The 72,089-nt window shown below is 43.5% G+C and overlaps 1 long non-coding RNA gene across 1 annotated transcript; it reads right to left on the bottom strand.

Annotated features, from left to right (window-relative positions):
- Positions 1-22,841: 22,841 nt before the first annotated feature.
- Positions 22,842-59,053, bottom strand: LOC149976556 (uncharacterized). Its single transcript, XR_016487140.1, has 3 exons — positions 58,617-59,053; positions 25,567-25,706; positions 22,842-25,410 (listed from the first exon to the last, which is right to left on the bottom strand). It is a non-coding gene; the product is annotated as an uncharacterized LOC149976556 (long non-coding RNA).
- Between the last annotated feature and the right edge of the window lie 13,036 nt (positions 59,054-72,089).

Genomic DNA, 72,089 nt, shown 5'->3' with positions numbered 1-72,089 from the left:
CCATTTGGAAACCACATTTGCCACCAAGCTTTAACTTCCTGACTGATGTCTTGAGATGTTGCTTCAATATATCCACATAATATTCCATCCACATGACGCCATCTATTTTGTGAAGTGCACCAGTCCCTCCTGCAGTAAAGCACCCCCACAACATGATGCTGCCACCCCGTGCTTCACGGTTGGGATGGTGTTCTTCGTCTTGAAAGCGTCCCCTTTATCCTCCAGACATAACAATGGTCATTATAGCCGAACAGTTCTATTTTTGTTTCATCAGACCAGAGGACATTTCTCAAAATGTACGATCTTTGTCTCCATGTGCAGTTGCAAACCGTAGTCTGGCTTTTTTTATGTCGGATTTGGAGCAGTGGCTTCTTCCTTGCTGAGTGGCCTTTCAGGTTATGTCGATATAGGACTCGTTTTACTGTCGATATAGATACTTTTGTACATGTTTCCTCCAGCATCTTCACACAGTCTTTTGCTGTTGTTCTGGGATTGATTTGCACTTTTTGCAGAATTTGACAAGCTGACTTGTTGGTAAGGTGGCATCCTATGACGGTGCTACTTTGAAAGTCACTGAGCTCTTCAGTACGGGTCAGTCTACGGAGATTGCATGGCTGTGTGCTCCATTGTATACACCTGTCAGCAACGGGTGTGGCTGAAATAGTGCGTCCACATACTTTTGGCCATGTATATTACAGTCTAAATCCTCACCAGGAATCTGAAGTTTTCAACCTATGGTGAATAAATAGAAAATTAAGAAACATAACAATTCTCACTCATAAACAGCAAAATAACCCTGAAGAAACGCTTTGAGCCTTGTTAAATGTCAGTGGCATCAGGAGCCAGTTATACGCTCCCTGCTTCCCCCTAGCACCATCTGCCCCTGTTCACTCCTCCATCTTTTTCATGAATACAGGAGAGATGGAATTCTGGAAGAGTCTTGATAAACAACTGTAAAATTCAGAGGAAGTGAAATATTGACTAAAGTAAAAAGAAGTAACATTTGCACAACTCAGATGAACGCCCCCGCACTGTTCTGTTAATTTGTGGGCGTTGGCAACTCGTAGAGGTTAATTTATGATTATTGTAATCATGGCGCTTCCGGAACGGTTTGGTAGTCATGGCTGCAATGTGATTGTAACGCCTGTCCCTGGCGGGGAGGTGACACCATAGTGCAAGCTCGAAGGGACAGAGAAAGGCACAAGGACAAAATGTTTTTACGACAACGATAACACCCTGGATGAATACAGAAGCAGTGTCTGTCTGAAACGGCGTGTTTGCCGTTTATCGGAACTGAACTTCAAACCATTTGAAATGACCTTGGAGATCTGTGTGTGTCTGATACTGATCACAAAGCCTGGTAGATCAAACAGGACGTAGCTAAGATCGCTCAATCGCTCCACTGCTTATGGCACCAACCCAACCACCCCAGGAACACTTATTCCAATAATAATTGACATTCAGGAATGGTGACATGTTAAGAAATGACAATAAACTGAGAGAGAGATATTCATTGTGGTGGATCAGGGTCTCTGTCTAAACCTCACTGGCAATATGTTGCATGGTGCCTCTGTCTCAGGGGATGTCTATTGGATGCCTCTCCATTAGCCTTCCAACTCGCTGTGCATAATCAAGTTGTCACTTTGACTGTTTTTCAGTGTCTCCTAAAAACATGATTTGGCACCAAATGGAGGCAGGTATCAGGAGCGAGCCAAACAGTCCTCAGGAACGGGCAGGCTGATAGACAGAGAGTAAATGAACACTTCATCCTAGAAGGGTGGCACTACAAGATAATATGTGTTTTTCACCGCCCGCATCCTGTCCAATATCTTGTAGAGAGTTTTATATTTTAACCTATTATTGTCCACATCATAGAGAAACAATACAAGAGTTCTGACATTCTGTGTTCCAATACAAGAGTTCTGTCATTCTGTGTTCCAAGATGAGAGTTCTGTCATTCTGTGTTCCAATACAAGAGTTCTGTCATTCTGTGTTCCAAGACAAGAGTTCTGTCATTCTGTGTTCCAAGACGAGAGTTCTGACATTCTGTGTTCCAATACAAGAGTTCTGTCATTCTGGGAACCAATACAAGAGTTCTGTCATTATGTCGTCCAACACAAGAGTTCTATGATTTTGTGGTCAATATACAATTGTCCTTATGCTATATAACACGTTTCTCCCCATTCTGTCCTCTAGGATTAAGTCAGTCACTGTACTCAAAGACATACAGGAGGGCGTCGTGCCAGACTTTCCAACAACTCAGATATTGGAGTCTCAAAAGGCCCCTTCACACCATAAAGAGAATTGAGTGTACCCTGGTCCTATCACAGGTCATTGTCCCGTTGACTGCCTGCCTATCGAATGTACTGAATGAGCAGAGAACACAACAGAAAGGTAATTGCACTCTGAATGAAAAGCAAGCGATCTACTGCCGCTAATGATGTTTGAAACAAAGTATAAGAAGAAGGAAGACCTGGTTCTGAATGCTCCAGGAACCACAGGATGTGATGTGTGTGTGAGTTTAGCGTAAATCAAACTTCAGCCTCACAGATCAATAAAGACCTCGTCTAAAGCTTTTTTTGGCAGCAGGTCAACTTTCAGGTCGTAAACTCTGCTGGGTAGGTGGACAGAGAGATATGACCATTTCAGGAGTCATAAAGCCTTTGCAAACGGGCTGAGATCTATAATGATATGTAACCGGGAAAATGTGTGCCACTTACTAGGCTGTTTGGAGTTCTTCCTGTACGAGCTATTCATTTTTAAACTGTGTAAACAGGACATAATGTCCTATTACTAATGTTTTGACATAAATTATTTGTTTATACATTGTTTGGAGATAAATTGATTCTAGCTGATTAAACAAGTGCTTAGCTCGTTTTCTTGCCTAATTGGATGTCTTATCTGTAAAAAAAAAAATGCAAGAAATCTGAGGATGGGATGTTGAACATAGACTGTAGTTCATTGAATGAAAGAAAGAGATGTTGAACTTCTTTGATGCCTCTATCATACCAAGGCTTAAACATACTGTACCATCATTAAATATCTTAGGTAGAGATGGGTTCCTCTAGATAGAGAGCTAAGGGGATAAGGGAGGGTTCCCATTTCAATAATTTATGGGCTACATCCCTCTAAGGAGTTCAGGAGTATAGGGTTATTTGAAATAACTTTCCCTTTTTTAGCCCCAAGGATAACAACATTGTCACGACTTCCACCGATCCTTGTTCGGTGGCATTCGGCGGTCGACGTCATCGGCTATCGAGCCTCCACTGATCTACATTTATTTTTCCATTTGTTTTGTCTGTATTGTAAACACCTGGTTCCCATTATGTTTGAATTATTTCCCTATTTAACCCTCTGGAGCCATCATGGTTTTGTGCCTGTTTATTGTTGTCAGTTGTCTCGTTTATGTGATTCTGGATTTTCGTTCTCCTTGTTGGAAGATTATCTTTGAGTAGTTACTATTATTACTCATCTCTGTGTTCTGCGCCTGACTCCGCCTTACCCACATCACTTAGACTCTGACAGATACACAAACCTTCAATGGAGTCAGCAGGTGCACACAGCCCTCCTCTACCTATGGAGGAGTGCGTCCAGCAGCACGAGACTATGTTGCAAAGTCTCGGCACAGCCATGGATCGCGTGCTGCAAACCATGGAGCGATGGGAGAGAGGGGGTTTTCCAGCAACCCCATCATCATCACCCCAGCTCCCACAACAATCCACACCACTGTCCACCCCTCCTTAACCTGGATCCAGTGGGATTCGGCTCGCGCTCCCGAGGCTATACGATGGAGCAGCTGCCGGGTGCCTACTCCAGTTGGGGCTCTACCTGGCAACCGTTCTCCCAGCTCCTTCGGGATGCGAGAGTGTAAATGCCCTTATCTCCTGTCTGACTGGTAGAGCACTCGAATGGGCCAACGCAGTCTGAGGAAGGAAAGGACCGACATTGGACAATTATGAATTAGTATTTTACCCGCCGCTTCCGGGGGAAAGCTTGTATCATCTTAGACAGGGGATGAGGAGCACACAAGACTTTGCTCTGTACTTTCAAACTCTGGTCACCGGCGCGGGATGGAATGAGCTGGCCCTGATCGACCACTATAGGTGTGGTCTACGTGAGGACGTTCGTAGGGAGCTAGCCAGCAGGGACATCACCCTTACCTTTGAACAGCTGGTGGACCTATCCATCAGGCTGGATAACCTGTTGGCCTCCCGCGGACGTCCGGATCGAGGTCCGTCAGTTCCATCCCCCAGCACCTCAGATCCGACGCCGATGGAGCTAGGAGGTGCTGCTATGAGGGGGACCAGATGGGGAGGGAGCATTCCCTGCACCCTCTGTGGCCGCAGAGGGCACACTGCTGGTCGGTGTTGGGGAGGTTCTCCAGGAAGTCGAGACAGCAGGCAGGGCACTGGTGGATCATCCCAGGTGAGTAGGCACCCGACTCACCCAGAGATTCCTGTTTTGCACATGTGTGTATGTATAGAATTTCCTCAGTTTTCCCAGCATAAGGCGCTAGTAGATTCAGGTGCAGCTGGGAACTTTATTGATCGTTCATTTGCAATTAGATTAGGGATCCTGCCTTAGATAGTCATCCTTTAGGGTTGGGACTGATCAGAGAAGTCACAGCTCCACTATGTGTGATAACGCAGGGGGATCATAAGGAGAGACTTAGTCTCTTTCTGATCGATTCACCTGCATTTCCTGTGGTGTTGGGGCGTCCCTGGTTGGCCGATCATGACCCCACTATTTTGTGGAAACGGGGCTCTCAAGGGATGGTCATGTCAGTGATTAGGGAGGTGTGTAGGTGTTTCCATAGGTGCAACTACAGGGGAGAGTCCAAACCAGGTCTCCACCATGCACATCCCCCCTGAATATACCGATTTGGCTCTCGCCTTCTGTAAAAAGAAGGCGACTCAATTACCACCCCATCGACGGGGGGATTGTGCGATAAATCTCATGGTAGACGCAGCACTTCCCAGGAGTCACGTTTATCCAATGTCACAGGAGGAGATGGCGGCTATGGAAACACGTCTCCAAATCTCTGGGACAGGGATACATTCGGCCTTCCACTTCACCTGCCTCCTCGAGGTTCTTTTTTGTGAAGAAAAAGGATGGAGGTTTACGTCCGTGTATTGACTATCGAGGTAGATCACAGTGAAGTACAGTTACCCGCTGCCTCTCATAGCCAGTGTCACAGAATCATTGCACGGTCCACGCTGCTTCACAAAATTGGATCTCAGTAGCGCACTATGAGTACCTTTTCATGCCGTATGAATGCTCCATCAGTCTTTCAATCCTTTGTAGACAAGATTTTCAGGGACCTGCACGGGCAGGGTGTAGTGGTGTATATAGATGACATTCTAATATACTCCGCTACACGCACTGAGCATGTGTCCCTGGTGCGCAAGGTGCTTGGTCAACTGTTAGATTTCTCAGCCTTGACCTGTACATCAAGGCTGAGAAATGTCTGTTCTTCCAACAGTCCGTCTCCTTCCTAGGGTACTGCCTGTCCACGACAGGAGTGGAGATGGAGAAGGATCGCTTTTCAGCCGTGCGTGTAATTGGCCGACTCCAACCACGGTAAAAGAGGTGCAGCGGTTTTTAGGGTTTGCCAACTACTACCGGAGGTTTATCCAGGGCTTTGGTCAGGTAGCGGCTCTCATTACCTCTTTTATAAAGGGCGGACCGGTACGACTGCAGTGGTCAGCTAGGGCGGACAGGGCTTTTGGTCACCTGAAGGTTCTGTTTACCTTGGCTCCCGTGCTGGTTCATCCTGATCCCTCTTTGGCATTTATAGTAGAGGTGGACGCGTCCGAGGCTGGGATAGGAACTGTGCTGTCTCAGTGCTCGGTGTGCTACCAAAGCTCCGCCCCTGTGCTATTTTTTCGAAGAAGCTCAGCCCGGCGGAGCGAAACTATGATGTGGGTAATCGGGAGCTGTTGGCTGTTGTCAAGGCTCTGAAGGCATGGCGGCATTGGCTTGAGGGGGCTAAACATCCTTTCCTCATTTGGACTGACCACCGCAATCTGGAGAACATCCGGGCGGCGAGGAGACTGAACCCTCGTCAGGCAAGATGGGTCATGTTTTTCACCCATTTTGTTTCACCCTTTCCTACAGACCAGGTTCCCAGAATGCTAAGGCAGACGCACTGTCCTGGATGTATGACATTACCAAGTGAAAATACCAACAAACAAAAGGTGACCTTCTACTTTAGTCAACTTTACTCTAACATGTAAAAATTCCTTATATTTCTTACAAAATAATAAGATTTTTTATTGTTAGATTAATAATTTGATTAATTAGATTAATCAAAGCTACTGTATACAGTGCCTTCAGAAAGTATTCATACCCCTTGATTTATTCCACATTTTGTTGTTACAGCCTGAATTTTAAAGGGATTACATTTTTTTTCTTCACGCATCTACATACAATAACACATAATGAAAGTGAAAAACCTGTTTTTAGACATTTTTGCAAATGTATTGAAAATGAAATACAGAAGTATGTCATTTATGAAAGTATTCACACCCTTGAGTCAATACATGTTAGAATGACATTTGGCAGCGATTACAGATGTGCATTATTTGTGGGTAAGTTTCTAAGAGCTTTGCACAACTAGACTGTAAAATATTAGCACAATATTCTTTTTAGAATTCTTCAAGACCTGTCAAGTTGGTTGTTGATCATTGCTCGACAGCCATTTTCAAGTCTTGCCATAGATTTTCAAGACAATAAATTGTTTTTGTTGTTTTTTTCAACCTCTTTTAGTGGAATCTAATTGGTAGTTACGCTGTTGTCTCATCGCTACAACTCACGTACAGACTCGGGGGAGGCCGAGAGCTGAAGGTCGAGAGCCGTGCGTCCTCCAAAACACAACACAACCAAGCCACACTGCTTCTTGACACAATGACCACTCAACCCAGAAGCCAGCTGCACCAATGTGTCGGAGAAAACACTTTACACCGGGCAACTGTGTCAGCATGCACTGCACTCGGCCCGCCACAGGGGTCCCTAGTGCACGATGGGACAGGGACATCCCTACCAGCCATACCCTCCCCTAACCCAAACAACGCTGGGCCAATTGTGCACCACCCCATGGGTCTCCTGATCGCAGTCGGCTGCGACAGAGCTTGGACTCAAACCCAGAATCTCTAATGGCACAGCTAGCACTGCAAGGCAGTGCCTTAGACCACTGCGCCACTCGGGAGGCCCCGATTTGCAAGCCAATTTAAATCGAAACTTTAGGCCACTCAGGAACATTCAACGTTGTCTTGGTATTATCCTGCTGAAAGGTGAATTTGTCTCCCAGTGTCTGCTAGAAAGCAGACTGAAGCAGGTTTTCCTCAATGATTTTGCCTGTCATTTATTTATTTAACTTTACATAGCCTTGGAGTTCACCTTTCTGGTATTTTGTACCGGTTTCCATCTCCATACAAAGTTATGGTATTCAAGCTATGGAAGATGAAAAACTTTGAATAATAATAATAGGACTTACATGGCACCTTTCTAGACACCTAAAGCTATTACCTAAAGTGTAAGGGGAAACTCACCACCCATACCCCACTTACAGTACATATTCTAATTAGATTTATTTTAATGGCCCATCCACCTCCCTCTTCGAAGGGCAAAAGGAACTTTAATTTACAGATATGTTGGTACATATACATTATTCTTACACTTTACATACATGGTACTATTATACACAGTATGACATTATGCTGGGATACAGTTTGATCTACTGTACACATTACACATCAAATGGTACTCATCATTATATACTCTGGCATTAAGTGCCATGGGATCTTTAGTGACCACAGAGTTAGGACACCCGTTTAAAGACCAATCTTCATCAGTTTCATTGAGGAACATGACGTTGTTAGTCAGTACTTCAACATTATTGAAATTAAATGAATGTTGTAAAAGTGTATGGTATAAATTCCAGTGATCCGCCTTTGAACTTACTGCCTTCTTGTTCATTTCAGCAACATATTTATCTTGCTTTTGTTTGTCTGTCTTTCCTCTGGTGCCATCTTTGTTCTATTGAGGATAAGTTTGGCTCTTTTTACTGACCCAGATCTTATCAACTCGTTCCTTTAAAACAACACATCTTTAGACTAATTTCGTTAATTTGAGTCAGTAATTGTCACGCCCTGACCTTAGAGATCCTTTAAATTCTCAATTTGGTAGGTCAGGGTGTGACTAGGGTGGGAAATCTATGTTATGTTTCTTTGTTGCCCGAGTATGGTTCCCAATCAGAGGCAGCTGTCTATTGTTGTCTCTGATTGGGGATCATACTTAGTCAGCCCTTTTTCCCACCTTCTGTTGTGGGATCTTGTCTTTGTTTGGTTGCATGTATTTTTGCACAACAAAGCTTTTTGTTCGTTGTATTGTTTATTGTTTTTTTTTCTGGTTCACATTTCAATAAAATATGATGAACTCAAATAACGCTGCGCCTTGTTCTACCCTTAACGACGAACGTTACAGAAGATCTCACCACCAACAGACCAAGCAGCTTGGTCAGGAGGACTGGACCTGGGAGGAAATCCTGGAGGGAGCAGGACCCTGGACAAGGGCCGGGAGTATCGCCGTCGGAAGGAGGAAATAGAGGCAGCGAAAGCGGAACGGCGATGATACGAGGACTTAGCTCAACGAAGCAAGCACAAGAGGTAGCCGGGAGATTAGCGGAGTCAGGGTTTAGACCTGAGCCAACTCCCCGTGCTTACCATGGGGAGCGTGACTGGTCAGGCACCGTGTTATGCGGTGTTGCGCACGGTGTCTCCAGTGAGCATTCACAGGCCGGTGCACTCTGTGCCAGCGCCATGCATTTGACGGGCGGAAGTGGGCATCCAGCCAGGACGGGTTGTGCCAGCCCTACACTCGAGACCTCCAGTGCGCCTCCACGGCCCAGTGTATCTGGTGCCTGCTCCACGCACCAAGCTTCCAGTGCATCTCCCCAGTCCGGTGAGACCTGTTCCGGTTCCACATACCAGGCCTCCAGTATGTCTCCCCAGCCTGTTAAGCCCTGTGGCAGCTCCATGCACCAGGCTTCCAGTACGTCTCCTCAGTCCGGTGAGACCTGTTCCGGCTCCACGTACGAAGCCTCTAGTGATGATCCATGGTTCGAAGCCTCCAATGATGATCCATGGCTCGAAGCCTCCAATGATGATCCATGGCACGAAGCCTCCAGTGATGATCCATGGCCGGAGCCTGTATCGACGATCCATGGCAAGGGGCCTGCAGCGACGGTCCCCAGTCCGGAGCCTCCAGCGACGGTCCCCAGTCCGGAGCCTCCAGCGACGGTCCCCAGTCCGGAGCCTCCAGCGACGGTCCCCAGTCCGGAGCCTCCAGCGACGGTCCCCAGTCCGGAGCCTCCAGCGATGGTCCGGAGCCTCCAGCGACGGTCCAAAGTCAAGAGTCTTCAGTGACGATCTGCAGTCCAGAGCCTCCGGCGGTGGTTCCCAGTTTAGAGCCTCCGGCGAGGATCCACGGTCCGGTTCCTCCGTCAACTATTCACAGTCCGAAGCGGAGGGATCAGCGTAGGGAGCGGGGGCTAAGTCCCGAACCGGAGCCGCCACTGAGGGTAGATGCCCACCCGGACCCTCCCCTATAGGTTCAGGTTTACAGCCGGAAGTCCGCACCCTGGGGGGGGGGGGGGGGGGGTACTGTAACGCCCTGACCTTAGAGATCCTTTAAAAATCTCTATTTGGTAGGTCAGGGTGTGACTAGGGTGGGAAATCTATGTTTATATTTCGTTGGCCGAGTATGGTTCCCAATCAGAGGCAGTTGTCTATCTGATTTGGAATCATACTTAGGCAGCCCTTTTTCTCACCTTCTGTTGTGGGATCTTGTCTTTGTTTGGTTGCATGTATTTTTGCACGACGAAGCTTTTCGTTCATTGTATTGTTTATAGTTTTTTTGCTGGTTCACATTTCAATAAAATATGATGAATTCAAATCACGCTGCGCCTTGGTCTACCCTTAACAACGAATGTTACAGTAATGCCCAGAGCATCCAGGATCCCCTACCGGTGAAAGATTAACTGAAAACTTGAAATAGCCATGATTCTACGAGCCTCTCGTTCACATGTCATTCTCCATAGGGGGTTTATTGGAGCTGTCATTTGTGACAGACTTGTAAACGTCTGCTTTAAACAATATAGGCATACAAATAATATTATTTCTTGATACATTTGAAACAAGGTCTAACTGTGGCCACTACCGGACTAGATTGTGAACGACTCTTGGTGGAATGCATTGCTTGACTGGCGTGACGGTGATGATAAGCATAGTAATTCGCAAACTGTAGACCCTCAAACGATTCATTCTCAAATTCGAGTTTGTATGTTTTGGTTCTACAAAAGCTGTGTCCATCATAACATTCAATAATCAATTAATTGCAGTCATTCTTGCACCATGTGATCAATTACGAGTTTTAAACATGTATTTTTCTTCTGTATGCTCATTGTCTATATTCCTGCACTCATATGACAGGCAGTTTGTGGTTTGAGCACTACTCTGGAGCCGCTGAGCCGGAAGAGCGTGTATTAATCCTGGTGTAGGGCTCATTGCGGCCAACACCAGCAAGTTAAACGAACGACTAAAGTAGATGAGTCACTCAGAAAAACTAATCATGACTCTTCAGTCTGTAAAAAGAGTAGTTAAAAAAGAATGTTTAATGGTTAAATTAATTGACCCATTGTCAAATGCACCATTAAATTGTTTAACAATTGATTATTTTTTTTATGTGAACAGTTCGTGAACCCATTTTAACCATTGGGCCTGGGCATGAGACACCAGAGCCCTTTATTGTAGAGCTGTGTCAACGAGGTGGTCGGAGTTCAATTGGATAACACTTATCATGTGGTTTGTGCAGGCATTATGGTGTGCTGGGATGCTATCAGAAATGTTTACATTTGCAACAAGCATGGTTACAAGAATTAATTGTTAAATCCCTGTAATTACAGACGGCAATGAATTATTAAAATGTATTACAATATTTGTTACAGTGGACCCGTTAAAATGAAATATTACCTACAGTAATTGTATAGTCTATGTTTACTGAAGACAGGGCAATACGAACCACATAGCAAAGGATCCTTATCTTTTTTTAAATAATGTGATCATTGCAGCGATGAGACACTCTGGAAGGACTCTCTGGTGATCATTGCCTTGAGCGGGTTTAGTAGCTTTTCTGCAAAATAGTCATAGAATTACACTGGGAATCCATCCATGCCTGCTGATTTTGTCCTTCGTAGGTATTTAACAGCCCGAGGAATTGAATCAGTTGTTATGCTTTTTCTAGTGATTTTGTCTCATCATCTAACAATGTAGGTAACTCAATGTTAATCAAACAAATCTCAGTCTCCTCCTTAGAACCTTTATTTTCTGATTGGTACAACTTGTAATAAAAAGCTTTGAAGACCGAGTTGATTTCTATGGGGTCTGCGTTATCTTCTCCTTGTTCCACATACAGATTTTTTGGATCTTAATATATCTCTTTCCACTGACTGTGTATTGATCGAGGTGCATTTCAGTTTGAGAAAGTCCAATTGGTATCTGGACTTTTGTTTGACTATCCTGTTTTTCTAGATTCTACATTTCTAATTCCAGGAAGTCCAGCTCCTTGCTTGTTTCCTTTCTTTTAGATGTGGAAAATGATGTGATATATGCCCTCTAAGGAATGCTTTCAATGTATCCCAGATAATAAGTAGGCACATATTATCCCCCATGTTAGTCAATATAATATCACCCACCCATTTCTGTCAATTTTTTTATTTAACCAGGTAGGCAAGTTGAGAACAAGTTCTCATTTACAATTGCGACCTGGCCAAGATAAAGCAAAGCAGTTCGACACATACAACAACACAGAGTTACACATGGAGTAAAACTAACATACAGTCAATAATACAGTAGTAAAATAAGTCTATATACGATGAGAGCAAATGAGGTGAGATAAGGGAGGTAAAGGCAAGAAAAAGGCCATGATGGCGAAGTAAATACAATATAGCAAGTAAAACACTGGAACGGTAGATTTGCAGTGGAAGAATGTGCAAAGTAGAAATAGAAATAATGGGGTGCAAAGGAGCTAAAAAAATAAATAAATGCATACAGTAGGGGAAGAGGTAGTTGTTTGGGCTAAATTATAGATGGGCTATGTACAGGTGCAGTAATCGGTGAGCTGCTCTGACAGCTGGTGCTTAAAGCTAGTGAGGGAGATAAGTGTTTCCAGTTTGAGATTTTTGTAGTTCGTTCCAGTCATTGGCAGCAGAGAACTGGAAGGAGAGGCGGCCAAAGGAAGAATTGGTTTTGGGGGTGACCAGAGAGATATACCTGCTGGAGCGCATGTTACAAGTGGGTGCTGCTATGGTGAACAGCGAGCTGAGATAAGGGGGGACTTTATCTTGTAGATGACCTGGAGCCAGTGGGTTTGTCGACGAGTATGAATCAAGGAACAGCCAACGAGAGCATACAGGTCGCAGTGGTGGGTAGTGTATTGGGCTTTGTTAGTCAATATAAAAAATATTGCCCTTCGTTTGTCAATATAGAAATATCCAACTGTTGGTTAATAAACTCAGTGAAACTTGTCTCCCAAAAGTAAGGAGTCAAAATGTCATCTTTTGGGGGGTGTTTAGCACATCTCCACGTAACATCAAAATACAGGGGAGAGTGGTCTGACATTCTTGGGAGGTATTCAAAATCTGATATACAGTGCAATAGATTGAATGGGATAAGGAAGAAGTCTGTCCTAGAATAGGAATCATGGACCTGGGAGTAGTATGAGTAGTCCCTGACTGTGGTTGTGATGTCCACAATTCACTAAGACCCAGATCTATACTGTTATGACTCAAAACCTTGGCCATATCTAGGAGAGGGCCTCCCCTTGTAGATGATTTATCATGTGTATTAAAAGTAGAATTAATATCACTCACACAGATTACTGGGATCTTAAAATGTATGAACTTCAAGGTAATATTGTTTATGAATTTTGAATCATCTTGATTAGGGCAGAAGCAACGGAGTAACAACTTTCTCTTGATCCAAAACACCCCTTTTTGTCCCTTTGAATCAGATATTACTTTCTCGGGCTGAATCAATATACAGTTGTGCACTAAAAGGCAACCCCCCTTGCATTAGTTGTGCAAGAGGAGTATTCTCAACCCATTCCCTTTTAAGATTCTGATGGTCAGTGGGAGAGAGGTGTGTCTCCTGCAGAAAGACAATACTGACTTTATACTTTGAATGACATAATACTATTTATTCATAATTCATTCATAATACTATTTACTATGTACGATTAATTCCCCTCACGTTCCATGTCCAAAATTGTATAGGTACCTGTCATGACATTTTAAGACCAGTGTATGTAAAAACCCCTGTATTGATGTTTACCCATAATTCAATACCATTTCCTTGATAAAGTACAGAGCATTCAGAAAGTATTCAGACTCCTTCACTCTTTTCACATTTTCTTACATTACAGCCTTATTCTAAAATGGGTTAAATAGTATTTTCACTCATCAATCTACACACAATACCCTATAGTGACAAAGCAAACATGTATTTCTTTTGTTTTGCAAATGCATGTTATTTTTATTTAGCTTCCAGGAATTGTGTACAGATCTTTGCAACATGGGGCTGTGCATTATCATGCTGAAACGTGATGGCGGGGAGTGAATGGCATGACAATGGGTATCAGGATCTCGCCACGATATCTCTGTGCATTCACATTGCCATCGATAAAATGCAATTGTGTTTGCTGTTCATGGCTTAACCTCACTGCCACCATAGGGCACTCTGTTCACAATCAGCAAACCACTCGCCAGCACAGTACCACACACACTGTCTGCCATCTGCCCAGTACAGTTGAAACCTGGATTAATCCGTGAAGAGAGCACTTCTCCAACATGCCAGTCGGATACGACGGCGAACTGCAGTCAGGTCAAGACCCTGAGGATGACGAGCACGCAGATGACCTTCCCTCTGACAGTGCAGAAATTCTTTGGTTGTGCAAACCCACAGTTTCATCAGCTGTCCGAGTCGGGTCTCAGACGATCCTGCAGGTGAAGTAGCCAGATGTTGAGATCCTGGGCTGGCGTGGTTACACGTGGTCTGCAGTTGAGAGGCCGGTTGGATGTACTGCCAAATTCTCTAAAACAACGTTAGAGGCAGCTAATGGTAGAGAAATTAACATTAAATGATCTGGCAAAAGTTCTGGTAGACATTCTTGCAGTCAGCATGGTCCCTCAAAACTTGAGACATCTGTGGCATTGTGTTGTGTGACATGACTGCACATTTTAGAGTGGCCTTTTATTGTCCCCAACATACGTTGCACCTGTGTAATGATTATGCGGTTTAATCAGCTTCTTGATATGCCACAGGTGGATGGATTATCTTGGCAAAGGAGAAATTCTCACTAACAGGGATGTAAACAACATGTATCATGAGCTGAAATAAAATATCCCAGAAATGTTCCATACTCACAAAAAGTTATTTCTCAGAATGTTTATGCGCACATTTAGAGAAATAACCTTTTTTATATAAAACATTGATTCTTGCATTTCAGGCATTTGGAATATCATGCTAAAACATACATTCAAATTAATTTCATATATCTCCTTGCCCTAAGCCTTTCCCATAAAATAAAATTCCATTGGCTGGGTCTGTCATGAATCCATCATACCACATGCTTGTCCCTGCTTCAAGGGTCAGCTAATTTCCATGAAACGATTCGCCTCTTTTACCGTTTTCTTCCACTCCAGTAGTGTAGCCCGGGTATATAGGCCAAGTTTTCATTTGTTCTCACCAGCGTCAGATTGTCCCTGTTTTGTCAGAAGCTCAGAAACCTTGACGAGATGATGAGGCCCCTTGGCCGGGCACCTGACTCCCGTCTAGGGCCAAGTTGGTGGGGGACTTTAATGGTGAATGTGTCTTTGATGTTCTCGGCACCCACCATCTTAGCGATTGCATTCTCCAGACACACTTCAGCGCCATCTGCCATGTCACAGCCATCTGCCGTTTCAAAGCAAATTATTGTTATTATTATTATTCTCCTTTTAGTTCTGAGAATGTTTATTTGTGCCTTTCAATTGTTTTAAGTAAAGAAGCAATGTCCACCTCTTTCTGACCCACTCTAGTTTCTTCTTTTAGCTTTTTGTTTATAGAAATTATATATTGTCTGATGCTTGTGACATCGGTGCCAATCTTCTCAACTTTAGCTGTTAGAGCCTTATTTCCTGCACAAACCTCAGAATAGTTGACAGGTCTTCAGTCTTTTCCTTCATACTTGCATTGGTGGGTTGTATCTCCTTTGCTCAGTCAATAGTTTGGTTAGTGTCCCTTGCCGGCTGGGCTTGCAGCTTCGATTAGTAGCTTTTTCAGTCTGTCGTTCTGCTTTCATCCCTGTAGAATCAGCCATAGCCGTAGGGGCAAATGGCAGAATTAATGCTGTTGAATAATAATATTTTCTTATTAAGTGAGCTTTGCAGTTTATCCAACCGGATCATGGTAGCGAACTTGCATGTGGCCTCCATAAAATAAATCATTCAGAAACACTTTCACCTCTGTCTTGTTTTCAGTTGTTCATCTAGAAATATTGTGGATTCAAAATTAGCAACATCAGATGCTTTTTTGTTTCCAGAACGGCCACACCACAGCTTGCCATTACACTAAATGGCGTGAAGTCGCCACAGATGGCGAGCCAGACTTTCTTACATACTGGATTTACCTCAGAATTATCCATGACTACTTTTTTTATTTATCCATTTCTAAAAACAAGTTGTTTTGATCGATTGTGAGGAGAGATGAGGCAAAAAGAGACACCACTGACTACACTCATATTTTTTCAGATCAAAGTAAATCACATCTGTGACAATCCCGCAACACGCCACAGCAGCTGCTGTCTTCTGTGTGTTTGAAGCCAGCAGTGTACTGCCATGATGCTGGTCTCTCTCTGCAGAGGGAGGCTTATACAGCAGCATGCCAACTCTAGGGCGCGTCAGGATCCACAGAAATGAACCGGGTGTAATGACCTGTTCTTTTTAATTAGCTGGGAATACAGTCTTCATTAACCACTTGGGCACAGCCTGCCTTCATTTGAGATACCTGCTTCCACGATGACGGTGACTGGCCTTCCACAGGGATATACAACACAGCTAAAATACATACTGTATGTGTCAAGCAGCACTGCTTCAAGCATTTACGGAGTAAACAAATATATATTTCTGTGTTGACTTTATTTCAGCTCCACACACTGCAGGTGTTTAAGTAGTATTTTATTCTCAGTGTGGCCGTGTTTGCATGCACTTTGGTACATCTTGAATGGTAAAAATGGGGTTTCATCTTGTTTCAAAAGAATGTGTTCTCTTTTTAGAGAACATTGGAGCTCTGTGTGCCTGAGAGGAATAAAGAGAGCGACAGGAACAAAACCTGGGAATAAAACTGCAATAGTGGGTGTGTCAATGCAGCTAGCTGCTCATGCTTGATTGGAGTGGACAGAAGCTTCGTCAGCTCTATATGGTTACTGACTGCTGAACACTCAAGCTACAATGGAAAAATCTAATGTAATATGGATTGCTTGTGCTCATTCAGAGAGAAAGGAACCGACTCCTTTATCATGTAAGATACAAGAGCTGAGTAACCTTGGTGAACTCAAGCACACAATGTTTTACTTGGCATGCTTGTGTGACCCTTGCAGCCAATTCAGCAAGCACGCTGGGCTGAAGGGGGAGATCTGTACACTTAGTTTTTCAAAAGCATGATTTGAATGGAGTCTCTCCTTCTCTCTCAAACTACACTATGATTCAAATCCCATGGCACTTTAATGCCGCCTGTTTTCTGCAGTATTTCAGACCTATGGCTGTAACCTGGTCTTTCTGGCAGAATCGTGATGATCTATGTGGAGGGATGAGGGAATGAAGCCAAACCCTGACCAGGCAGGTTGCCCTGTGTAATTGCCATCCATCCCCTCAATGCACAGAGTCATCTGAGAAGTGTAGTCTCCGCACATTAGGCGCGGGGCCTTAACCGAGCCAGACAGACAGGGAGGAGCCACTAACACCCAGGGGCCACACAGGACTCCAGAGGCACAGCGGGTCAACAGGAAGGCTGAGGCTTGGACAGGGAGCACCGGGGCTGAACTGACCTCCAGTCTGCGGTAAGCAGTATGGACAGGGCCCTAAATCAAGATGCTGTGGGGATTTGCACCACTGTCATGCTGCTCTTGTTACCTGGCAAACCTGCGGAGACAGCTAGGGTCAGTCAAAGGTACCCCTCACAGTGACAGTTTTTCCCCGAGACCTGGCTCGACCTCATCTGCCAAGCTCCTGATAGGACATTTGAGAGCTGGAAATTGGTTGTGGCAGGCTTCTATTCCGTCCCTTCGTTGCACCAAAGCTTCCAAAGCTTTGCATTTTGCCTGTATGGGAGGATTCTTGCTGGGCTAGAGAGAACCACTGGATTTGTGAGTTCAGTGCCACAGTCTTCTTAAGTGTCTATTCTGTAAAAAAAAAAAATGATGTGCTTCTTCCCACAGATGGATGAGAAGCAAAAACATTGTGCTTAATTCACCTCAGAAGATATACTAATTTCCTCCAACAGCTCCTTCTCCAGCGTGACAATGTGCACTGAGTGTCTTTAATAATGTCTTGATGTTAAGCTTCATGTCTCTCATACACTGAGTGTACAAAACATTAAGGGCACCTGCTCTTTCCATGACATAGACTGATCAGGTGAAAGCTATGATCCCTTACTGATGTCACTTGTTAAATACACTTCAATCCATGTAGGTGAAGGGGAGGAGACAGGTTAAATAAGGATTGAACATGTGTGCATTCAGAGGTTAAATGGACAAGACAAAATATTTAAGTGCCTGTGAATGGGACATGGTAGTAGGTGCCAGGCGCACCGGATTGGGTCAAGAACTGCAACGCTGCTGGGTTTTCACTCAACATTATACCGTGTGTATCAAGAATGGTCCACCACCCAAAGAACATCCAGCCAACTTAACACAAACAAGGGCCAGCGTCCCTGTGGAATGCTTTGGACACCTTGTAGAGTCCATGCACTGACGAATTGCGGCTGTTCTGCAACTCAATGATCTCTCCGTTCATCTTTCCCTCGATCCTGATTAGTCTTCCACTACCTGCTTCACCGTAGGGCTGGTGCCAGGTTTCCTCCAGACATGACGCTTGGCATTTAGGCCAAAGAGTTCAATCTTGGTTTCATCAGACCAGAGAATCTTGTTTCTCATGGTCTGAGAGTCCATTAGGTGCCTTTTGACAAACTGCTAGCGGGCTGTCATATGCCTTTTACTGAGGAGTGGCTTCCATCTGGCCACTCTACCATAAAGACCTGATTGGTGGAGTGCTGCAGAGATGATTGTCCTTCTGAAAGGTTCTCCTATCTCCCCAGAGCAACTCTGAAGCTCTGTCAGAGTGGCCATCGGGTTCTTGGTCACCTCCCTGATCAAGGCCCGTCTCCCCCGGTTGCTCAGTTTGGCCGGGCAGCCAGCTCTAGGATGAGTCTTGGAGGTTCCAAAATTCTTCCATTTAAGAATGATGGAGGCCAATGTGTTCTTGGTACCCTGACACAATCCTGTCTCAATGCTCTACGGACAATTCCTTCAACTTCATGGCTTGGTTTTTGCTCTGACATGCACTGTAAACTGTGGGACCTTATGTAGACAGGTGTGTGCCTTTCCCAATCATGTCCAATCAATTGAATTGACCACAGGTGGACTCCAATCAAGCTGTAGAAACATTTCAAGGATGATCAATGAAAACAGGATGCACCTGAGCTCAATTTTGAGTCTCATAGCAAAGGGTCTGAATACTTATGTAAATAAGGTATTTCTGTTTTTTATTTTTAATACATTTTCAAAAATTCTAAAAACCTGTTTTTGCTTTGTCGTTATGGGGTATTGTGTGTAGATTGCTGAGGAAGAAAAATAAATGTAATCAATTTCAGAATAAGGCTGTAACGTAACAAAATATGGAAAAAGTCAAGGGGTTTGAATACTTTCCGAATGCAATGGAGGTCAGGTTAGCTCTGTTTCTCTTCAAAGTAGTTTTACACTGTTATTACATGAGATGAAGTCATGCTTTCCCCCAAAAATAGTTAGGGTACATCAATGCCAGTGGAGAAAAGTAAACAGTTTGGGGCAGGAGTCAGGGGGAGAACAGAACATGAAAAAGCTTCAATCACTGATTACAGAAGCAGAGCTTCTCTTTTTTTCTTGACAGACGGCTCCTTTTCCAGACACTGTTTTGGTAGATTGCTCCCCGCACACACTCTTTTATCAAAGCTTTCCAGGCCTATTTCAATAGCTTTACCAGTATCCTGCAGCTTGTATTCGGGCTCATCAAACCGTCCTCCCATCCAGCGCTCCCTTTGATACTCTGTGCTGTTGACATTTAAACACATTCCTACATTCTCTGTTTCACACAGAAACAGAGAACCCACATAGCTCGCATACACAAGTTAAGATATTTCACGTCCAGAAAATCTAAATGACCTTGTTTTTTGTATTACTCTAAATGAAGCTCGTTGTTTCAGACTACAGAGACGGTAGCTACTTTATATAAGTGATGATTTTCCCTCTGTCTTTGTGAGTTGTGACCATTTGTTTGGCTTAAGCACAATAATGGGCATTCATTCAACCAAAACAACCTTAAATGATGCCCGGGACACTACTACGGCGAAGTAAAAGGTCAGCAATGATAATAGATACTAATGAAAAAGTCCCATCATGAAGAAAGCAAGTGAAGGATATAGAAACTGCAGTTGGATTGAATTCAGTTGTAAGACTAGATAATTAATTTAAAGCCATTGCTACTTTTATCGTCAATCACACAACATAATGAGTTTTTCTCATTGCCTGCCACTAATTGAAAATGTGACCAAGACAAAATACCATCAGTTAAGGTAATTGATTAGCCATGGCATTAGCAGAAGAAACGCATTGTCAAAGACTGAGTTCTATCCTAGGTCACATTTTTCAGATAATGGTGGAGAAAACATTCAACTGACCGAATGACCCTGATGCGGCAATTGTTTTTGCAGGAATTTAAATGAAAACCCTTTGTATAAAAAGTAAGTGTCTTTACCATACCTAATGAACAAGAGATTTACCATTTGTCAACCCCACATTTTTCTACTACTACTTTTTCTACTTTTTGGGGCCAAAAATGTTTTGTTGTAATAATGTAATACATCCAAAATAATCTTAAATACACTTTATACTGAAGTCTTGTCACCTGCTGGCTTTCCTCATTAACTCAAATTTATGAACCTGTTTTGAAGTAGGTACCATGCCTGTAGAAGATGAATAGATACATGTCTGTGAGTGTATACCATTATTTGTTCAATTGCATACACGTGTTCATGCTTAAAATACCTCTTAAGAATTGGCTCCTTTTTTTCAAATTTCGCCTAAAATGACTTACCCAAATATAACTAACTGCCTGTAGCTCAGGCCCTGAAGCAAAGATATGCATATTATTGGTACCATTTGAAAGTAAACACGTTGAAGTTTGTATAAATGTGAAAGGAACGTAGGAGAATAGAACAAATTAGATCTGGGAAAAGATAATACAAAGAAAAAAACGACCTTTTTTGTACCATCATCTTTGAAATGCAAGAGAAAGGCCATAATTTATTATTCCAGCCCAGGTGCAATTTAGATATTGGCCACTAAATGGCAGCAGTGTATGTGCAAATTTTAGTCTGATCCAATGAACCATTGTATTTCTGTTCAAAATCTTGTATCAAGACTGCCCAAATCTTCCTAATTTATTAATAACTTTTCATGTTCAAAACTGTGCACTCTCCTCAAACAATAGCATGTTATTATTTAACTGTAATAGCTACTGTAAATTGGACAGCGCAGATAGATTCACAATAATTAAGGTTCCTGCCAATTTCAGATATGTCTATGTCCTGGGAAATGTTCTTGTTACTTACAACCTCAAGCTAATCGCATTAGCCTACATTAGCTCAACCGTCCCGCAGGGGACCCATCGATCCTGAAGAAGTTTTAAATCAGCTTCCTGGGAAATTACGTTTTTGAGGGCGACAATGTATTATCATTTCCTTTATGCATTACTAAACAGAACAGGTAGGCATGAGTGGAAACCATAGAGAAAGGGTGTTTTCTATCTATACAGCATGTGATTTTTATGTTAAGACAACACATATTAGCCCTTGAAAGGAAATGCTTGTTATCTAAAAATAAAAATACTATCATGGGAAAGTAGAATGTTCCTTTGGCCTTGACATGAAAATCCTTCTCACCACGTTCTATACTCTTCTTCACAAACTTTTATCATACCATATTTTCTCAATGTTTAATGATAACCAAAAGGATCACCCTATGACTCATACTGTGAATTGCCTACTACTTTCTAACCTGAGAGGATCTCTCAGCATTTCAACAGCTTGGGACTAAGGTTCTATCTGGAAAAAGATGATTCTGAGATAATTGGCTTTAATGTTCCGAACCCTCATTGGACTGGACTGGATGTCAGCCATTTTTTATCTTGTATTCTTTTGAACATGAATTTGGGTATTTAAGTACTATGTAGCTAGAGAACATTGAACAGAACAAGGATATAACCATAAATCAATTCTGATAAAAATACAGAGAGAACCATAGTCCCTCCCAAGCTCTCTCGATCTGTACTTTGTCTATTTCAGCACCCTGGCCAGCGCCCATCAGCTCAGTGATTTCCCTCATATTACATTGACTGTCATCACTTTCCCACACTTGCCTGGTATAGGTCAATGCTATGAGCACCTGGCTTTAAAGTACGATTCCCCAGAATATTCCCTTATTGGTGTGTTGCTATTCCATCCACTCTCATAATTCTCATCCACCCTAATTAGCTAGTCACAGAACTGGGGTTTATGTGATGAGGTAATTAGTGGCAACCTGAAGAGGTCTTAATCTGTGTGGGTATTTTCTGTGTGGAGGTTGGATTGGGTGGGGCAGGGAGCAGGGCGTATGATTCGCTGCTCAAACCAAGGTCTAAACTGGGATAAAATGATCCTGCTCTCATTGCTGCTCCAGAACTAGCCTTTGAAGACTTGTAGCTTGAAAGAGAAAGTGAGAGAGTGTGAAAGAAACAGAGAATGGGACAGAGAACAGAAATAGAATGCTGCTTGCTGTGTCAGTCTTTCAATTAAACAAAGCATCTGAAACTAAACTAAACTGATAACAGTAATGACTGCATTGGAAAAAAACTTTTCAATTGACTCCTCGGTGGAGTTTTAAAGCAAAGTCAAGTTAGCCAAAGCACTACTACAAGTGAGAACATGCCATTTTTTTCTGTGCTACAAAGCACAAGGAAATCATGAATCTCTGTTGCAGCTCATCTTGTTGCTACTGTTTTCTTTGTGTTAGTTCCCATGTTTCCCCACTCAAAACAAGCTAATCTTTCTGGCATCATTAACCAAATCAAAAAGAACAGTTTAAGCTGTGTGTTATATCAGACTGCCGTTGTTGACACATCTTCAATGTAGGAAGCACATGAGGCCCCAGCGGGCTCTCATTCAAGCAGCGTGATCTCCTCTCTACAAACACAAATTAACCCATCTAATTAAGCACAAACAATACAGATTAATTAGGACTTAGACAAGGACTTCAGAAAAGAAATCACATCAAAGTCACAGTTGAGATCAATTATTTGAAACTCAAGCTATGTGCTCTGTCTGTACCCATTCCAATATGTTACTGTACGTTACTATATTGCAAATAATATATAACAATAAATATAAACTCAGAAAAAGAAAGAAATGTCCTCTCACTGTCAACTGCGTTTACTTTCAGCAAACTTAACATGTGTAAATATTTGTGTGAACATAACAAGATTCAACAACTGAGACATAAACTGAACAAGTTCCACAGACATGTGACTAACAGAAATGGAATAATGTGTCCCTGAACAAAGGGGGGGTCAAAATAAAAAATAACAGTCAGTATCTGGTGTGGCCACAAGCTGCATTAAGTACTGCAGTGCATCTCCTCCTCATGGACTGCACCATATTTGCCAGTTCTTGCTGTGAGATGTTACCCCACTCTTCCACCAAGGCACCTGCAAGTTCACAGACATTTGTGAAAGATCTTTGCTCTTTGCTGGCCTTGGCAGAACACTGACATTCCTGTCTTGCAGGAAATCATGCACAGAACGAGCAGTATGGCTGGTGGTATTGTCATGCTGGAGGGTCATGCCAGGATGAGCCTGCAGGAAGGGTACCACATGAGGAGGGAGGATGTCTTCCCTGTAACGCACAGCGTTGACATTGCCTGCAATGACAACAAGCTCAGTCTGATGATGCTGTGACACATCGCCCCATCCTGTACCTGTCCCGCAGGTGTGATGTTCGGATGTACCGATCCTGTGCAGGTGTTACACGTGGTCTGCCACTGCGAGGACGATCAGCTGTCCGTCCTGTCTCCCTGTAGAGCTGTCTTAGGCGTATCACTGTGCGGACACTGCAATTTATTGCCCTGGCCACATCTGCAGTCCTCATGCCTCCATGCAGCATGCCTAAGGCACTTTCACACAGATGAGCAGGGACCCTGGGTATCTTTCCTTTGGTGTTTTTCAGAGTCAGTAGAAAGGCATCTTTAGTGTTCTAAGTTTTCATCACTGTGACCTTAATTGCCTACCGTCTGTAAGCTGTTAGTGTCTTAACGACCATTCCAGAGGTGCATGTTCATTAATTGTTTATGGTTCATTGAACAAGCATGAAAAACAGTGTTTAAACCCTTTACAATGAAGATACAGTATGTGAAGTTATTTGGATTTTTACAAATTAGCTTTGAAAGACAGGGTCCTGAAAAAGGGACTTTCTTTTTTTGCTGAGATTATGTAATTTAACAGCCAATTTTATCCAAAGACACTTACCATCTGAGCTACTGAGAACCAAAAACACACACACACAGGTGTTGGTCACATTACCAAGACAGGCAGACAATGTTAATGACAGATCTATGGTGAGTGACAGTATAGGGGACAGGATGTATGCATAACCCTCATGTCTGCTCACCAATGATATTAGCCGTCATATCTGAGCTATATCAAGTCTTAGCGCTGTGTCAAGTCATATCAACTTACAGTAAATGATGGACTGAAAATGTCCACTGTTTTCTAAAATTATTTTCACATGATGTTGTTAAACCCCTTGTTGATGTTGGCCAGGCGACCCATTTATCAATAGGCCATCAATGCCTGCTGCTTTCCTGATGTTGATTCTCTTCAACTACCACAGTATGTCCTTCTCTCTGACCGCTAAGGGTGTCGCCCTGTTGTAACAACTGGTTCAGCACATTCTGCTCGGCTGAGAAGGCTGTGTCAAATTTAGCATAAAAGTCATTCAGCTCATTTGCAAATGTTGCGTTGTCTTCACATTACATTTTCTTTGTTCATGCTCCATTCTCTCTGTCCAGCAACATGTCCACCCCCTGCCATGCACTTCGCAGGTCATTTTCTCTGAACTTGCTCTCTATTTTCTGTTTGTAGTCCTCTTTATGCTCTCCCCACAACTCATGTCTGGTCTGGCTTGTTATTGCTATTGACTTGTGGAACAATGGCACTGTATTAGTACTTTCCTCATAACACAATCAGAGACTGTGTGAGGATACATATTCAATGTGATGATGGCCCTGACTTTGGCTCGGTGTCCATCCCATTCCAAGCATCTCCACATGGGCTGGTGATCGGAGATGGGGAGGCTTCCCTAGAACCAGAGCTTTGGCAACTTTCCCCTCTCTCTTCCCTCCCCTGCCATAGCCAGATTAATTAGGCTGCCTACTCGGTCTCATTAGATGCTGATTAGCACCGGGATCTTGTCCCTTTATGTCCAGCGAGAGGCCTTGGCTGTCTATCTGTCATCACATAATGCATTAATAGGGTTGGAGAGGGGAAGCTGGCTGGACAGAGAGTCTCCTAATACCCCTTCATTGGTGACTGGAGGGTGTATGGGCAGCACATTTGTCTGTGGTCCATTGTAGGAAATGGATTAGCTCTACAGGCCACACTTTTCCATAAACCTGTCTGGAAACAACCCGATCATAAACAAATCTACGACATTTAAACTGCACTGTCCAACAAAAATAGCTGGTGAAGAAAGATATTCAGAAACAATCAGTGGAGACTGGTGACTTGAAAAAATTGAGGAGGAAGTGAAATCCAGAGATGACAAAGTGTGTTTCAAAAGTCGTCACAGACTAATTATTTTAACCTAAAGCATTTAATAAAGACATTTATAGTCAAATATTATGAGAAATTGGAAAGGGCAACTTACAGTGTTGGGATTTCAGTGCTTGATTTCAGTGCAGGACAGGGTTTGAGGTCTTCATAGGCTTCAGTGCACGACAGGTTCATCATTGATGGCGTTGGAGAAGAGCTCAACTCTTCCACATTAACACAACACAGTTAGACAGAAGAGCTAAGAATGAGTTAGTCCGAGCAAGGATTAAAATAACACTGATGTGTAATAATGTGATTGTATTTGTGTATGTGATTGGCCCTACATACAGCAATGAGGGAAAATTGAGATGTCTACTCACAGTGCTTGGAGAGGAAACATTCAATGTACCAGTGGATGAGAGGGCACATGAGACGTGGATTCAGTTCTTGTCAGGAGAGAGTTGACAAGGGTAGTATAGTGGAAGTCACCTCTTAAATCGGGGAACAGGAAGGGAATTCGCTGTAAATACAAATAGCAGATACATTCCATTACAGCAGCGTCATCGTAGGTTTGGGCAACAAGTTCCTCCATGAAGTTAAACTCAGACGTCTCAGAATTCAAGTCAAACAGACTGTGCATCTCGCACACTGGACATATCAAAGTAGCCCAAGAAACATTCCTCAATCACACGGTAGATACATCCAATGTAGGCACCACACCAAACGCACTGCTACTGCCTCTGCAACGCAATGCTGCAAGGCAAACGCAGCGTTTCATTGGAAATTAATGTCATTCTGGTGTACCAAAATGCAATGACTCTGTCGGTGTGATCGAAGCGTAGGAGCAGACTGGTGGCACCATAGGTCCCAAAGTGGTGGGGCAATTTCTTCCCCCTGGGGCCATGAGTTTTTCCTCATCTGGAACCTAAGCAGGAAAACTCCGGACCCTATAGGGTATGAGAGTGATTCATTAGTTGTAAAAAGGTTTTATACAGGCTGGGACCAGTTTTTTTAAATCAGGTCACATTGTTTAAGGATCAGACCCTAAAATTACATATCCAAATCTAACTGCCTGTAGCTCAGGACCTGAAGCAAGGATATGCATATTATTGATACCATTTGAAATGAAACACTTTGAAGTTTGTGGAAATGAGAAATTAAAGGAGAATATAATACATTAGATAAGGTAAAATATAATGCAAAGAAGAAAATGTGTTTTTTTATTATTTTTTTTCCTTCATCTTTGAAATGAAAGAGAAAAGACCAAAATGTAATATTCCAAGTTAGGCGCAATTTAGATTTTGGTCACTAGATGGCAGCAGTGTGTGTTTTAGAAATCAAATCTAATTTTATTGGTCACATGCACATGGTTAGCAGATGTTAATGCGAGTGTAGCGAAATGCTTGTGCCTCTAGTTCCGACCGTGCAGTAATATCTAACAATTCCACAACAACTACCTTATACACACAAGTGTAAAGGAATTAATAAGAGTATGTACATATAAATATATGGATGAGCGACAGCCGTGCGGAATAGGCAAGATGCAGTAGATGGTATAGAGTACAGTATATACATATGAAATGAGTAATGTAGGCTATGTAAACATTATATAAAGTGGCATTGTTTAAAGTGACTAGTGATCCATTTATTACATCCAATTTTTAATTATTAAAGTGGCTAGAGATTTTAGTCAGTATGTTAGCAGCAACCACTCATTGTTAGTGATGGCTGTTTAAAAGTCTGAAGGCCTTGAGATAAAAGCTGTTTTTCAGTCTCTCTGTCCCAGCTTGATGCACCTGAACTGACCTCGCCTTCTGGATGATAACGGGGTGAACAGGCAGTGGTTCGGGTGGATGTTGTCCTTGATGATCTTTTTGGCCTTTCTGTGACATCGGGTGGTGTAGGTGTCCTGGAGGGCAGTAGTTTGCCCCCGGTAATGCGTTGTGCAGACCTCACTACCCTCTGGGGTGGACCATTTCAGTTTGTCTGTGATGTGTACGCCGAGGAACGTTCCACCTTCTCCACTACTGTCCCATCGATGTGGATAGGGGGGTGCTCCCTCTGCTGTCTCCTGAAGTTCACAATCATCTCCTTTGTTTTGTTGAAGTTGAGTGTGAGGTTATTTTCCTGACACCACACTCCTAGGGCCCTCACCTCCTCCCTGTAGGCCACCTCGTCATTGTTGGTAATCAAGCCTACCACTGTAGTGTCGTCTGCAAACTTGATGATTGAGTTGGAGGCGTGCATGGCCACGTAGTTATGGGTGAACAGGGAGTACAAGAGAAGGCTGAGAACACAACCTTTGTGGGGCCCCAGTGTTGAGGATTAGCGGGGTGGAGATGTTTTTCCTACCCTCACCACCTGGGGTCGGCCCGTCAGAAAGTCCAGGACCCAGTTGCACAGAGCGGGGTCGAGACCCAGGGACCCAGCTTAATGACCCAGCTTAATGACGAGTTTGGAGGGTTCTATGGTGTTAAATGCTAAGCTGTAATCAATGAACAGCATTCTTACATAGGTATTCCTCTTGTCCAGATGGGATAGGGCAGTGCGCAGTGTGATTGGGATTCCATCGTCTGTGGATCTATTGGGGCGGTAAGCAAATTGTCGTGGGTCTAGGGTGTCAGGTAGGGTGGAGGTGATATGATGAGACCTTCTTGATGACGGAAGTGAGTGCTACGGGGCGAAAGTCATTTAGCTCAGTTACCTTAGCTTTCTTGGGAACAGGAACAATGGTGGCCCTCTGGAAGCATGTAGGAACAGCAGACTGGGATAGGGATTGATTGAATATGTCCATAAACACACCAGCCAGCTCATCTGCGCATGCTCGGAGGACGTGGCTAGGGATGCCGTCTGGGCCGGCAGCCTTGCGAGGGTTAACACGTTTAAATGTTTTAGAAACGTTGGTCGCGGTGAAGGAGAGCCCACAGGTTTTGGTAGCGAGCTGTGTCAGTGGCATTGTATGGTCCTCAAAGCGAGCAAATAAGTTGTTTAGTTTGTCTGGGAGCAAGACGTCGGTGTTCCCAACGGGCTGGTTTTCCTTTTGTTTTATTTTTTATTTATTTAACAGGTAGGCAAGTTGAGAACAAGTTCTCATTTACAACTGCGTCCTGGCCAAGATAAAGCAAAGCACTTCGACACATATAACAACATCCATGATTGACTGTAGACCCTGCCACATAAGTCTCGTGTCTGAGCCGTTGAATTGCGAGTCTACTTTGTCTCTATACTGACGCTTAGCTTGTTTGATTGCCTTGTGGAGGGAATAGCTACACTGTTTGTATTCTGTCATGTTTTCGGTCGCCTTGCCATGATTAAAAGCAGTGGTTCGCTGTTTCAGTTTTGCGCGAATGCTGCCATCAATCCACGGTTTCTGGTTGTGGAAGGTTTTAATAGTCACAAAATCACAGATGCACTTGCTAATAAACTCGCTCACCGAATCACTGTATACTTCAATGTTGTTGTCCGACGCTATCCGGAACATATCCCAGTCCACGTGATCGAAGCAATCTTTACGCGTGGAATCCGATTGGTCGGACCAGCGTTGAACAGACCTGAGCCCGGGCGTTTCCGTTTTAGTTTCTGTCTATAGGCTGGGAGCAACAAAATGGAGTCATGGTCAGATTTGCCAAATGGAGGGCGAGGGAGGGCTTTGTATGCGCCACGGAAGTTAGAGTAGCAATGATCCAGAATGCTACCAGACCTGGTCGTGCAGTCGATATGCTGATAAAATTTAAGGAGCCTTGTTTTCAGATTATCTTTGTTAAAATCCCCAGCTACAATAAATACATCCTCAGGATATGTGGTTTCCAGTTTACATAGAGTCCAATGAAGTTCTTTCAGGTCCGTCGAGGTGTCTGCTTGGGGGGGATATACACGGCTGTGATTATAATCGAAGAGAATTCTCTTGGTAGATTATGCGGTCGGCATTTTATTCTAAGGAATTCCAGGTCAGGTGAACAAAAGGACTTGAGTTCCTGTATGTTGTTGTGATCACACCATGATTTGTTAATCACACGGCATACACCCCCGCCCTTCTTCTTACCAGAGAGATGTTTGTTTCTGTCGGCAAACCGGGTGGCTGTACTGACTCTACTAACATATCCCGAGTGAGCCATGTTTCCGTGAAAAAAAAAATGTTACAATCTCTGATGTCTCTCTGGAAGGCAAGCCTTGCTCGAATTTCGTCTACCTCATTGTCAAGAGACTGGACATTGGCGAGTAGTATACTCAGGAGAGGTGAGAGATGTGCCCGTCTACGGAGCCTGACCAGAAGACCGCTCCGTCTGCCCCTTCCACAGCACCGTTGTTTTGGGTTGCCTACTGTCCTGGGTGGTGGTCCAAACAGAGGATCCGCTTCGGGAAAGTCGTATTCCTGGTCTTAATGTTGGTAAGCTGACGTTGCTCTTATATCCAATAGTTCTTCCCGGCTGTATGTAATAAGACTTAAGATTTCCTGGGGTAACAATGTAAGAAATAATACATTCCAAAAAAAATAGTACTGGATAGTTGCCCGTAGAACGCAAACCGAGGCGACCATCTCTGTCGGCGCCATGTCTGATTCAATGAACCATTGCATTTCTGTTCAAAATGTTCTATCAAGACAGCCCAAATGTGCCTATTTGGTTTATTAATACATTTTCAAGTTCAAGCTTTCTGCCCAAATTTAAGCTTTCTGCTCATGTCAGATATGTCTATGTCCTGGGAAATGTTCTTGTTACTTACAACTTCATGCTAATCACATTAGCCTACGTTAGCTCAACCGCCCCGCGGGGGGACACCAATCCAGAGGTTAAAAAAAAATACTGTTAAAAACTCCTGGTCCTTGGGAGGATGAAAACCCTGTCGAACTGCAGCAACCTTATACTTGTTCATATTAATTATATTTAGTCTAGAATAACAGGTGGCTTTCCTCTACCCAGACACAGAGACAACATCTGAGGGACCATGGAACTCACAGTTTGCGTCATTCAGGCCTATGAAACTGTGGACCTAATTACATTTACTCACAGTGTTGATTGATTACTTCAAGTTAATACTTTTGGATTGAAAAGGTATCGGCAGCCTATCCAGCCCAAGTTTGAATATAAACCAAAATTGAGCACATTCCCATTTTTTCTCAACAAATTGCCTAGAAATACACAACGTTACCAATTAGTTTATCCTGACCAGATGGACAGGGCGCATAGGCTGTATGCAGCTGCTATTATTAGTGGCCTACAGTTGATCAGACTGAAAAATCATCTAATTTTCATCCCATACAGAATGTCAGATCTCTAAAGTTTAGGTGTAGCCTAGGCCGCTGCAAATGCTTTATGTAAATAGTTTTTGCTTGTGTCTGTCAAGAGTGATTATATGTTATGACTTTTGCTAAATAAATACTGGAGGAAATTGGAAAGCCTACTTGAGTGCGCCCCAAAAGAATGTGCTGTGTCAACCTCTTTTTAATCACACTTTTAATGGATGATGCGACATCCCAGAAAAGACCGTAGGAACTTCCATATGCTCCGCAAGTAAAGCTAACGTTAGCTAGTTACTTGATACTAAAGTTAGCAATGCAAATTTAAATCAATTGCACTAACACAACACAAAAAGTCATAAACCAAGAAAAAAAATTACAATCTACCTCTTCTGTCTCCTGTAGTCATTTGAATTGAATAATATCCTAAAAATGCTCACCAAGCTTCTCAACACATTAAACCTCCATAATGCTCTGTGGCACAACCCAACTATACCATACTAGGTTTGTTCCTTGATCCTAATCCTATGATCAAATCAAATCAAACTTTATTTGCCACACGCGCCGAATACAACAAGTGTAGACTTGACTGTGAAATGCTTACTTACAAGCCCTTAACCAACAGTGTACATTTAATTAACCAAATCAATGTAAATTGTCCAGTGGCGATTTTTATGAATTGTTCAGCAGTCTTATGGCTTGGGGGTAGAAGCTGTTGAGGAGCCTTTTGGTCCTAGACTTGGTTCTCCAGTACCGCTTGCCATGTGGTAGCAGAGAAAACAGTCTATAACTTGGGTGACGGGAGTCTCTGACAATTTCATGGGCTTTTGTCTAACACAGCCTATTATATAGGTCCTGGATGGCAGGAAGCTTGGCCCCAGTGATGTACTGGGCCATTCGCACTACCCTCTGCAGCGCCTTACGGTCAGATGCCGAGCAGTTGCCATACCAGGCGGTGATGCAACCGGTCAGGATGCTCTCGATGGTACAGCTGTAGAACCTTTTGAGGATCTGGGGACCCATGCCAAATCTTTTCAGTCTCCTGTGGGGGAAAAGGTTTTGTAGTGCCCTCTTCACGACTGTCTTGGTATGTTTGGACCATGACAGTTCGTTGGTGATGTGGACACCAAGGAACTTGAAACTCTCAACTCTATGATTGGATGGACAACATGTCAGTTCCTATTGAAAAAGCTTTGGTTGGAGGACGTCCTCCGGAAGTGGCCATAATGACCAAGTAGGTCTATGGAAGAGGGTAAGGCCTACGAGCCTCCTAGGTTTTGTATTGAAGTACCCAGAGGAGGACAGGAAATAGCTGTCCTCCAGTCTGGCTTCACCATGGTGCTAGCCTAGAGTGTGTTGTTCAGACTACTGTAGAACTTCATTGCATAACTGTGTGTTTTAATTAGGTATTTGTTGACTATAGTTTTATCAAAAAAAAGTAATTATATTTAATTCTCTCTCTCTCAGAACGTAATTAGCAGGAGATCAACAGCTGTGAATCACTTCTGCACTGCACTAATCAACCAGAGGAGGATTAGAAGAGGGAGTAGTGGGAGAGCCCAGCTTTAGGGCTACAGAAAGGTGTCTACAGCTTATTTGTTGCCACACACATTACACTGAAAGTAATACAGAGAGTCAATGAGTTGTAATGTTGAAATCCCATTATAGGTTAACAGCGAGAGAGAAAACAACAGATGATCCTTTTGCATGAAGAAAATGATTGGTGCTGCTGATTAAGCAGAGACTGGTGTTTAGATTGCTTGTGGGGATAGTACAGGATTTTCTATGGAACTGTACAGTTGGAGTTGGAAGGAAGGCAATTCTAGGAACAACTGTCTGACTTCATGTCTTAATGTTTTACTCAATGAGAGGAGGAATGAATACAAGACCAGCCAGTAAACTGGCACAGAGGATTCATAAATGACTTTAGGTATTCCAGGGAAACGTGTGAATAGAGAACAAATTGAATCTTTCTATTCAGAGACAGATTGAGCGACGACCCTCCGGCTATACAGCTGCAGACTGGAGCACCTGCAGAGGACTCCAAGACAAAAGGCAGTAAAATTGTAACCTCTAAAAAGTGTCAGCCCCTTTATTGCTGCCCCAACTTTTATGATGACAGTGGATTGAGATTCAGCTTCTATTCCGCGTCCCCACTACCCCCCTGCTCTAGAGGCCGAGACTTCCGCCCCCCACTCCTCCTCGTCCTCTGACAGGCCTCATCATGCCGTCCAACACCTTTGAGTGTCTCTTCATTTTACCCCTCTGCATTCTAACACTCTCGCCTGCGGCGTCTGCTGCACCACTCATCCGGGCCCACCATGGGCCGAGGGAACGCCCTAGATCTAGTAAGCTAGCCACCTCACAGCTCTCCACAAAGCCTGTTGAGACAGGAGAATCTGTTTGTGTTCATTTTCTAACAGGCTACCTCCTCACCCATCCACTTTGTCATACAGTCTTAGAAAAGAAGATGCTATCTAGAACCTAAAAGGGTTTTTCAGCTGTCCTCATAGCAGAACTCTTTGAAGAACCATTTTTGGTTCCAGGTAGAACCCATTTGGTTCCAGGTAGAACCCTTTTGGGGTCAATGTAGAATCCTTTCCACAGAGGAAAGGATCTAAATACCTTCTAGATCCCTTTTTGTAAGATTGTACCTTCCCTGTGTGAAACAGTGTTTTCTCTCCCTGTCTGCCTGCCGCGGCACCCGGGGGTGTGAAGTCCTCTGTCTGCTCGGCTGGGCCTGGACACAATCGATACAGATGTCTTTAATCGACTATAACGCCTGATTACTTTTGTTTTGGCCTCATAATTAACAACTCTGTGGAGTGTGTCAATGTTTTTCTTCCCCGCCCTCTGAATACTCATCCCAATGGGTAACACCTCTGAATACTCATCCCAATGGGTAACACCTCTGAATATTGAAGGCCCTGCAGTTTTCATACCAATAAAATTATTTCTGCGTACATTTCCATTAAAACTGTTTTTAAAAAATGGCTTTTTAGCTAAAAAAAACAATTTCTCAAGCAAGAATGGTCTGAGTGGGGAGGGGAAAACTAAACACTAGCTGTTATTGGTAGAGAGGTTTGGAATGTTCTTTGTTATTGGTCTATTAACTAATGTTTTGCATGGTGATGTCACCATGGAAAGCCAAAACTACCGCCGATGCAAACCTGCTAATTAGAAGGCCCTGTGTAGATTGTATCTTCAACCAGCAACTATCAGTAAATAACTCAGATCAAATCTGGTCACACTTTTACAGTGTTAGTTTCATCAGCTGTTGAACAATATGATACAAAATGCAGCAAAAATAGTTTGACTGCACTGGGCCTTTAAATTGATTCTACCAGTCCGTTGCGCTTTAAGTCTCTGAACACCATAATCAGGTACACCGTGGTTCTGTACACTTACAGTGAAAGTGTGTTATATATGGCATGACAATTTGTCATGCACTCTAAAAAATTGCTTCTTTGCTAACCCAGCGCTGGGTAAATATTGGGTTATTTTGAACCAGCCAGTTGGGTTGCTTGAATAACCTGGTTGTTGGGATTACCCAAACATGGGTTAATTTAACTATCAGTTGGGTATTTTTTACTGACATGTATCAGCTTGGTCTTTTTGAATGCAATCTTTAGGTTATTTCCAGGTGTGTCTTATTAGGGGCTTGGCTTCCATATTGGCCACCTGTGAGAGTAAATGTCTATTCATCATGTTTACATACTTCACATTTAATTTTTGCATTTTTCACATTCTAGAATATTAAGATTATTTATTACATGTTTATTACATCTATACCAATAATGGGATTTGCATAGGTTTTTAGGAGACTCACACTTCTGTAAGCCTCATTGAACATTGACATTTGTGTAGCTTCAATCTAAACGTGATAACTATACAACTGAACAGATTAACAGGAATGACATTTACTGTCACGGGTGGCCAGAAATAAATATCTGAAAGTCACGCACCTACACTAAACTATACTGCCAGCCTTCTGATCTGACCCGCAGTGTCATATATCGGGGCGGCAGGTAGCCTAGTGGTTAGAGAGTTGGACTAGTAACCGAAAGGTTGCTAGATCGTATCCCCGAGTTGACAAGTTAAAAATCTGTCGTTCTGCCCCTGAACAAGGCAGTTAACCCTATGTATTCTTAACTGACTTGCCTAGTAAAATTAAAATAAATAAATACATCAATACCCTAGCATCCTTAACCAAACCTTGCACAACTTAAAGAAAACCCAACTAAGACATTTTTTGAGTATGGTATGAAAGCCTGGGTATATAGTGTAATTCATGAGAACGCAAACAATCTTTTCAGAGGAGTGGTATGTTTACACGTCCTTACACTGTTCATGCTAATACATTGTACAAACTTGATCTCAGGAAATGCTCAAACAAAGAACATTATTGTGCACAGGCAACCACACACACAAGAACGCATGAATGCACGCACACACGCATGCACACACACGCATGCACACACACACACACACACACACACACACACACACACACACACACACACACACACACACACACACACACCCCTAGCTAGGAATCTCTTCACAAGAATACGCTCCCTGTGCGTGGACAAATCGAGGCAATTCTTTTGACCAGGCCCCTTGGGGGAGCTGCATCTCCAGCCACTCCAAATGGAGTCTCTCAGCAGTGCAGCTCCGCCAGAGGGCTCTCCTGTCTCCCAGTTAGAGCTGAGATCAATGAGCGCCTCAGAAACTGTCAGGATGATGGAACTACAGAGGCCCAGGCGACCGCACTTATCGCCTTCTGACAAAGTCGCTCACTAGCCCCCCTAATCCCCCAGAATATACAGTGTGTGAGGGGAAAGCGGAGCGGGAGCCATGATCAGAGGAGCTGATCAGCCCTTCTGAGCCTGAGCACCTGATGACATACTGGTTTAGAGGAGAAGGGAACTTGGAGCGCCGCACTTTACTTCTTGCTTTGGTCGTCTTCTTTCCAATGTGAGCTGGTGGTTGTATACCATGGGATGTACAGTATGTTTTGAGTCGACGGAATAGGCTAGATGACGCAGTCTACACTAGATGAAGGAATAACATTAAAGGTTTTTCCGCATTGTCTAATACAGTAATGAGTTACAATTGTTTACTATCCATTATTAGATGTGCTTATTAGCTTACTTCATTATTCTCAAGTGGGCCTTAAAGGATCAATGCAGCCATTTTATCTCAATATCAAGTAATTTCTGGGTAACAATTAAGTACTTACTGTGACAAGGCCGAACTGAAAATTGTTTATATTTCCTAAATGTCAACAAAAATATATATTTTTAATAGTCCTCTATATTTTTTGGGCATTTCCCGAAGCTCCCTGACTGTCTAGGTTTTATTTAGGTGATTATTAGCAATCTGGACAGAGTCAAGAGGTCCATTAGGTCCATTAGCATTACTACACAGTATTGATTTGGTTTTAGTCATTTTAAAGTATATTGAGTTTGGTTCCCTAACCCTAACCCCCCCCCCCCCCCCCCCCCCAAAAAAATACTTGTTAATCATTTTTTACTCCCCCCGGGCTATATGTTTGTGAACACCCATGCCCTAGAGCATGTCCTAAATTAGTGACAACGCTATCTCCAGAAAGACAGTGCAACAGCTTGATAACAATGGGAACTGTGGCTGTGAAAGGGCCCCTGGGGCCCCTAAAGGAGGGTGATGGAGGCCCTTACTTAAATGCCAGCCTCAGTCTCCGGAGGGCCCAGTGGTCCTCTAAAATCACAATCAGTGTCCTGCAGACAGAGTGAATTAGAAACCAGCACAGGTACCAGGCACTCGGTTAGGTCAAACCTCACATTGGCATTATAATTGCAACCAAATTAAATCCTGTCTTCCTGTGCTATTCACAGTCACAAAGTTAAATTTTAAATTGTGTGGCATAAAATGATCACTTTGGCGCACCTCCTGAATACACATTTGCAGAGTGTACTGTCAACTCAAATGCCTTAGTATGCACACTGAATTGATATTGATTTCTGTGTTGCGCTTCATCTAGTTTTACTGCAGTTGTAGATTCCGTGACGGGGGCTTCAAAACTATTAAAACGGATAGCTGATCGCTTAGAAGAGAACTAATTAAAAAACCTCTCCCAATGCCAAACAAAGTCTTTGTTATGTAACTGCTGATCTCATAAAGTACATTGACTTACTGTCTGTCTGCACTCCCTCAATTTGACAATGTTGTTGCAAAGCTTCTTTTTAATTTTTTTTTACAGGGGCTGGTAGGGGCTTTATCTATTGAATAATATCACAAAGGAAAAATATGAAATAGTCTACCAGGCAACCCTCAAAAGACTGATGATGTATGTCGCGTTAAGGAACTCGTTAATAGATAGGAAGGTTATTGTTGTAATCAATGTTTCATGACTGGAGAATAATCACGTATGTTCTATTCAGCCACATTGTTGACATGCTCTAAGGTTGATCTAAATTAATGGTACAGGCTCTTGGGTTTGAAGAGACAAATTAAAAAAGAACGAGTCTTTGGGCAAAGGGCTGAACGTGACACAATGTCTCCTCCTGTTTGCTTTTGCAGTGCTACTTCCGTCTCTTCCGGATGCACATCTCTGTCCCTTGTGCTCCACTTTGAAAATGACCATTTCCGCTTGCTTCTACTGAAGGTAATTGTTCAATAAAAACAAGGTTAAAATGATCATGAATAATTCTGTACAACCTCAAAAAAAGTAATTCAGACATGTACAGCATTTCTATAATGGCATGGTTGCTTGCTATGTTAGCAACTTGTGAAATTGTGGTGTAGTGAATTTGAAAAGTACTACACCCACTCCCAACGCACACATCACAACACTCTATTCCCCCCTTGTGTTGGTTGGCCCAAACTGCAGCATCATCCCTGAAGTCCTGTCTCACAGCCAAGCTTCCCCACTTGCAACGTTACCAAATGTCATTGACTTTGTAATTAGCTCACTGGCTCAATAGGCTGAGCTGAGCCTGGTGTTCAGGTCCCCCTTGGTGGTTTCCATGGCAACTCAGTCATGAGTTATCGGTTATAACATCTGATGTTGCTCCCCTCTGAGGGAGGCTAAAGAGAAGCTGAGCAGAGTTGGGCAGAAAATCTGGGGATTAGCAACACAGCTAAAGAAAGGTAGAGTTACGCTAGCATCACACAGAGAGGGAAAGCCTTGCCAAATGACAGGGGAAAGTCTCCTGTGATCAGCTGGTTATGTCAACCAAACTTGAGATGCACAAACATTGCATTCATGTCAAGGGGAGATTTGCGTGAAATCACAAGCTGATTTACATGGAGTTATGCAGGCAGATCTCAATTTAGGATTCGTCCCATAATGCCCATTCATTCTGTCTTGAGTACTGCTACAATTGAGTAGTGCTAAATGTTATCTTTTAGCACTACTCAAGTCATTGATTGCATTTACAAATCCTTACAGAACCAGCTTTTTGCTCCAGCACTCATAGATCTTTGACATCTTCAGAAAAAGGTAATGTGGGGGTATAGAAGACTCTGAAACATCGTGGCGCCTTCATTTAGATATCTCTAAAGTCTTAAATCTTCACTTTGCTTCCCTTTGCAGGCCACAGGGGTTGCCTGGCAACAGCACACAGTACCGTGGGGAAAATAGCTGTTTGTGTGCCTCAAGGCTCAGAGTTCGAGTTAGAGTTGAACTTGAATCTCACTAACCCAGAGTTGGCTCTACAGAGCTCCTATCCAATCAGTGACCATGGTGGGGACTGGAGGGCTGGACTGCACCCATCTGCCACTGCCACTAAGCGTTGACTTCTGAGTGTACAGGCTCTAAAACAACCTAGTGCTGATGCACAATGAATTGATATTGCAGCAATTTGATAGATACAGTATGCTCATGCACTGAAAGGGCAGTTGTAAAGGCTTGTTGTACATCCCATCACAAGAAAGTCACATGCAGGCAAAGTTTAATATGTGTATCTACTTAAGTGATAATGCAAGAGAAGCCGATGTTTGGAGGCTGTATTGGCACGGGTGTTATTATGCCTGTGTCAAAGTCGAGGGCCTGCAAACTGTGCCACTATATCCTCCAAACACTGGCTTTGAGGGCATTATCACTTTTATACAATGGGTTAGCGACATATTCAAATAATGATTGACATATTTTCATTAAAAACGTTATTTGGATGAATTTATTCATACTATTTCATCATTCCACAAGATATAGTCCCGACACAAATCTAGGGTACCCAAGCCTGCTGGTCATTCGTTCTATTGGTTCGGTTGCCAATTGGTCAGTCCTTTTGTACTATATCTATTGACGCGACCCAGTCTTTCGTTCTAAATGTTCCATTGCCATACTCATCCCTTGCTTGCTTGCTAGCTAGCCAACTACGGCTAACTTACTGTCACATCAAACAGTGCAGCCAGAATTACAACAACAGCTGAATTTGCATAAGCTGGATTCTAGTGACATTTATTTGGACACATCCATAACAATGGATTTTGCTTGGTATAGAAAATGTGCTCTCTTGTCAGGACCCTGTTCAGAGAAGCTAGCCAACAACACAGCTAACACAATCACTTCAAACTGAAGCAGGAAAGACTGCAAACTAGCTGCACTTCATTTCTCGGGGCTAGGGGGCAGAATTTTCCCTTTTGGATAAACAGCGTGCTGCTACTCATACCAAGAATATAAGATATGCATATTATTCATATATTTGGATAGAAACACTCTGAAGTTTCTAAAACTGTTTGATTCATGTCTGTGAGTATAACAGAACTTATGTAGCAGTCAAAACCCCGAGGACTAACTGTTCAGAATTATTATAATTGTTTGCCTCTCTCTGTTCCCTTTCTTAGGAAGCTGTTTTCAGTTCCTACCGCTTCCCCTGGATGTCACCAGTCTTTGGAATTTGATTGAGGTTATTCCTTTGTGCAATGAAGAAGTAGGCCAACTAGGAACTGTTGAGAGTTGCGCAAGACGTGAAAAGTATCGCTGGTTTGTTTTCATTCCTGTATTGAACACAGATAGACCCGTCTACAATTTGATCGATTATTAACGTTTAAAAATACTTAAAGTTGTATTACAAAAGTAGTTTGTAATTTTCCCTGGCAATTGGCAATTTCCCCGTTTTCCCTGGCAATTGGCCAGTTGAGATATTTGCGTCCCGCCTATCCCAATTAACCTTTTTTCAATTTACATTTCTTAGTATATATCCAAAAAATGATACCAGCTGATTCATGATTACGACTGGCTGAGAAACGCTGTCTGTCTCATCCCGACTCCGGACACATTCATTACTGTGGAAAAGCTGGAGATGGAATTGGAATATTGAAACAATGTTGCAAATGTCGGAAAGACAGACAGCAAGGTTTATACAAATCTCCGCTGTTAAACTAAATATTAGTCTAAAATAAATGTGAGAATGTCTAAATGCTTTTTATAGTTGAGATCAAGTTCATAAATTGCCTAGCTGGGCTGATGAGACAGTGGATTGCACAGTCAGATGGAACAGAGTAAATAGGCATTTTAACGTCCTAGATTTAGCCAGTGGTAACTTGTGGAATAGATACGGGCTGGAATGCGGTTTTAACCAACCAGCATTAAACCCACCCATTGTATAATGTAACATACAGTCTCATTCAAAGACCTTCTGAGCGTGTTCTTTCCTGACGGGACCAGTTTAAGAGGCTCAATCTGCAGTTGAGCTGCTCTCCTGTGACTTTGAGGCCTCCTATGGATCGCTGGTTACTGAGTGGTACTGCCACTGTATTAAGACCCGTCTGTCTGTCTCCGTCAGCTGTACTTCTACCTCATTGCCATGGAGACACAGTTATCCTGCCTGTCAGTCGCCTAATCACCCGTTATTCATTTCCCTTGTGCTTCCCAAACCCACACAACAGGAAGGTCAAGCCACACAGGTCTCCTGACAGGCTACATAAAATTATTTCTCTTTGAAGCACAGAGCAGGGACATGACATCACCAGTCAGGAGTGAGGAGGAGGTGTCCGTCCTCCCCCTGCCCAGGGCAAACTCCTCTGCATGATGAAAGAACGACTGATGGGGTCTGTGAAGCACTTCTGCTTCGAATACTGATTGGTGAATAGTAGTTTACCCAATTGAAAAGAATAAGTGATTGGTGTAGTCACTAATCTCTGATTAGTGTGACTATGCACAGAGAGATGAGGTAGACAGAAGTAAAATGGAGAAGAGGGAAAGACAGTGAACAGCAACATTTACGAACACTCAAAGACAAGATGGAAGGTGTTTAGGCCTCCTGTGAGTTGTCAAATTAAACATACATTGCGTCCGCACAGCCCAGGAGGAAGCTTCTGAATGCCTTCTCGATCTGATCCCCGCTCTGGCCCAAGGCATCAAACATTTTTCCAGTCTTTCTAGATATGGTTGGTCAGAACTGAAGTTTTGGCCTTTGATTTATTCATGACAATAATCCATAAACCAGATGTCTAGAGTTTTCTTTCAGGGCCCACATTGCAATGAAATAGCTAGTTAGTTAGCCAGCCAGCCACCTCCTCATTTTACTCAGCTAGCTAGCATTCAAGCAACCTAGCTAGCTACCTATTGACTGGCCTCCACAAACCCCCGACCTTAACCAAATTGAGATGGTTTGGGATGAGTCGGACGGAAGGAAAAGCAGTAAACAAGTGCACAGCATATGTGGGAACTCTTTCAAAAAACCTGGTTGGGAGAATGCCAAGAGTGTGCAAAGCTGTCATCAAGGCAGGGTGTGCCACGCACTGCCACGCACTGACCATAGAGAGCCATTGTTTCTCTATGGTGAAATAGGTCAGGGCGTGGCTGGGGGTGATCTAGTTTATTTATTTCTATGTGTTGTTCTAGTTTATTTTCTATGTTGGTGATTTGTATGATTCCCAATTAGAGGCAGCTGGTATTGTTGTCTCTAATTGGGGGTCATATTTAGGTAGCTGATTTTCCCACCTGTGTTTGTGGGATATTGTTTATGTGCATGTTAGCACTCCGTTGTCATCACGTTTATTATTTATTGTTTTATTGTGTGGTTCACTTACTTAAAATAAAAAAGATGTGGAACCCAGATCACGCTGATAATTATTCCAGCGAACGTGACAGGGTGGCCATTTGAGGAATGTCAAATCTAAAATATATTTTGATTTGTTTAACACTTTTTTGGTTACTACATGATTCCATATGTGTTATTTCATAGTTCTAATGTAGAAAATAGTACAAATAAAGAAAAACCCTTGAATGAGTTGGTGTTCTAAAACTTTTGACCGGTCATGTACATATGATTGTAAGGTCCCTCAGTCGAGCAGTACATTTCTAACACAGATTGAACCACAAAGACCACACATTAGGTTTTCCAATACCTCACAAAGAAGGGCACAAATTGGAGATTGGTAAAAATGTCATAAAAAACAGACATTGAATATCCCTTTGAGCATGGTGAAGTTATTAATTAGACTTTGGATGGTGTATCAATACACCCAATCACTACAAAGATTGATTACTACAAAGGATTTCACCATGAGGCCAATGGTGACTGAAACAGTTACAGAGTTGAATGGCTGTGATAGGAGAAAGCCGAGGATGAATCAACAACATTGTAGTTACTCCACAATACTAACCTAATTGACAGAGTGAAAAGGATGAAGCCTGTACAAAATACAAAAACATGCATTCTGTTTGCAACAAGGCACTAAAAGTATTACTGCAAGAAATGTGGCAAAGCAAATAACTATTTATCCCGAATAGAAAATGTTATGTTTGGGGCAAATCCAATACACTAAAGAGTACCCCTCCCCATATTTGCCAAGCATAGTGGTGGCTGCATCCTGTTATAGATATGCTTGAAATCATTAAAGAACAGGGAGTTTTTCAGGATAAAAAAAATGCATGGAATGGAGCAAAGCACAGGGAATATCCTAGAGGAAAACTGGGTTCAGTCTGCTTTCCACCAGACACTGGGAGATGAATTAACCTTTCATCAGGACAATAAAACACAAGGCCAAATATACACTACAGTTGATTACCAAAAATACTGTCAATGTTCCTGAGTGGCCGAGTTACAGTTTTGACTTAAATTTGATTGAAATAATTTCAAAAAGAATAATGGGCAAGTACTGTTTTGTACAACCCAGGTGTGCAAAGCTCTTGGAGACTTACCCAGAAAGCCTCACAGTGTAACGTCTGCTTCCAACTTACACTCTCAAACACATAGATCCCTTGAACGCAGCCCACTTTCCAGTTCACACTCTCAAACACATAGATCCCCTGAACGCAGCTTACTCTGCAGATCCCAATCACCTGAATTCTGATCACTTGTTCACACACCTGTATGTCATTATCGCATACTTTTTAGTTCAGTTCTTTGCACCCCTTCATTGTGAGGTATTGTTTGTTTTGTGACACACTTCTATTTCGAAGCTCTGGTTTCCCCGTAATTTAATACTCCCGTGTATGATAGTTTTTGCCTGCCTCACTAACGATTCCCTGCCTGTACCTCAGCCTATTCGGATTTTATGTAATCAACCTATTGCCTGATCTCCCAGATGACGTTACTAGCCTTTTCCCTGCCTGTACTGTTGCCTTTTTGGACCCCCTGTGTATGACCTTCTGCCTGCCCATGGACCCAGGTACCTTTCTCCTCCTGTGGTACTTTGCAATAAACACCTGCTGTGCCCTGAGCTTGAAACAAGCTCTCTGTCTCCCCTCGTGTTCATTACGCACAGCTGTAAACTGCTGCAAAATGTGATTCTGACACTTTTGTGTTTACCTTACTAAATTAGTGGATTCAGCTATTTCACCCTCACCTTTGCTGACAGGTGTATAAAATCAAGCACACAGCCATGCAATCTCCATAGACAAATGGAAGTCGGTAACTTTCAACATGGCACAGTCAAAGGATGTCACCTTTTCAACAAGTCAGTTCGTAGAGTTTCTGCCCAGCTAGAGCTGCTCCGGTCCATGGTAAATGCTGTTATTGTGAAGTTGAAACGTCTAGGAGCAACAACAGCTCAGCCGCAAAGTGGTAGGCCACACAAGCTCAGAACGGGACCACCGAGTGCTGAAGTGTGTAAAAATTATCTGTCCTCAGTTTCAACACTCACTACCGAGTTGCAAACTGCCTCTGGAAGCAATGTCAGCAAAATAACTGCTTGTCGGGAGCTTCATGAAATGGGTTTCTATGGCCGAGCAGCCGCACACAAGCCTAAGATCACCATGCGCAATGACAAAACCCCAAATTAACAGAGCAAAAACAGGTTTCAATACATTTTTGCAAATGTATTAAAATGCAAAAAATAAATTATCACATTTACGTAAGTATTCAGACTCAGTGCTTTGTTGAACACATTTTGCAGCGATTACATCCATGAGTCTTCCTTGGTATAACGCTACAAGATTGCACACCTGTATTTGGGGAGTTTCTCCTATTCATCTCTGCAGATCCTCTAAAGTTCTGTCAGGTTGGATGAGGAGTGTCACTGCATAGCTACAGTGGGGAGAACAAGTATTTGATACACTGCCGATTTTGCAGGTTTTCCTACTTACAAAGCTTGTAGAGGTCTGTAATTTTTATCTTAGGTACACTTCAACTGTGAGAGACGGAATCTAAAACAAAAATCCAGAAAATCACATTGTATGATTTTAAGTAATTAACTTGCATTTTATTGCATGACATAAGTATTTGCACACTTTTGGTATTCTCTCAACCAGCTTCATTAGGTAGTCACCTGGAATGCATTTCAATTAACAAGTGTGCCTTGTTAAAAGTTAAATTTGTGGAATTTCTTTCCTTCTTAATGCGCTTGAGCTAATCAGTTGTGTTGTGACAAGGTAGGCATTGTATCCAGAAGATAGCCCTTTTGGTAAAAGGCCAAGTCCATATTATGGCAAGAACAGCTCTAGTAAGCAAAGAGAAACGACAGTCCATCATTACGTAAGATATGCGGAAAATTTCAGCAACCATGGCTGGTTGAGAGAATGCCAAGAGAGTGCAAAGCTGTCATCAAGGTAAAGGGTGGCTACTTTGAAGAATCTCAAATATAAAATATATTTCAAATGATAGCTTCATTAAATAGTACCCGCAAAACAACAGTCTAAACGCCATTATTGAAGAAGTGACTCCAGGATGCTGGCCTTCTAGGCAGAGTTGCAAAGAAAAAGACATATCTCAAACTGGCCAACAAAGAAAGAAAAGATTAAGATGGGCAAAAGAACACAGACACTAGACAGAGGAACTCTGCCTAGAAGACCAGCATCCCGGAGTCGCCTATTCAATGTTGACATTGAGACTCGTGTTTTGCGGGTATTATTTCATGAAGCTGCCAGTTGAGGACTTGTGCGGCGCCTGTTTCTCAAACTAGACATTCTAATATACTTGTCGTCTTTCTCAGTTGTGCACCGGGGCCTCCCACTCCTCTTTCTATTCTGGTTAGAGCAAGTTTGCACTGTTCTGTGAAGGGAGTAGTACACAGCGTTGTACGAGATCTTCAGTTTCTTGACAGTTTCTCGCATGGAATAGCCGTCATTTCTCAGAACAAGAACAGACTGACGAGTTTCAGAAGAAGTTATTTGTTTCTGGCCATTTTGAGCCTGTAATCGAACCCACAAATGCTGATGCTCCAGATACTCAACTAGTCTAATGACGGCCAGTTTTATTGCTTCTTTACTCAGTACAACAGTTTTCAGCTGTGCTAACATAATTAGCAAAAGGGTTATCTAATGATCAATTAATCAAATCAAATGTATTTATATAGCCCTTGGTACATCAGCTGATATCTCAAAGTGCTGTACAGAAACCCAGCCTAAAACCCCAAACAGCAAGCAATGCAGGTGTAGAAGCACGGTGGCTAGGAAAAACTCCCTAGAAAGGCCAAAACCTAGGAAGAAACCTAGAGAGGAACCAGGCTATGTGGCGTGACCAGTCCTCCTGGCTGTGCCGGGCGGAGATTATAACAGAACATGTTCATAAATGACCAGCATGGTCAAATAATAATAATCACAGGCAGAACAGTTAAAACTGGAGCAGCATCACGGCCAGGTGGACTGGGGACAGCAAGGAGTCATCATGCCAAGTAGTCCTGAGGCATGGTCCTAGGGCTCAGGTCCTCAGAGAGAGAGAAAGAAAGAGAGAAAGGGAGAATTAGAGAGAGTATACTTAAATTCACACAGGACACCGGATAGGACAGGAGAAGTACTCCAGATATAACAAACTGACCCTAGCCCCCCGACACATAAACTACTGCAGCATAAATACTGGAGGCTGAGACAGGAGGGGTCAGGAGACACTGTGGCCCCATCCGATGACACCCCCGGACAAGGCCAAACAGGAAGGATATAACCCCACCCACTTTGCCAAAGCACAGCCCCCACACCACTAGAGTGATATCTTCAACCACTAACTTACCATCCTGAGACAAGGCAGAGTATAGCCCACAAAGATCTCCGCCATGGCACAACCCAAGGGGGGGCGCCAACCCAGACAGGAAGATCACATCAATGACTCAACCCACTCAAATGACGCACCCCTCCTAGGGACGCCATCAAATAGCACCAGTAAGCCAGTGACTCAGCCCCTGTAATAGGGTTAGAGGCAGAGAATCCCAGTGGAAAGAGGGGAACCGGCCAGGCAGAGACAGCAAGGGCGGTTCGGTGCTCCAGAGCCTTTCTGTTCACCTTCACACTCCTGGGCAAGACTACACTCAATCATATGACCCACTGAAGAGATGAGCCTTCAGTAAAGACTTAAAGGTTGAGACCGAGTTTGCGTCTCTCACATGGGTAGGCAGACCATTCCATAAAAATGGAGCTCTATAGGAGAAAGCCCTGCCTCCAGCTGTTTGCTTAGAAATTCTTGGGACAATTAGGAGGCCTGCGGCTTGTGACCGTAGCGTACGTGTAGGTATGTACGGCAGGACCAAATCAGAGAGATATGTAGGAGCAAGCCCATGTAATGCTTTTTAGGTTAGCAGTAAAACCTTGAAATCAGCCCTTGACCTTGACAGGAAGCCAGTGTAGGGAGGCTAGCACTGGAGTAATATGATACTTTTTTTTGGTTCTAGTCAGGATTCTAGCAGCCGTATTTAGCACTAACTGAAGTTTATTTAGTGCTTTATCCGGGTAGCCAGAAAGTAGAGCATTGCAGTAGTCTAACCTAGAAGTAACAAAAGCATGGATTCATTTTTCTGCATCATTTTTGGACAGAAAGTTTCTGATTTTTGCAATGTTACGTAGATGGAAAAGAGCTGTCCTTGAAACAGTCTTGATATGTTCGTCAAAAGAGAGATCAGGGTCCAGAGTAACGTCGAGGTCCTTCACAGTTTTATTTGAGACGACTGCACAACCATTAAGATTAATTGTCAGATTCAACAGAAGATCTCTTTGTTTCTTGGGACCTAGAGCAAGCATCTCTGTTTTGTCCAAGTTTAAAAGTAGAAAGTTTGCAGCCATCCACTTCCTTATGTCTGAAACACAGTTTTCTAGCGAGGGCAATTTTGGGGCTTCACCATGTTTCATTGAAATGTACAGCTGTGTCATCCGCATAGCAGTGAAAGTTAACATTATGTTTTCGAATGACATCCCCAAGAGGTAAAATATATAGTGAAAACTATAGTGGTCCTAAAACGGAACCTTGAGGAACACCGAAATTTACAGTTGATTTGTCAGAGGACAAACCATTCACAGAGACAAACTGATATCTTTCCGACAGATAAGATCAAACCAGGCCAGAACTTGTCTGTGTAGACCAATTTGGGTTTCCAATCTCTCCAAAAGAATGTGGTGATCAATGGTATCAAAAGCAGCACTAAGGTCTAGGAGCAGAAGGACAGATGCAGAGCCTCGGTCTGATGCCATTAAAAAGTAATTTACCACCTTCACAAGTGCAGTCTCAGTGCTATGATGGGGTCTAAAACCAGACTGAAGCATTTCGTATAATTTTTTTGTCTGCGCAACAGCCTATTTTAAAAATGTTGAGAGGAATGGAAGATTCGATATAGGCCGATTAGTTATTTTTATTTTCTGGGTCAAGGTTTGGCTTTTTCAAGAGAGACTTTATTACTGCCACTTTTAGTGCGTTTGGTACACATCCGGTGGATAGAGAGCCGTTTATTATGTTCAACATAGGAGGGCCAAGCACAGGAAGCAGCTCTTTCAGTAGTTTAGTTGGAATAGGGTCCGGTATGCAGCTTGAAGGTTTAGAGGCCATGACTATTCTCATCATTGTGTCAAGAGATATAGTACTAAAACACTTGAGTGTCTCTCTTGATCCTAGGTCCTGGCAGAGTTGTGCAGACTTAGGACAACTGAGCTTTGAAGGAATACTCAGATTTAAAGAGTCCGTAATTTGCTTTCTAATAATCATGATCTTTTCCTCAAAGAAGTTAATGAATTTATTACTGTTGAAGTGAAAGCCACCCTCTCTTGGGGAATGCTGCTTTTTAGTTAGCTTTAGTTAGCTTAATTTTAGCCTTTTAAAATTAAAAACTTGGATTAGCTAAAACAACATCCCATTGGAAGACAGGAGTGATTGTTGCTGATAAGGGGCCTATGTACACTTATGTAAACTCAGCCAAAAAATAAATTACCCTTTTTCAGGACCCTGTCTTTAAAAAATAATTCGTAAAAATCCAAATAACTTCACAGATCTTCATTGTGAAGGGTGTAAACAGTGTTTTCCATGCTTGTTCAATAAACCATAAACACCTGTTTACGGTCGTTAAGACACTAACAGCTTACAGATTGGTAGGCAATTAAGGTCACAGTTATGAAAACTTAGGACACTAAAGAGGCCTTTCTACTGACTCTGACAAATACCGAAAGAAAGATGCCTAGTGTCCCTGCTCATCTGCATGAACGTGCCTTAGGCATGCTTCAAGGAGGCATAAGGACTGCAGATGTGGCCAGGGCAATAAATTGCAATGTCTACTGTGAGACGCCTAAGACAGCGCGACAGAGAGACAGGACAGACAGCTGATCATCCTCGCAGTGGCAGACCACGTGTAACAACACCTGCACATGATCCGAACATCCGAACATCACACCTGCAGAATAGGTACAGGATGGCAACAACAACTTTCCGAGTTACACCAGGAACTCACAATCCCTCCATCAGTGTTCAGACTGTCCGCAATAGGCTGAGAGAGGCTGGACTGAGCGCTTGTAGGGCTGTTTTAAGGTCCTCACCAGACATCATTGGCAATAACGTCGCCTATGGGTACAAACCCACCCTCGCTGGGCCAGACAGGACTGGCAAAAAGTGCTCTTCACTGATGAGTCGCCGTTTTGTGTCACCAGGGATTCGCGTTTATCGTCGAAGGAATGAGCGTGACACCGAGACCTGTACTCTGGAACGGGATCGATTTGGATGTGGAAGGTCCGTCATGGTCTGGCGGTATGTCATATGTGTGATGGGACTGAGCTTGTTGTCATTGCAGGCAATCTCAACGCTGTGCGTTACAGGGAAGACATCCTCTTCCCTCGTGTGGTACCCTTCCTGCAGGCTCATCCTGACATGACCCTCCAGCATGACATTACCACCAGCCATACTGCTCGTTCTGTGCATGATTTCCTGGATCAGGAATGTCAGTGTTCTGCCAAGACCAGCAAAGAGACCAGATCTCAATCCCATTGAGCATGTCTGGGACCTGTTGGATTGGAGGGTGAGGGCTAGGGCCATTCCCCCCAGATATGTCTGGGAACTTGCAGGTGCCTTGGTGAAAGGGTGGGGTAACATCTCACAGCAAGAACTGGCAAATCAGGTGCAGTCCATGAGGAGGAGATGCACTGCAGTACTTACTACAGCTGGTGGCCACACCAGATACTGACTGTTACTTATGATTTGGACCCCCTTATTGTACAGGGACACATTATTCCATTTCTGTTAGTCACATGTCAGTTTATGTCTCAGTTGTTGAATCTTGTTATGATCATACAAATATTTACACTTGTTAAGTTTGCTGAAAATAAACGCAGTTGACAGTGAGGATGTTTGTTTTTTTGCTGAGTTAGATATTCCATTAAAATAAATCTGCAGTTTCGAGCTACAATAGTCATTTACAACATTAACGATGTCTACGCTGTATTTCTGATAAAAAAAATTGAATTTCAATGGACAAAAAAGTGCTTTTCTTTCAAAAACAAGGAAATTTCTAAGTGACCACAAAGTTTTGAATGGTAGTGTATATATCTATCAAGGCACAAGGCAACCCAAATGCAGACACAGGAGGCAGATGGTTGGAGTGTTACAATGTTTATTAATCCAATGGGGTATGCAAGAGAATGGTCGTGGACAGGCAAAAAGGTCAAAACCAGATCAGAGTCCAGGAGGTACAGAGTGGCAGACAGGCTCATGGTCAAGGCAGGCAGAATGATCAGGCAGACGAGTACAAAGTCCAAAAACAGGCAAGGGTCAAAACCGGGAGGACTAGAAAAAGGAGAATGCAAAAATCAGGAAAACGGGAAAAGCGCTGGTTAACTTGGAAACATACAAGACGAACTGGCACAGAAAGACAGGAAACACAGGGATAAATACACTGGGGAAAATATTAATATTAATCGTCCTCTTAATTCAGTCTCATCTGAAAGTTGTAAATTCTTAGTTATCTGCACGAACCCTGGCTGACAATTTGAATCAGCAATACAAAATTGGGTTTAATTATTTATTTACTAAATACCTAACTAATCACACAGAATTACACATACACATAATTAAAATCATAACTTGATTACAAATTACGTCATAAAGGAAAACGTCCCTAGCGGGCGGAACAGATATGACAGCTTGTTACACAACGGAAAAAGGCTGGGTTTGAGTGAAAGAGCAGGAAGACTGAGGGACACAGGGAGAAGCTGTGCTATCGTAAATACAGTATCTGATGCATTCTAAATTACCGCCCATTTGGAAAAGGAAAATGCAATAAATATTTACTCTGAGCTGCGCTTCGGTAGGTTGGTGGTAGATGGAAGGCTGTGTTGCCAAACCGAGTCCTTTGAAGAATGTCTCTGGTTGTCAATTGGATACATTGTAGTAACGTCATTGGGAGAGAGACGGGATATTCTGTCTGTTCCTTCCTAACCCTCGTTGCATCTGTTGTTGCTAACTCAACGGCTAGGAGGTATCACTTCTGTATTGAATAAGAGTTCAAAGTTCATACCATTCGCAACCAAAGCTCAAGTTGATGTTGGCTTATTTCTGTAGTTATTATCTGAACCATTCTGACATAGGACCGTCGTCCTCACATCTTCGGAACAGGAAGTTATATTGTCGTCAAGAGCTTATATAGGAAGGGAGAAGAGGGCGTGTTTGAAAAGTTTTATAGCCCATTTTCCTTCACAGGGGCGGGCCACTGATTGAGCAGAGCCATATCTTATGAAGACCCAAATCTCACATTTTAGAAGCTAAATTCACATTTCATCCCATCACAAATAATTTCATATTCAAACATTTAAATTGAACAACAATTCCATGTGAATCCGATAACTCTAATGTGTAGACTTTCCACTGTAGAGTTTATGTCATCTTATCATTGATGAGAAGGTATCAGATGACAACCAAACTGGCATCATATTCATTAAGTACCACCGCATATGTTCAATTGATCGGATTGCCAGAATATAGTTCATTTCCCCCCACCTTCTGATGTTCCCCGAATCTCTATGTTAACCAAGGATTTTGCAAATGTAACCTCAGTAGGGTAGAGAGAGGAAAAAGGGGGGAAGAGGTATTTATGACTGTCATAAACCTACCCCCCAGGCCAACGTCATGACAACAGTGTAGGCTAATATTGAATGGATAAGAGTACATGCATTGTTATGAGACCTGTAACTATGGTGCCGTGAGAGAGACAGAGTCCCAAGCAGCATATCTTGAACATCTGGCTCTAACCTGAACAGACACATCATTACAGAAACAGACAGGGCCAGAGAGTCTGATAGGACAGGAAAGCACATAATTCGGGCAAAGGCTGACATTCTAGATAGAACCCTCCCTAGCCGTCATGTCCAGGATTGTCAGACTTTGGAACAGCAACATTCCAGAACTGGAACAGACATCTGTCCTCCTCCTGACACTGTCACACAGATGGCACGGTCTCCATTGACAAATCTGACAGGGGACACTTTGGTGGTTCCAGACAATGGTACAGAAGGGCTGAAATCTGTTTATTTACATGTCGTTAAATCTCCCCGGTGACTCACAGGCTTGTTGAAAGAAATGGTGGACACTCAGTGATTCACTGTTTATGCTGCTAGTAATAATGATTTATCTTTCACAGAGGCCCATGGAAAAACATTTATTTGTTGGCTGAGCTACTCAGGAAAATGTACATTTCTTGACAAATTGCTTAAGGATTAGATTACAGGGTAAGACAAAATTCAATTGCAGTGTCTTCTGCAAATCAGCAACATATGGAATGTTGAAAAGATTTACACCGAAGCAAGCATCCGTATATAATTACTGTTTGCAGTTATAGGATTGCCAATTGGAAAGCTACACATAAACAACATACTGTACTGTGCACAACGGGATGATCAGGGTGAGTGGGAGAAATAGGAAATGTGTTCAGCTGAGCTCCTTCAAAAGACAAAAGTGTACTCCAATTCCAGACTGTGTCATTGGGCCGCCGAGATGCTCAGCGGTCTAAGGCACTGCATCTCAGTGTTTGAGGCGTTACTACAGACACCCTGGTTCGAATCCAGGCTGTATCACAACCGGCCGTGATTGGGAGTCCCATAGGGCGGTGCACAATTGGCCCAGCGTCGTCCGGGTTTGGCCAGGGTATGCCGTTATTGAAACTAATTTGTTCTTAATTGACTTTCCTAGTTCAAATAAATAAGTCCTAAATCAAATAAGAAATGTAGCATTTGAGCATTCACCGCAACAGCCAATATAAGAGATATTCCCATATAGAGTATATGAGGCAGGGTGGGCATATTGGATGCTTGTGACTCACTTGTGTTATTATACACCATCTGTTTGTGTCTATATTACCCATGAGCACCCAGGCTTGCCCCCTGCTAATTTAAAGGTGACTCATTGGCTTACACAGCAGCCCAATTCTGATATTTTGCCCAATTATTGGCAAAATATCTGTTCTGATCGGCCAAAATAGCAATTAGTGGCAAAAGATCTGAAACAGAATCTAAACACAGCCATTTTGACTCCAAATGCCCAACTTTCCTCCTTTGCCTTTTGGCGTCGTTCTTACACTCATACTGTAGTTCTTCTTGGCATGAAAGGTCATTCTCAAGTGTTTTGGGGCGTTTGGATGGTTAGTGGAGCTACAAAATAATTAAGCTTGTCGATTCGCCCAATCAAAACAACACACGCATGCAATCATCCAGCAATCACTGTGGTTAACACCGAAATGCTGAAGAGCATTGAAGTACAAACACAACAGCGTCTCAACACCGTTGCTGGTACTTGGCTACCGCTCAAACACATATTTGGATGCTTAATGCCAAAAGAGGCCCATTAACACTGCTTCTGTTGTACCACATTATAATCCTCATTAGCACAGAAAGGGAGGGGGGGTGTTCTCACTTGATTGAGAAGGGGAGACATTTGGGAGCTGGCCGGTGATGATTATCACACTCTCCGAACCTGGACGCCCAAGGTGGACGAGCAGATGTCCGTTTTGAAAGGCAGAGAGCGAGCCAGTCTGGAGGTAAAGCCATCAGCAAGCCAGCCAACCTAGCTGGGTAAGTAAACACCTGGACCTCTGCACTGCTGAGGCCGGAGGAGGATGTTGTGCAGAGCAACAGTAACCTGTGGTCTCTAATAACGTGGCCAGCTGCCGGCCAAACGATCAACTTTGGCGGGAGAATGGAGAGCCTGTGGAAGCTTGTGATTTGACGAGCCTCTTGCCCTATGACCAGTGTTAATTGGTTAAAGATGGGGGGAATCTCCCTGTTGTGTGCTGCTTGGTTTCAGAGGAGATAAAGATCTGTAAAGATCTGTGATATAGCCAGGTAAAGATCTGTCTGAGGTTTTGTTACAGAAAGTAAAATTGTAATGGAATGTATTTTGATATTTATTTGATCTAATATTGCATGCATGTGCTTTTTTAAATGATTCTATATTTAATATTGAATGTGCTATTTTCTGTGGGCTTGTTTATTTCCATTGACTGCATGATCGAGTGTGATGACTTTGGTTGGACATTAAATCAAACTCTTTGCTAATGACACCTCCCACTGCATCACCTACCTGCAAAGCCATTTGCTAACGCCAGTCCTACAGCCATAGTAAAAGAGATTATCAGACGTACCTGAAAGCTCTCAGATTCGGCGGTGGAAACCTGGCAGGCAGCCACCTCCTGCAGCAGCGCGTCCTCGTCTCCTGTCAGCCCAGCAGGTCCAGACAACCAATGACTCCGGAAGTTTTGGACTCTTCTGCTTGTGATGACCTTGTCTTCCTTCGTGTAAATAGAAGCAAAAATAATCAAACACAATTTGGTGTGACTGAACTGTCACGGCGGATTTTAACAAAAGTAATTTGAAGACTCTGCTCCCAAATTACTATCAACAGATTGACAATTCCACTCTTGACCACTGCTACACGCCTTTTCGACACTAGCATAAGGCCCTCTCCCGTCCTCCTTTCAACCAATTAGACCATGACTACATTTTGCTCCTCCCCTCCTACAAACAAAGACTCAAGAGGAATGTTCCAGTGGTGAGGTCTGCACAATGATGGTATGACAAATCAGAATCTAAGACTGTTGTAATAACGTGGACTGAAATATGTTCTGGGTCAGATACATCAATGAATACGCCAACTCAGTCACCGGATTCATAGAAAAATGCATAGATGATGTGATACCGATGGTGTCTTTCAAAACAGACCTAGATCAAAACCCATGGATTGATGTCAGCCTTGTCGAAAAACTGAAGGAGAGAGATGCTGTTTATGAACACGGCTTGGTCACCGGGACAATTGTAGGGTTAAACAGTACAAATACGGCCTACGTAAAGTGGAGGAGCAATTTGGCGGGTCGGACACAAAGCGAATGTGGCAGCGGCTTCTAACTATCATAGATTATCATAGATCATGGCCTCTAAACCTTCAAGCTGCATACTGGACCCTATTCCAACTAAACTACTGAAAAAGCTGCTTCCTGTGCTTGGCCCTCCTATGTTGAACATAATAAACGGCTCACCTATCCACCGGATGTGTACAACACTCACTAAAAGTGGAAGTAATAAAGCCTCTCTTGAAAAAGCCAAACCTTGGCCTCCCGGGTGGCGCAGTGGTTAAAGGCGCTGTACTGCAGCGCCAGCTGTGCCACCAGAGACTCTGGGTTTGCACCCAGGCTCTGTCGTAACCGGCCGTGACAGGGAGAAAAAGTGGTAAAAAAAGATTTTTAAACAGACAAGGAAAAGCCAAACCTTGACCCAGAAAATATAAAAAACGATCGGCCTATATCGAATCTTCCATTCCTCTCAAAATTTTTAGAAAAGGCTGCTGCGCAGCAACTCACTGCCTTCCTGAAGACAAACAATGTATACGAAATGCTTCAGTCTGGTTTTAGACCCCATCATAGCACTGAGACTGCACTTGTGAAGGTGGTAAATGACCTTTTAATGGCATCAGACCGAGGCTCTGCATCTGTCCTTGTGCTCCTAGACCTTAGTGCTGCTTTTGATACCATCGATCACCACATTTTTTTAGAGAGATTGGAAACCCAAATTGGTCTACACGGACAAGTTCTGGCCTGGTTTAGATCTTATCAGTCGGAAAGATATCAATTTGTCTCTGTGAATGGTTTGTCCTCTGACAAATCAACTGTAAATTTCGGTGTTCCTCAAGGTTCCGTTTTAGGGCCACTATAGTTTTCACTATATATTTTACCTCTTGGGGATGTCATTCGAAAACATAATGTTAACTTTCACTGCTATGCGGATGACACACAGCTGTACATTTCAATGAAACATGTTGAAGCCCCAAAATTGCCCTCACTAGAAGCCTGTGTTTCAGACATAAGGAAGTGGATGGCTGCAAACTTTCTACTTTTAAAGTGTGAAGGTGAACAGAAAGGCTCTGGAGCAACGAACCGCCCTTGCTGTCTCTGCCTGGCCGGTTCCCCTCTTTCCACTGGGATTCTCTGCCTCTAACCCTATTACAGGGGCTGAGTCACTGGCTTACTGGTGCTCTTTCATGCCGTCCCTAGGAGGGGTGCGTCACTTGAGTGGGTTGAGTCACTGATGTGATCTTCCTGTCTGGGTTGGCGCCCCCTTGGGTTGTGCCGTGGTGGAGATCTTTGTGGGCTATACTCGACCTTGTCTCAGGATGGTAAGTTGGTGGTTGAAGATATCCCTCTAGTTGTGTGGGGGCTGTGCTTTGGCAAAGTGGGTGGGGTTATATCCTTCCTGTTTGGCCCTGTCCAGGGGTGTCATTGGATGGGGCCACAGTGACTCCTGACCCCTCCTGTCTCAGCCTCCAGTATTTATGCTACAGTAGTGTATGTGTCGGGGGGCTAGGGTCAGTTTGTTATATCTGGAGTACTTCTCCTGTCCTATCCGGTGTCCTGTGTGAATTTAAGTATACTCTCTCTAATTCTCCCTTTCTCTCTTTCTTTCTCGCTCTCTGAGGACCTGAGCCCTAGGACCATGCCTCAGGACTACTTGGCATGATGACTCCTTGCTGTCCCCAGTCCACCTGGCCGTGCTGCTGCTCCAGTTTCAACTGTTCTGCCTGTGATTATTATTATTTGACCATGCTGGTCATTTATGAACATTTGAACATCTTGGCCATGTTCTGTTATAATCTCTGCCCGGCACAGCCAGGAGGACTGGCCACCCCACATAGCCTGGTTCCTCTCTAGGTTTCTTCCTAGGTTTTGGCCTTTCTAGGGAGTTTTTCCTAGCCACCGTGCATCTACACCTGCAGTGCTTGATTTTTGATTTGATTTGATTTGATTACAAAAATACTCTTCTGGGGGTTGAGAACTACATTGTGTTCACGAAAGTCTCCCCTTTCCATAATGGGGTCATACTAGTTTGTAGCCAAACGGTTCGGACGCTACAGACAGAAATTGGCACATTGGCGGTACCGACTTCAGACGTGGCCTGTTGTGCTTGTGGGGCTCGTAGAGCAAAACAGAGAACACCATCGGGTTCGTGTTTTTGTGAGAAGAACAATTTTCAGAATATCCCCTGGTCTGACAAACAGTTCTGTAGCTCTGCCACTTTCCACCGTAGATGAGGATAGGCTAACATAGGTGAATATTGTGGATTGAGAAGCAGCTCATACCTTTACCTTAAAAATACAGAATTTGATGGGGATGTTTTTATTATGTTAATTCGATTGACACGAAGGTTTTTGTTGCCTATCGACAATGGCAAGCCACCTGGGTCTGACAGCTTGGAAAGAAAACGACTGAGGATGATAGCGGACGATATTGCCACTCCTATTTGCCATCTCTTCAATCTTTCAAAAGTGTGTACCCTCAGGCCTGGAGGGAAGCAAAAGTCATTCTGCTACCCAAGAATAGTAAAGCACCTTTTATTGGCTTAAATAGCTTACCAATCAGCCTGTTACCAATCGTTGGTAAGCCTCTGGACAAAAATGGTGTTTGACCAGATACAATGCTATTTTACAGTAAATAAATGAACAAGACGTTCAGCACACTTATAGGGAAGTGCACTCAACATGCACGGCACTTACACAAATGACTGATGGTTAGCTGTGAGAAATTGATAATAAAAAATTGTGGGAGCTGTTTTGTTGGACTTCAGTGTGGCTTTTGACATTATCGATCATAGTACGTTGCTGGAAAAATGTGTATGTTATGGGTTTACACCCCCTGCTATATTGTGGATAAGGAGTTGCATGTCTAACAGAACACAGAGGATGTGCTTTAATGGAAGCCTCTCCAACATAATCCAGGTAGAGTCAGGAATTCCCCAGGGCAGCTGTTTAGGCCCCTTAGTTTTTCCAATCTTTACTAATGGCCTGACTCTGTGTAAAGCCCATGTGTCTATGTATGCGGCTTACTCAACACTATACAGGTCAGCTTCTATAGTGAGTGGAATCACTGCAACACTTAACTTCTTATGGCTGGGGGTTAGGATTGAGTAGCTCAGATGAATAAATTGCCCAAAGTAAACGGCCTGCTCCTCAGTCTCAGTTGCAATTATATACATATTATTAGTAGTATTGAATAGAAAACACTCTAAATTTTCTAAAAATGTTTGAATGATGTATGCGAGTATAACATAACTCATATGGCAGGCACAATCCTGAGGAGAAATCAAAACAGGAAGTGAGAAATCTGATCTTGGTATGTATTCACCACAGTTCCCATTGAAATCCCCTTAAGATATTAATGATGTTGCACTTCCTAGGGCTTCCACTGGATGTCAACCATCTATAGAAATTTGAATGAGACTTCTACTGTGTTGTGGGACTGAATGAGAGCAGAATGTATCAGGTGTCTGGCAGTCAGCCATTTTCTGATCATGCGCATTTGTCACTTGCGTTCCATTGCTCATCAAGACACAAAGGAATACTCCGGTTGGAACTTTATTGAAGCTTTATGTTAAAAACATCCTAATGATTGATTCTGTACTTAGTTTGAAATGTTTCTTCGACCTGTAATATGACTTCTTGAAGTTTTTGTCCGACGTAACGCTGACCAGAATGAGCGTTTGGATATGTATACCAAACGCGGTAACAAAAGGAGGTATTTGGACATAAACAACGGACATTATCAAACAAAACAAACATTTATTGTGGACCTGGGATTCCTAGGAGTGCTTTATGATGAAGATCATCAAAGGTAAGGGAATATTTATCATTTAATTTCTTGTTTATGTTGACGCCAACATGGCGGCTATTTTGACTATTTGTCTGAGCGCCGTCTCAGATTGTTGCATGGTTTGCTTATTCCGTAAAGTTTTTTTTTAAATCAGACAGCGGTTGCATTAAAAACCTCTTATGGATAGGGGCGACGCTAGCGTCTCAAGTGGCCAATATCCTCGGGAAATGCAGAGCGCCAAATTCAAATAAAATGCTATAAAACTCAAACTTTCATTAAATCACACATGCAGGATACTCAATTAAAGCTACACTCGTTGTGAATCCAGCCAACATGTCAGATTTTAAAAATGCTTTTCGGCAAAAGCATGAGAAGCTATTAGCTAGCATGCACCCACCTGAACCAGTTGTAAACAAAATAACTAACGTAGCAGAACGCTGAAATAAAATATAAAACATGCATTACCTTTGACGAGCTTCTTTGTTGGCACTCCAATATGTCCCATAAACATCACAATTGGTCCTTTTTTTTATTAATTCTGTCCACGTATACCCAAAATGTCCATTTATAAAGCAGGTTTGATCCGGAAAAAAATTGCTTGCCAAAACACAACGTCACTACAAAACATTTCAAAAGTTGCCTATAAACTTTGCCAAAATATTTCAAACTACTTTTGTAATACAACTTTAGGTATTTTTAAACGGTAATAATCGATCAAATTGTAGACGGGGCAATCTGTATTCAATAGAGCAAGTAAACAAAACATGCCCCTTTTTCCCTCTTGCGTAACTCTCAACAGTGTAACATTGTTCCAGGATGTGCCTCTTCTTCGTTGCACCAATGATTAACTTCAACCCAATTCCAAAGACTGGTGACATCCTGTGGAAGTCGTAGGAACTGTAAAATGGTCGCTATGAAATATCCCTTGGCAAAGACAAGTGAGGGAACGGTCAGAGGCAAAAAATAATAATCCGAATAGTTTTTCCTCAGGGTTTTGCCTGCTACATAAGTTCTGTTATAGTCACAGACATGATTGAACCAGTTTTAGAAACTTCAGAGTGTTCTCTATCCACACCTACTAATCATATGCATATAATATATTCCTGACATGAGTAGCAGGAAGTTGAAATTGTGCACGCTATTTATCCAAAAGTGGAAATGCTATCCTTAAGGATAAGGAGAGGTGTATATATATAATTCCACATGTATAACTTGTATTATCATCTACATTTATAATGAGTATTTCTGTTGAATGATGTGGCTATACAAAATCACTGGATGTTTTTGGAACTAGTGAATGTAACGCTAACCTGTGAATGTGAATGTAACGCCAATGTAAACTCATATTTTGATATAAATATGAACTTTATCAAACAAAACATATATGTATTGTATAACATGAAGTCCTATGAGTGTCATCTGATGAAGATCATCAAAGGTTAGTGATTAATGCTCCCCCTATTTGTGCTTTTTTTGACTGCTATCTTTGGCTGGAAAAAATGGCTGTGTTTATTGTCGTTTGGTGGTGACCTAACATACTCGTTTGTGGTGCTTTTACTGTAAAGCATATTTGAAATCTGACATTTTAGGGGGGGGGATTAATAACAGGATTACCTTTAAAATGGTATGAGATACATGTATGTTTGAGGAATTTTAATTATGAGATGTTTGATGTTTTGAATTTGACGCCCTGCACTTTCACTGGCTGTTGTAATATTATCCCGTTAATGGGATGTCAGCCCAAAGAGGTTTTAACAAAGAGCTGCAGTCAGTTTCAGAATGGGTGGCAATAAATATGTTAATTATAAGTCAACAACGAAAATAATTGTATTTGGGACAAATCATACACTAAATCCTAAACCTCAACTAAATATTGCAATGAATAATGTGGAAATTGAGCAAGTTGAGAAGACTAAACTGCTTAGAGTAACCCTGGATTGTAAATGGTTATGGTCAAAACATATTGATGCAACAGTAGCGAAGATGGGGAGAGTTCTGTCCATAATAAAGCGTTGCTCTGCCTTCTTAACAACAACATCAATAAGTCAGGTCCTACAGGCTCTAGTTTTGTCGCACCTGGACTACTGCCCAGTCATGTGGTCAGGTGCCACAACGAGGGAATTGGGAAAATTACAACTGGTCCAAACAAGGCAGTACGGCTGGCTCTTAAATGTACAGGTAGCGCTAACATAAAAAAATGCATGTCAATCTCTCATGGCTCAAAGTAGAGGAGAGATTGACTTCATCACTACTTGTTTTTGTAAGAAGTATTGCCATGTTGAATGCACCGAGCTGTCTGTTTAATTAAACTACTAGCACACAACACCCATGCATACCCACAAGACATTCTACCAGAGGTATCTTCACAGTCCCCAAGTCCAGAACAGACTATGGTAAGTGTACAGTACCACATAGAGCCATGGCTACATGGAACTCTATTCCACATCAAGTGACTCAAGCAAGCAGTAAAATCAGATCTAAACTGACAAAAATACACCTCATGGAAGAGCGAGGACTGTGAAGAGTCACACACACAGGTACAAACAGACACACACATACAAACACACATAACATACACACTATACACACACGTCACCTGGATAGTGTGTTGTAGTGGCAGGAGGGAACACACTTAATGTCTTGTGAAATCTGTGGTAGAATGTATTTTAATGTTTAAAATGTGTATTATAATGTATTTTACTGCCTTCATTTTTGCTGGACCCCAGGAAGAGGAGCTGCTGCCAAGGCATGGGGATCCATAATACGTACAAAAACAAAAAATACAAATTGACTCTAGGGGGTTTAACTGGGATCGTTCGGGATGCTAGCGTCCCACCTCGCCAACAGCCAGTGAAATTGCAGTGCGCCAAATTCAAAACAACAGAAATCTCATAATTAAAATTTCTCAACCATACAAGTATTTTTCACCATTTTAAAGATACACTTCTCGTTAATCCAACCACAGTGTCCGATTTCAAAAAGGCTTTTCGGCGAAAGCAGAACATATCATTATGTTAGGTCAGCAACTAGTCACAGAAAGCATTCAGCCATTTTCCAACCAAAGAGCAGAAAAGCAGAAAGCAGAAAAGCAAAAAGCAGAAATATAGATAAAATGAATCACTAACCTTTGACGATCTTCATCAGATGACACTCCCAGGACTCAAGTTTACACAATACATGCATGTTTTGTTCGATCAAGTTCATATTTATATCCAAAAACCTCAGTTTACAATGGCGCCATCAGAAATGCCTCCAAAACCTCAGGAGAAATTGCAGAGCCACATCAAATAATATAAATACTCATCATAAACTTTGATGAAAGATACATGTTTTACATAGAATTAAAGATAAACTTGTTCTTAATGCAACCACTGTGTCAGATTTCAAAAAAGCTTTACGGCAAAAGCACAATATTCAATAATCTGAGAACAGCGTTCAGCCACAAAAGCAAGCCATACAGTTACCCGCCAAATTGTGGAGTCAACAAAAGCCATAAATAGCATTATAAATCTTCACTTACCTATACATCTTAATCGGGAATGCACTCCTAGGACTCCCACTTCCACAATAAATTTTGTTTTTGTTCAATTACGTCCATATTTATGTCCAAATACCTCAGTTTTGTTCGCGCGTTTAGTTCACAATTCCAAAGGTACAATGTGCGAGCGCAAAATCCAGACGAAAAGTCAAAAGAGTTCCATTACAGTTTGTAGAAACATATCAAACAATGTTTACAATCAATCCTTAGGGTCTTTTTTATAATAAATCTTCAATATTATTCCAACCGGACAATAGGATTACAGAGGAAAAAGAAGGAACGGCGCACCCGCGTGACAGAGCAGTAACAACTGATTGGCCTCAGCCTAGTCCACTTGTTGAAACAGCTCTTAATCGACACCATTCCACAATAGAAGCCTCAAACAACTGTCTAAAGACTGTTGACATCTGCTGGAAGCCTTGGGAAGTGCAATCTGGCCCCGTAGACACAGCATATTGGATAGGCAATCAATTAAATTAAACTACAAACCTCAGATTTCCCACTTCCTGGTTTGATTTGTCTCAGGTTTTCGCCTGCCATATGAGTTTTGTTATACTCACAGACATCATTCAAACAGTTTTAGAAACTTCAAAGTGTTTTCTATCAAATACTACTAATACTATGCATATATTAGCATCTGGGACAGAGTAGCAGGCAGTTTACTCTGGGCACCTTATTCATCCCAAGCTACTCAATACTGCCCCCCTGTCACCAATACGTTTTTAAAGGATATTTTATTATTGTAATTTGTATTTAAAATAACCATTGTCATTTTGTACTTACCTCTGACCAACTGGGTGTGGCCCTGGATCCAATAACCTGTAAGGGAAGAAATACTGTGCCTTCAGAATGTATTCACACCCCTTGACTTTTTCCACATTTTGTTGTGTTACAGCCTAAATTTAACATTTATTAAATTTAAATTTTGTGTGACTGGCCTACATACAATACCCCATAGGGTCAAAGTGGAATTATGTTTTTTGACATTTTTACAAATAAATTACAAATTAAAGCTGAAATGTCTTGAGTCAATAAGTATTCAATCCGTTTGTTATGGAAAACCGAAATAAATAAAAATTAGCTTTACAAGTCACATAATAAGTTGCACAGACTCTGTATACAACACTAGTGTTTAACATGATTTTTTGAATTGACTACATCATCTCTGTACCCCACACATACAATTATCTGTAAGGTACCTCAGTCGAGCTGTCAGAGTCTAGCTGATGTGGGTAAGGCGGAGTCAGGCGCAGGACACAAAGATGAGTAATAATAGTAACTTTACTCAAAAATAATCTTCCAACAAGGAGAACGAAAATCCAGAATCACATAAACGAGACAACTGACAACAATAAACAGGCACAAAACCATGATGGCTCCAGAGGGTTACATAGGGAAATAATTCAAACATAATGGGAACCAGGTGTGTACAATACAGACAAAACAAATGGAAAAAATAAATGTAGATCAGTGGAGGCTAGATAGCCGGTGACGCCGACCGGCTTTCGGAGAGGCACCAAATTCTGGAGAGGCACCAAATTTGGCGGACGTTGTGACAGTGGCTCTGATGGAACGGTGCCAGGACTGGCTGATAACCTAGTACACATTGAAAAGGAGATAGGTGAGTGGCGGAGGGAGTTTTGGGCCATCTCGGCACAGGGGATGAAAGCCGCCCACTCCCCCGACCGGTCCTGGCAATAGGACCGCAGAAACCTACCCACATCCTGGGTAACTCTCTCCACCTGCCCGTTACTCTCGGGGTGAAAACCTGAGATGAGGCTGACCGAGACCCCCAGGCATTCCATAAACGCCCTCCAGACCCTAGACGTGAACTGTGGACCACGATCAGAAACAATATCCTCAGGCACCCCGTAGTTCCGGAAGACAGGGCCTCCGCAGTCTGTAGAGCCGTAGGGAGACCGGGCAAAGGGAGGAGACGGCAGGACTTAGAAAACCAATCCACAACAACCAGGATCGTGGTGTTTCCCTGTGACGGAGGAAGATCCACCAGGATGACCAGAGGAGGGTGACGTGTGAGCCCAACAGATCAAACGATCGCGGACATTAGACAGGAAACGTACAGACGCCCAACTGGACACGGGTTGGGAGTGGGCTCTGTACGTAACGCCCGCTTGATGTCCACGTCCACCTCCTATACACCGGTGCCACCAGGCAAGAAGCCGGAAGTATGGGAGTGGGATCCGTGGACCGCTCCTCTGTGTCATACATCCGGGACAGTGCATCTGCCTTAGCGTTCTGGGAACCTGGTCTGTAGGAAAGGGTGAAAACAAAATGGGTGAAAAACATGACCCACCTTGCCTGACAAGGGTTCAGTCTCCTCGCTGCCCGGATGTACTCCAGATTGTGGTGGTCAGTCCAAATGAGGAAAGGGTGTTTAGCACCCTCAAGCCAATGCCTCCACCCCTTCAGATCCTTGACAACAGCCAACAGCTCCCGATCCCCCACATCATAGTTTCGCTCCGCCGGCTGAGCTTCTTTTAAAAGAGCTTTGATGGAGTACCCGAGCACTGAGACAGCACAGCTCCTATCCAAGCCTTGGACGCGTCCACCTGTACGGGAGCCGAGGTAAACAGAGCCTTCAGGTGACCAAAAGCCCTGTCCTCCTCAGGAGGACTGCAGTCGTACCGGTCCGACCTTTATAAAAGAGGTAATGAGAGCCGCTACCTGACCAAAGCTCTGGATGAACCTCTGGTAGTAGTTTAAAGTATAATGTTATGTCCTGAATACAAATCGTTATGTTTGGGGCAAATACAACATATCACTGAGTACTGTACCTCTTTTCAAGCATGGTGGTGGTTGCATCATGTTATGGATATGCTTGTCATCAGCAAGGGCTAGGGAGTTTTTGGGGGGATTTAAAGAAACGGAATAGAGCTAAGCACAGGCAAAATCCTATTGGAAAACCTGGTTCAGTCTGCTTTTCACCAGACACTGGAAAACAAATTCACCAGGACAATAGCCTAAAACACAAGGCCAAATATACACTGGAATTGTTATGGTGAGTGAATGAGGACCCAAAAGCGAACTAACTTAAACAGAGCTTCTTTAATAACCAAACATAGGTAGGCTCAGATAGACCGGCAGATTCCGACAGGACAGGACAAGGTTACAGCAAACATGACGATAGTCTGGCTCAGGCATGAAACACAACAAACAAGAATCCGACAAGGACAGGAACAGAAACAGAGAGAGATATAGGGACCTAATCAGAGGGAAAAAGGGAACAGGTGGGAAACGGGGTGAATGGGTAGTTAGAGGAGACAAGGAACAGCTGGGGGAAAGCGGGGGAGAAAAGGTAACCTAACAACGACCAGCAGAGGGAGACAGGGTGAAGGGAAAGGACAGAGACAAGACATGACAGTACATGACAGTACCCCCCCACTCACCGAGCGCCTCCTGGCGCACTCGAGGAGGAAACCTGGCGGCAACGGAGGAAATCCTCGATCAGCGCACGGTCCAGCACGTCCCGAGAGGGAACCCAACTCCTCTCCTCAGGACCGTACCCCTCCCAATCTACGAGGTACTGGTGACCACGGCCCCGAGGACGCATGTCCAAAATTCTACGGACCCTGTAGATGGGTGCGCCCTCGACAAGGATGGGGGGGGGGGGGGGAAGACGAGCGGGGGCGCGAAGGACGGGCTTGATGCAGGAGACATGGAAGACCGGGTGGACGCGACGAAGGTATCGCGGAAGAAGAAGTCGAACTGCGACAGGATTAATGACCCGAGAAATACGGAACGGACCAATGAACCGCGGGGTCAACTTGCGAGAAGCCGTCTTAAGGGGAAGGTTCTGAGTGGAGAGCCAAACTCTCTGACCGCGACAATATCTAGGACTCTTAGTTCTACGCTTATTAGCAGCCCTCACAGTCTGCGTCCTATAACGGCAAAGTGCAGACCTGACCCTCTTCCAGGTGCGCTCGCAACGTTGGACGAAAGCCTGAGCGGAGGGGACGCTGGACTCGGCGAACTGAGATGAGAACAGCGGAGGCTGGTACCCGAGGCTACTCTGAAAAGGAGATAGCCCGGTCGCAGACGAAGGAAGCGAGTTGTGGGCGTATTCTGCCCAGGGGAGCTGTTCTGACCAAGACGCAGGGTTGCGAAAAGAAAGACTGCGTAAGATGCGACCAATAGTCTGATTGGCCCGTTCTGCTTGACCGTTAGACTGGGGGTGAAAGCCGGAAGAGAGACTGACGGAAGCCCCAATCAAACGGCAAAACTCCCTCCAAAATTGAGACGTGAATTGCGGACCTCTGTCCGAAACGACGTCTGACGGAAGGCCATGAATTCTGAAAACATTCTCGATGATGATTTGTGCCGTCTCTTTAGCAGAAGGAAGCTTAGCAAGGGGAATGAAATGAGCCGCCTTAGAGAACCTATCGACAACCGTAAGAATAACAGTCTTCCCCGCTGACGAAGGCAGTCCGGTGACAAAATCTAAGGCGATGTGAGACCACGGTCGAGAGGGAATAGGAAGCGGCCTGAGACGGCCGGCAGGAGGAGAGTTACCGGACTTAGTCTGCGCGCAGACCGAACAAGCAGCCACGAAACGACGCGTGTCATGCTCCCGGGTGGGCCACCAAAAACGCTGGCGAATGGAAGCAAGCGTACCCCGAACGCCAGGGTGGCCGGCTAACTTGGCAGAGTGAGCCCACTGAAGAACGGCCAGACGAGTAGGAACGGGAACGAAAAGAAGGTTCCTAGGACAAGCGCGCGGCGACGGAGTGTGAGTGAGCGCTTGTTTTACCTGCCTCTCAATTCCCCAGACAGTCAACCCGACAACACGCCCCTCAGGGAGAATCCCCTCGGGGTCAGTGGAGGCTACTGAAGAACTGAAGAGACGAGACAAAGCATCAGGCTTGGTGTTCTTAGAGCCCGGACGATAAGAAATCACGAACTCGAAACGAGCGAAAAACAGCGCCCAACGCGCCTGACGCGCATTAAGTCGTTTGGCAGAACGGATGTACTCAAGGTTCCTATGGTCAGTCCAAACGACAAAAGGAACGGTCGCCCCCTCCAACCACTGTCGCCATTCGCCTAGGGCTAACCGGATGGCGAGCAGTTCGCGGTTACCCACATCATAGTTACGTTCCGACGGCGACAGGCGATGAGAAAAATACGCGCATGGGTGGACCTTGTCGTCAGAGAGGGAGCGCCGAGAAAGGATGGCTCCCACGCCCACCTCTGACGCGTCAACCTCGACAACGAACTGTCTAGAGACGTCAGGTGTAACAAGGATAGGAGCGGATGTAAAACGATTCTTGAGGAGATCAAAAGCTCCCTGGGCGGAAACGGACCACTTAAAGCACGTCTTGACAGAAGTAAGGGCTGTGAGAGGAGCTGCCACCTGACCGAAATTACGGATGAAACGACGATAGAAGTTCGCGAAGCCGAGAAAGCGCTGCAGCTCGACGCGTGACTTAGGGACGGGCCAATCAATGACAGCTTGGACCTTAGCGGGATCCATCTTAATGCCTTCAGCGGAAATAACAGAACCGAGAAATGTGACGGAGGAGGCATGAAAAGTGCACTTCTCAGCCTTCACAAAAAGACAATTCTCTAAAAGGCGCTGGAGGACACGTCGAACGTGCTGAACATGAATCTGGAGTGACGGTGAAAAAATCAGGATATCGTCAAGGTAAACGAAAACAAAGATGTTCAGCATGTCTCTCAGGACATCATTGACTAATGCCTGAAAGACAGCTGGAGCGTTAGCGAGGCCGAAAGGAAGAACCCGGTATTCAAAGTGCCCTAACGGAGTGTTAAACGCCGTCTTCCACTCGTCCCCCTCCCTGATGCGCACGAGATGGTAAGCGTTACGAAGGTCCAACTTAGTGAAAAACCTGGCTCCCTGCAGGATCTCGAAGGCTGAAGACATAAGAGGAAGCGGATAACGATTCTTCACTGTTATGTCATTCAGCCCTCGATAATCTATGCAGGGGCGCAGAGACCCGTCCTTCTTCTTGACAAAAAAAAACCCCGCTCCGGCGGGAGAGGAGGAGGGGACTATGGTACCGGCGTCAAGAGCTACAGACAAATAATCTTCGAGAGCCTTACGTTCGGGAGCCGACAGAGAGTATAGTCTACCCCGGGGGGGGGTGGTTCCCGGAAGGAGATCAATACTACAATCATACGACCGGTGTGGAGGAAGAGAGGTGGCCCTGGACCGACTGAACACCGTGCGCAGATCGTGATATTCCTCCGGCACCCCTGTCAAATCACCAGGCTCCTCCTGTGAAGAAGAGACAGAGGAAACAGGAGGGATAGCAGACATTAAACATTTCACATGACAAGAGACGTTCCAGGAGAGGATAGAATTACTAGACCAATTAATGGAAGGATTATGACAAACTAGCCAGGGATGGCCCAAAACAACAGGTGTAAAAGGTGAACGAAAAATTAAAAAAGAAATGGTTTCACTATGATTACCAGAAACAGTGAGGGTTAAAGGTAGCGTCTCACGCTGAATCCTGGGGAGAGGACTACCATCCAGGGCGAACAAGGCCGTGGGCTCCTTTAACTGTCTGAGAGGAATGTCATGTTCCCGAGCCCAGGTCTCGTCCATAAAACAGCCCTCCGCCCCAGAGTCTATTAAGGCACTGCAGGAAGCTGACGAACCGGTCCAGCGTAGATGGACCGACAAGGTAGTGCAGGATCTTGAAGGAGAGACAGGAGTAGTAGCGCTCACCAGTAGCCCTCCGCTTACTGACGAGCTCTGGCCTTTTACTGGACATGAAGTGACAAAATGACCAGCGGAACCGCAATAGAGACAGAGGCGGTTGGTGATTCTCCGTTCCCTCTCCTTAGTCGAGATGCGGATACCTCCCAGCTGCATGGGCTCAGCACCCGAGCCGGCAGAGGAAGATGGTAGTGATGCGGAGAGGGAGGCGACGGAGAGCGCGAGCTCCTTTCCACGAGCTCGGTGACGAAGATCAACCCGTCGCTCAATGCGAATAGCGAGTTCAATCAAGGAATCCACGCTGGAAGGAACCTCCCGGGAGAGAATCTCATCCTTTACCTCTGCGCGGAAACCCTCCAGAAGACGAGCGAGCAAGGCCGGCTCGTTCCAGCCACTGGAGACAGCAAGAGTGCGAAACTCAATAGAGTAGTCTGTTATGGATCGATTGCCTTGACATAGGGAAGACAGGGCCCTGGAAGCCTCCTCCCCAAAAACAGATCGATCAAAAACCCGTATCATCTCCTCCTTAAAGTCCTGATACTGGTTAGTACACTCAGCCCTTGCCTCCCAGATTGCCGTGCCCCACTCACGAGCCCGTCCAATAAGGAGAGATATGACGTAGGCGACACGAGCAGTGCTCCTGGAGTAAGTGTTGGGCTGGAGAGAAAACACAATATCACACTGGGTGAGGAACGAGCGGCATTCAGTGGGCTCCCCAGAGTAACACGGCGGGTTATTGATTCTGGGCTCCGGAGATTCGAAAGCCCTGGAAGTGGCCGGTGGATCGAGGCGGAGATGGTGAACCTGTTCTGTGAGGTTGGAGACTTGGGTGGCCAGGGTCTCAACGGCATGTCGAGCAGCAGACACTTCCTGCTCGTGTCTGCCTAGCATCGCTCCCTGGATCCCGACGGCTGAGTGGAGAGGATCCGAAGTCGCTGGGTCCATTCTTGGTCGGATTCTTCTGTTATGGTGAGTGAATGAGGACCCAAAAGCGAACTAACTTAAACAGAGCTTCTTTAATAACCAAACATAGGTAGGCTCAGATAGACCGGCAGATTCCGACAGGACAGGACAAGGTTACAGCAAACATGACGATAGTCTGGCTCAGGCATGAAACACAACAAACAAGAATCTGACAAGGACAGGAACAGAAACAGAGAGAGATATAGGGACCTAATCAGAGGGAAAAAGGGAACAGGTGGGAAACGGGGTGAATGGGTAGTTAGAGGAGACAAGGAACAGCTGGGGGAAAGCGGGGGAGAAAAGGTAACCTAACAACGACCAGCAGAGGGAGACAGGGTGAAGGGAAAGGACAGAGACAAGACACAACATGACAGTACATGACAGGAATTGCTTACCAAGTGGATATTGAATGTTCCTGAGTGGTGTAGAGACAGTTTTGACTTAATTCGGCGTGAAAATCTATGGCAAGACTTGAAAATGTCTGTCTAGCAGTGATCGACAACCAACTTGACAGACCTTGAAGATTTTTTTTTATAATATTGGGCAAATATTGTACAATCCAGGTGTCCAAAGCTCTTAGAGGCTTACCCAGAAAGACTCACAGCTCTAATCACTGCCAAAGGTGATTCTAACTTATGTAAATGACACATTTCTGTATTTCATTTTCAATAAATGTTCTAAAATATCTAAAAACTTGTTTTAACTTTGTCATTATGGACTATTGTGTATAGATGTTTGAGGAAATTAGGAAAGTACAAATGTGGAATAAGTCAAGGGGTATGAATATTTTCTGAAGGCACTGTAAGTTTTAGTAATTAGTTCAAACCTGTGACATTACCATGCTACCCCAAAGAAAAAGGAAACCTTGAGCAGAGACTACGTGACCAAAGTTTATATGTGTGTTCTTCTCAATAAGCACATTTTCATGTTTTGCCACCTGGATTTTATCTGTCACAGAGCAGGTGTGAAACTGTCAAAGCAGCTAGCCTCACAGCCTCACCAGAGAAGATAAACTGTACATTTCCACACCTTTGAAGCGAAGTGTTCTTGTCATCTCTGAGTGAGGTAGTCTCTCGTCTCATTAAAATGTAGAATCCTTGGTTATTGACAAGGTATAATTAGTCAATCATAGCCTAAACACAGTGAAATAGAAATTTGCATCTTTAAAAGATAATAGGGTATGTTTAATTAAACAGAATCAATAGATTGCCAGTTCATGTACCAGCTTGCTGACAGATCGAAAAACAAGGTTACCTCAGCTATGCAGGTGTATATAACAACTGAAGGTTTGCACCCCGGTGCAGTTGCCGTACAGCCCTACGGAAAGTTATTACTTTAAGAAAAGTTATTGGGATTCAGTTATTACATTAACCGTTGTTACAGTACTTTATGAAAACAAGACCGGTCACTACTATTCTAAACAACTTTTATAATGAGCAATAATTGCCCATGCTTTATCTGAAGCACACATTTCCATCCTAAGACTCCTACCCTCAAAATAATTTAAATCACCCCATACTGTTAAGAGGTAGGAGGACATTGCATGGTTGGATTTAGTATTCCTTCACTGTGCTGAAATCACCCTTGGAGTTTTCTTGGCATCTGTTGTTGTCTGCTAGTGTGTTAGTAGAAATACTGTAGCACCGTGCCAGCACAGTTTAATTTATCGGAAACAATTCCCAGCTCCATCTGCCAAGGGTGTGGCGCAAAGGGTCAGAATGAGGAGAGAGGATCCCCCTGCTCACCCAAGTTCCCCCCTGACACAATAGCTTAGCTAACTGAGTAAGGGGGATGAAAGATAAAAAGTACTTTCTCTGGTGTTAATTAGAAAAGTCCTATTTAAAGGGAATAGGGGAATCTCCTCCTATTTTCTCATCTCATTGTGACTAAACATTGTCTGCAAGGTTGGATTGGAGTTTTTCTGGCATCAAAGGTTCTATTTATATGGCTGCCACTGAGAGACTGCAAAGATCAGGTCTCGCGACAGATTAAACGTCCTTTGAAAGTTGCACCTACTGTAATAACATCTCCATTTGGAGCCATTTGAAAGTTTTGCATGCAATATTGTGTGGTTTAATTAAGCCATAAGGCTGGAGGGGATGTGGTATATGGCCAATATACCACGGCTAAGGGGTGTTCCTAAGTGTGACCAACACGGACGGAGTGCCTGGATACAGCCCTTAGTCGTGGTATACTGGCCATATACCACAAACCCCTGAGGTGCCTTATATATATTATAAACTGCTTACCAACGAAATTAGAGCACTAAAAATAAACGTTTTGTCATACCCGTGATATACCACGGCTGTCAGCCAATCAGCAGTCAGGGCTCAAACCTCCCAGTTTACAATAACGTTTAATTAAGGAAAATAGATGTTGGTTATTGTAAATGAACAGCCCAATAAGCCAAAGGGAACTAGAGCCTTTTGAGTTTAACACAGTGAAAAGGGCACTTTGTATCATAGACACTACTTAATCTAGTGTGATTTCTTTTGACTACATTTTTCATGCTTTTCTGCTATATTAATGAAGTCATGTACTAAATCAACCAAACATTCAAGAAAAAATCCATGCCCATTTGATCACAGTTGTCTCTAGTTCTCTTAATTTGGAGCTGACCAATAACTGATGACTAGTCAAATCAAATCAAATGTTATTGGTCACATACACATGATTAGCAGATATCATTTGTATATATATTATACAAATGCTTGTGCTTCTAGTTCCGACAGTGCAG

This window comes from Oncorhynchus mykiss, chromosome 16 (assembly GCF_057628025.1).
Source record: "Oncorhynchus mykiss isolate SJ-2025 chromosome 16, ASM5762802v1, whole genome shotgun sequence".
In the NCBI taxonomy this organism is placed as follows: Eukaryota; Metazoa; Chordata; class Actinopteri; order Salmoniformes; family Salmonidae; genus Oncorhynchus; species Oncorhynchus mykiss.
Note: the sequence above shows the minus strand (reverse complement) of the source record. Positions and strands in the feature narration are given on the sequence as shown.